The 72,089-nt window shown below is 36.6% G+C and overlaps 1 protein-coding gene across 2 annotated transcripts; it reads left to right on the top strand.

The window, feature by feature from the left end:
* Window positions 1-18,405: 18,405 nt before the first annotated feature.
* Window positions 18,406-57,993, top strand: LOC129900610 (uncharacterized). 2 transcript variants are annotated; one of them, XM_055975622.1, is made up of 18 exons: window positions 18,406-19,015; window positions 20,243-20,322; window positions 22,952-23,002; window positions 28,017-28,535; window positions 28,620-28,877; window positions 29,313-29,378; window positions 30,667-30,846; window positions 31,556-31,607; window positions 31,682-31,966; window positions 42,203-42,313; window positions 43,531-43,722; window positions 44,948-45,223; window positions 53,936-54,559; window positions 55,171-55,664; window positions 55,756-55,816; window positions 55,907-55,975; window positions 56,752-57,301; window positions 57,544-57,993. In XM_055975622.1, exons 1-17 carry the CDS (start codon window positions 18,794-18,796, stop codon window positions 56,821-56,823), a joined length of 3,612 nt encoding a protein of 1,203 aa, XP_055831597.1. In that variant the 5' UTR covers window positions 18,406-18,793; the 3' UTR covers window positions 56,824-57,301; window positions 57,544-57,993. The 2 variants fall into 2 exon arrangements, with proteins under 2 accessions (XP_055831597.1, XP_055831598.1); XM_055975623.1 differs by having other exon boundaries at window positions 57,541-57,993.
* The last annotated feature ends 14,096 nt before the right edge of the window (window positions 57,994-72,089 follow it).

The following is a 72,089-nucleotide window of genomic DNA, read 5'->3' as shown; positions in this document are numbered from 1 at the left end:
GAATGTGAACCAAAACCTTCCTTCGAATCTTATACCGACTATATGGAGAGTTCTTCTGTCCCGTTGCCATAACATATACTTTCATCAAGCAATCAATATCAGAGTACCAAAGGTTAGGATTACTTGTAGACGTAGGAAATAGGTATGGATACTTGTGTTTCATTTCCTCTTTCACTTCCCAAGGGGTCACCCATTCTAGTACTACTCTCTCCCCAGCACGTTTAACTTCAGAGTTCTGATGGGATTCGGTGCGTTAGTGCTGGTATGATCGCATCCATCCCTTAAGGTCTCCACCAATGGTTCCTCTCACGGTCTCAAATACCGCGGCTTCTATTTGTTTATTGCTGGTCGTTTCTCACATGGTCTCAGATACCGCAGCTTCTATCTGTTTATTGCTGGCCTCGATATCTATCCATTCCTTATGGGAACTCGTTTGAAGTTTAAGCATTACCATTTACATATGGTAGCATTAGTTGATTTTCCCTTACGCTTGTACTTATCTTATCCACTTCCCCCCTTTTAGGGTGACCCATGTCATCCTCTGTTTATTTTCAACTATTCATGCACAAACGATTCTATTCCAACATATTTAACATGTTGCACCATGTCCACACCCTTTGTTAGATCATCCATACTTTAAGTTGCCCCTATAAGAAACCCTAGTACAACCATAGGGTGCTTAGTATTCTCAATAGATAGTACATAATTTAGTCCAAGTACTGGTAGTCGAGTTATACAACTTAATGTAGTAGTTTAGCCGAAGCCACATTTCATTCATCCCAATCAGTACGTCACTAGTGCTTATAATTGTGTCTGATTCTCCATTCGGGGGCACTTATACTCTGATGACACGTGTTTCAAGTTTTGTTATCACCTTTTTTCCCAAAGGATACCACTTGTTCCTTTGATAATTTCACAGTGCCTCAGTTGTTTTGAAATTTCTATTCCCTATTCTCGAGGGATCCCACTATTGTCCAAGGTGGAGGTACATATACACAATACCCCTTTCTTCTTCATGAGCTTCCATCCTTATCGTTGCCGTAGATACGATCTTTCAAGATATATTACAACCTTATATCTTATTCTCTTTCTATTTCCAAACGGAAAAAAATCGGCAGAGTTTCCTTTATATTCCTTACTATCCCAAACCTGCACTCAGGAAATACCAATAATGCCTCACAGGGCCAACATATATTTATTCATATCACAGCCACACAGGGCTTTCAATATCAATAACTGTATGAAAATAATAGACTTACCTCATGTGTCCAACTCAAACTGTATTTGTTACACTTTTCTATCTACTTTCCTTTCACCTTTCAACCTTACATGTCAATCGTATTTCCATACCACACCTGACATATCTACTTCGTGCCTTTTCTTACTTGCATGCCCTGTAACCTTCAATATCGTCAGTTACTTTCTTCTATCGATGTTGTCCTTCTGCTGAAATCACAAGTTAGTATGAAGAATTTCATTCCCTATGACTCGGCTCTATCGCATGATCTTAGATATGAAAGAAAGGTAACATCCTAATGTCTTGTAGCCTCCTGTTTATAGATGTGGTGCACAACACACCAATAAACAAGACTCTACTAGACACGGTCTATAGACACTCTAAGGACGAACTATTTTGATACCACTTTTTTCAGGACTCAACTTCGTAGGCCATGACTGGTGCCCGAGTGGGGCACCCATACGTACCCATAGCTCACTTAGCATGTTAGCAGAATAGACAAAAGTAGGAGTCAAAAAGGGGTTGCTAGAGAGCGCATGAGAACAGATATAGCACAAGAGGGCCGTTAAGGCCATCACGGTACAGAAAGCCCAAAACATATAACCATAACCCACATCACAAGTCTACAGACCTTAACCAACATGTACATTACAATAGAAAAGTTAGTACCAAAATAGGGCTCCAGACAAAGAAGCACTGCTAACCAACAGGATGGATGTCGTAGGCGAACGGATCAGCAAATCGAGCGTCTATACCTGTAGGTATGTAATGCAGCACCCGAAGAAAGGGGGTCAGTATGGACAATGTACCGAGTATGTAAAGCATGGACTATACTAAGTAAAGCCATTACCAGAACAAAAGGTGCAAAAATGAGCAAAATATCCAAAATACCAAAATGCTTTTCATAACCAAAGATAATATATGCAGAAAACATATGCATATCCGGCCCCATTATGGGACTCGGTGAACAAATCATGGTTTCCACTCCGTCACTAGCACCACAGCACATCATAACTCCAGAGTAGGGAATATCTCCGTAACAGATCATATCATATCAGATGTTCATATCAAATCATATCATAAGTGTACATGGCACATCATAACTCCATAAATCCCATGTGCATGTCGTACCTATCTGTCACGACCAACCCCGTAGGCTGCGACTAGGGTCCGAACTGGACCTCCCGTATACATATCTATCAGTTGTGCTCAAGTCGAACTATAAACAACATAATACCTTGCATTAGAACCCTATTGGGTGATAACATTTTCATAAACATGTAGCCTCTTTCATTTGTATTACATCATGAAAGAGCATGCAAGCCGATAAGGCTACCATAATATAATAACACGTACCATACATCATGTAGACCCAGCTGAACCAAACTGACATACACAACCCACATATACGTGTCTGCAGACCTCTAAAAATATTAACGACAACATATGGCGGTATAGGGCCCCCGCCGTACCCCTAAGTAAACAAAAGCAGTTATATACATCAGAGGTCAGTACCAAAACTAGGCTCCGATATAATGGAGCCTCTTCCAGCTAAATTGAGCGAAGTCCTAAGCTGATGGACTCATTAAACCTGTATCTGTACCTGCGGGCATGAAACATAGCCCCCCAAAGAAAGGGGGTCAGTACGACATATGTACTGAGTATGTAAAACATAACATAGTACAACTGGAAGCATAACTGAAATAGAGAAGCAGGGGATGAAATATCACATAAGAAACCTATGTACCTGTAACCTATGAATCATAAAAGCATGCATGCTCAAATTATACAATATAGCCGGCCCTTTCAGGAATCTGATGAATCATATCTATAGGACCATCATAGGCCCGGCGACATCACCACCTTATCAGATCACATCATTATATATATATACATACGTACCTGGCCCTCTAGTAAGGGACTCGGTGAGTTGTTCATATCATTGCATTATCATTTCTTCATATAGCATATCCGACCCTATAGTGAGGGACTCAGGAGACAATGCAGTGAATTGTGCATGATTACATACCCAGCCTAGAACTCGGTGAAAGAAGTGATACAGTATACATGAGTAGAATAGTGAGTAACTATATGCAATTTAAATCATTATCGAAGACTCGACTGTATAAGAAAATTAAGCTATCGTCTAAGGACCCGAATAGTAGTGTAGTCCTCTGAAGTGCCTTCTAATTGCCATTTGGGTCTATATCAATTAGAATCGCAGGGACCCTAGACATGTACTAAAGTAATGCTAACCGCTTATGGGATCAGAAGCACTTGTTATCATATAGTCTTTAAGACTTGGAGTTTGTACATTTGTGACCTCTTTAACATATAGAAGTTTCAAGGAAAATAGTTCAACTACCATAAAAGTTCGATATCCATAAGTAAATAGGAGATGCTTAAGAAAGGAATTACCCCAGAGATTATATCATGTTCTACTTACGTCTAAGACATGCCAAAAGAAGAAAAAGGATAAGCTTTACATAGTCTGTACTTTCCTTCATGTGGTCATCATGTACATATTTCGTACCCGGCCCATCATGGGGATCGGTGAACAACCATGCCATCATAACCTCATTTTTATACCAAATACATATCAAGAGATAGGAAAGATAGCTTTGCCTATACTACTTTTTAACACGTAGAAGCCTTGAAAGGCAATACTCAATTTTTGCAGGGGTTCCAATATCAAGCAGTGGATAGGGATTATGAGGCATACTTGGAGTTATGGGAATGGAATTATCCCCACATTTCATATAAAACCCACTTAAGGCTAAGGCATGCCAAAAGGAAAGAGAGATAGCTTTACATACCTCTTACAGGTTATTCTTTATCACGTTCGCCTTGTCATCCTTTGAACCTATTCAACACGGAAGCAATACGAATATCAACAACCCTTTCCTTTTCACCATCTTAAGTTGCACATGAGTATTCATAGAACTCATTTTCTTGCTCGTCTTCTCGACTAGTTCTTTAGTTAGTTAAGGAATTAACAGAAATCGGACAGCACCTCCTCTATAACATGCCCTATCCGAATTTCCAATTATATCCCTAATCACTACAGCCAACCAACAACAACAACCTGCAGCATATATACAAGCAATTAACATCAATATTACACAATACAAACTCTAAATGACTCGCTCAAATTTTTTTATTTTTTTTAATTGAAATTTTCATCTTATATATATAAAAGTAAGCTTACAAGTACAAGGAGCGGGACGTGAAAGGCCTTACCTCCGAAAATAAAATGGAAGATATCTAGTGAGAGGACTCCTCTCGACTAGGAAGATCAAGTATAGGAAACTAGTTCTACTCAACTAAGGTACAGAACCTAGCTAAATTGAACAAAATCAAGTATACCCAATTTCCTTAGCATGGGTCGAGATCGGTCATATCTTCTGTGATGCTCGACTAACATTTTTGAGAATCTATTCGGGCTTTAAATTCTTGGGTCCATATAATAGCTAACATTCAAGTTGTTGAAAGTTGTTAAAATTTGGATTTTGCCAAAGAAGAAGAAACAAAGGGGTTCCATAACAATCGGCTATCTTTTTTAAGGTCGCTCGACTAATGTCTCCGATTCTCCGTTCGAGCTGAAATTTCTTGGGCTCTACAATTGTTGGAGTTGCTGTATTCCTACAAAATTTGGAGCATTTTTGATGATGTATACTGTTGCTCCTCTTGAGAGTTACTGTTCTGCCTGCAACATCGGCTGTCTTTTTCAATGTCGCTCGACTAACGTCTCCGGTTATCAATTCAAGCTGAAATTTCTTGGGCTCAACCATCTTTGGGGATGCTATTATCCTGCAAAATTTGGAGGATTTTGGATGTTGCATGATGCATGTTGTTGAGGGCTGATGGTTGTTGCTGAGGTGGTGTGCTGTTTCTGGCATCTGCTTCTCCTTAGTTTGGACAATTTGTTGCAAGGAACAGCTCCTCTTGTTTTTAATCTTGGGATCTTGCTGAATCTGTAGAGCTGCATGTCTGTAAGTTGTTCAAATTATCACAGCTGGAGTGTGTTGTGAATCTGTACTAATAAACAAACAAACACAGATGGCTCAAGAGGTGTAATTTCAGGTTGGTCCAAAATAGGGTTTCTAGTCTCTATTTCGCAAAACCTTCAACCATACAAAATGGAGGGTCGTGTGGCTGCAACCAGAAGCACCCATACCTCTTTTAGAATACTTTTCAGCCTTGTAACACATCACCATACCACCTACAGCCACAACACCACAAGTACAACACCCTACTCGACTTCAATTTAACTATAACGACTTCAATTTAGATTGTTTCTAACGTCAAGAATCTTTATGAAATTTTCATATCTCTAGCTACTTACAAGACGTTTAATACACTCCATAACAATACCAAAAACCCCAAATTGAAAGGAAAGACCTTATCTTACCCAAAATTGACCAAAACTCACCAAAACTTAACTCAAAAGTTCCTTAACATGTTGAAAACTGGTGGGGCTGTTTGCTTCACTTCCTTGTTGCCCCAACTAGTAAATTTATGTTATTAACACCCTCAATTCATCGTAGTATACCTTATATAATTAATTTACAGAGCGAATCTCGGAGGCTTACCTTGGTAGCCCCTAGGTCGTAGCCCTCCTCTCTTCTTTCTCTCAAGTTTCTCTCCAACTTTTCCAAGTGTACAACTAAAGAAATGACTCCTTAGTCATCATATGATACATATATACATCTTCAAGTGATCGAGGAATACCTTAGATAATTAATTCACAGAGAAAATTGGAGAGCTTACCTTGAATTCTTGGCTGTCGTAGGTACTCTCTTTTTCTCTCTAAAATTTTTCTAAGTTTTTCCTTGGCTAATGTTTAAGAACAACTGAAAATGAGGCTTAGTCACTAACATATACACATATACACCTTCTTAGAAAGTGACACGTGTCACCTCTCTCTATTTTAATTCCATGAATTATGACTCTAATATGATTTTGAATCTATTTTAATATAAATTGATGATTATTACATGGAATTGAAGAGTTTTTTATGAATTCTCCAACATTGATCTTTAAGATTCATGATATAGATTATGGATATTTTCAATTATACTTCCAATTGATATTATTTTTATTAATTATGTATGTTACACCCCGTAGTTTGGTACCTTGGAATGCTTCTTAAGTTTTTTAAGTTTCTGAGAAGGCTCTTAAATTTCTTGGAAGTTGTCATGTGAGTCGGATTATCTATACCATTATCAAATAATCCTAAGAAAAGGAGAAGGAGATACTCCATAAGAAAGAAGATTGGAAATAGGGTTACAAAAATCCAAAAAAAGTTGGAGGCTAAGTAGTAAGTCGTAGGACTCGACGTACTTGTGAAAGCTATTATTTGGGACATTTTGCATACTAAGCTACTTGATTACACATCGAGCTTAAGTAGCAAAGAACACATAGGCTCTTAAAGTGAGACGAGATTATGAAACTACGAAAGAGAGATAAGGAGACTATGCACCTACTTGGGGTGGACCCCATGCTGCCACGTGGCAGCTTTGGATTGACCGCATGATTGAGATGGCGCCCTAGGGGATGCCACGTGTCACCCCTAGGGGTTGCCACATGTCACCTCCTAAGAAGGTATATATATATGTATTACATGCTGTACATAGTTCATTCTTCAGCATTTAGAACAAAATAAAAGAAGGAAAACCCTAAGAGACTAAGAGAGAAGGGTGACGGCTTTGGCCAAAGTGAAAGGTAAGCTTCGATTTCGTTCTGTAAATTAATTATTTAAGGTATCCCTAGGTTAAATGAAGGTGTTTAACAACTTAAATTAATTGATTGGGGCAGCAATATAAGGCTGCAAACAGCCACCGAAGTTCAGCCGCAACAAGAGCTTCCAAAGCCAATTTTCAACAAGTTTAGAAAGTCGTTCGTTAAGGTATGGTGTGGTTCTCTTCTATCACGTTTTGGTAAGGGTTTGGACATGTTATGAGGTTGTTAATAACAGAAATTTATGGTTTGGATCAGCACCAAAAAGATACAAACAGTCCACTACTTTTCAGCACTCTAAGGAACTTCCGATGCTAGGTTTTGGCTAGTTTTGGCCAATTTCAGGGAAGGTAAGATCTTTACTTTCAATTTGAATTTTATGGTGTTACCATAGGGTGTTTTATAAATATTTTATGCTGCTAGAAGTGTAAGAACTTTATATAAGTGCTGGACGTTAAAAACAAATTAAATTAGAGTCGCTATAGTTGAATTGTAGTCGAAGCAAGGTGTTGTGCTTATGGTGTGGTGCTGCAGGTTGTGGTGTTGTGTTGCAGGGACTAAAAGTATACTAAAAGGGGTGTGGGAGCTGCTGTTTGTATCCACCCGACCCCCCGTTTCGTATAGTTAAAGGTTTTGCAAAATGGAAACAAGAAACCCTATTTTGGTATTGTGGTTTTGAGTGAGTCATTTACAGTTTGTGTTGTATTATGTTGGTGTGAACTGCTTATACATGTGCTTCAGATTGTTGTTGTTGGTTGACTGTAGTTATTAGGAGTGTAATTGGAAATTCAGATATGGCATATTATAGGGGAGGTGCTGCCCGATTTCCGTTAACGCCTTAACTAGTTAAGGAACTAGTCGAGAAGGCGAGCGAGGAAATGAATGTCATGAATACTCGTAGGTAATATAAGATGCTGGAAAAGTCTAAGGTGGTTGATATTCGTATTGATTCCATGTTAAATAGGTTTGGAGGACGACGACGAGAATGTGATTAAAAGAAGTCCGTAAAAGGTATGTAAAGCTTTCTTTTGGCATATTTTTGGCATAAGTATGTAAAGCTATTCCTTCTTTTGACATGTTTTGGTATAAGTATGTAAAGCCTATCTGTTCTTTCTTTTAGGCATGTCTTAGATCTAAGTGACAAGTGATATGTGTATGAAGCTTGGGGTGACTCTATTCATGAGCTCTGAACATGATTCATAATTCAGGTTCACTGTTGAATGTTAAGACTCCTAAAGTAGTTAAGCTTCCATTCCTCAAGTCTTCTATATGCTGAGAAGTAGTGTATGTAAAGTTATTTTTCCTCTCTTTTGGCATGACTTAGATGTAAGTATTATGTATATGAAGTTTGAAATTATTCCACTCTTAAAACTCTGAGGGAGAGTTAAGACTCTTGTTCACTTCCTACTGATTAGAACTCCTGTAACAAGTTGAGTCATTAATTTTCAAGTCTTCCATGTGATAGGAAGTGGTATATTTAAAGCTTGTCCTTTCCTACTTCTAGAAAGACTAGACTACAAGTGCCATAGGACATGGATTTGGATATAGCCCCATTTATAGATTCTGGATGTAACTCATCACTTGTACCCACTTTTGAATGATAAGGGCCTTGAAGTAGTTGAACTACAACCCTTGAGCCTCCTACAGGTTGAATAGTGTTGGGATGTGTAAGCTCCTATAGCTAGGGTCTCTTGAACATGCTTTATGATGATATGTAAGGGATGTTTGATATGTTACAGAGTTTTGCGGGCACGTATATGCATTATGATATATATATGGATCGGGCCGAACATACCTCTGAATATTTTGTTATTTAAGGATCGGGTCATACGTTCCACGACAGGTTATGTATTATACAAATCGGGCTGTCGTACCTCGGCATTATTATACATTATACGGATCAGGCCATCGTACCTCGGCATTATTATGCATTATTTGGATTGGGCCGTCGTACCTCAGCATTATCATATAATATATGGATCGGGCCGTCGTACCTCGGCATTATCATGTAATATATGGATCGGGCTATCGTACCTCGGCATTATCATGTGACATATGGATCGGGTCGTCGTTCCTCGGCATGTTTTTGCTGTATACATGAATTGGGTTGTACATCCCACAGTGCTAATAATATGCATATGTCTATCATGATAAATAATGTGTTTGTAACACCGAGTCCCCGAGCGGGCCGGATATTGTACGTGATAATAGTATACATGACTATTTTATGAGATGCAGGTACAGTACCTTATTAAATGCTATACTTGGTTTCCTGCATTCCTGTTTCAGTTGTTATCTCAGTTATGTATGCTTATATACTCAGTACATGTATCGTACTGACCCTCTTTTTTCTGGGGGGCTGCGTTTCATGCCCGCAGGTACAGATGTTCATTTCAGAGATCCACCAACTTAGGATTTCTGCTCAGCTATATTGGAAGTGCTCCACTGTTTCAGAGCCTAGCTTTTGGGTACTGGTCCTGCGATGTATATATTTATTTATGCAGGGGTACGACGGGGGCCCTGTCCCGCCATATATTGTCATTCTTATTCTTAGAGGTCTGTAGATATATGTGTGTGGGTTATTTAAGAGTTTATTTCGATTATGCCTATGCGATATATTGTAAAAGCTATTATATTATGGCAGTCTTATCGGCTGACTTTCTCTTTCATGACATGAAGCAAATGAAAGAGGCTACACGTGTATAAATATTTTATCACCCACTGGGTTCATGTGTTTGGTTCCTATATCTAGGAGGTTATATGAACATGAAAAAAAGTTTTAACCCATTGAGGTTTTTGTGAGCAGTATCACGTTATACATAGTCTAATTTGACTATAGTCGATAGATAGGTACACGGGGGTCCAGGTCTGACCCCAGTCGCGGCCCATGGGTTTGGGTCGTGATAATGTATGGATTGATATAAAATATATGATCATGCATGTTTTTAATCCAATTTGATAATTTCCAAGTCAATTGGTCATGCATTCATGGTTCTACTCTAATTTCAAGTCTAAGCTATGATCATGAATTTCAAGTATGCAAACAAGTTTTATGAATAAGGTGACTTAAGACCCTAATGATATTTCTATGAAAAGAATTCATAATGATGGAAGGCCTACGCCCACATTACATGAATCACATGATGATGAGCCATTCCTATAAATGATTTTATGAAGTATGATTATGAAAAGCTTATGATTTATGTCAAGTTTGATTTATGATATGATATGTATTCCGTGGGATGTTGACTTAATACTGAGAGAACTTTAAGGGGGGGCTACCTCTAGTGCCTTAAACTACGTTTCCACCGCAGTATTATTATATTGCCAATATGGCATCGCTAGTGGATCCATATAGCATGATGACCCGTTTAACGGCGTAGAGTTTATCTAAGTAGATTCTCCTTTTTTCGTTGTATGGGGAGACACCGGGATTCCATGTAATAACTTGCATGGTCTTAATGTCGGTTATGGTTATATCCCACATATGTATGGTCCTTTTGATGTTTTACAAGACTACTCTTATCCTTTACTTTAATATGATAGTGTTATGGTTTAAAGTGTTTTTACCTTTCTTATGCCTACTTATGATTTCACTACTTCTTTTATCATGATATTATTAATGGCATTTGCACAACATGGTTTTATTATGCATTTCATTGCCTACATACTTAGTACATTTAAATGTACTAATGCATACTTTATTGCCTACATTATATCACAATATAGGGCCGGAGGCTCCATCTTATTCTTGTGGCTAGTAGGTGATCCATTGTGAATATTATGTGGTGAGTCCTCATGTTTCGAGGGCAAGCCGAGTCATTCTCTCTTTTATTGTCGTTCCTAGACTTGGATGATATTTTAAGACTATTCTATGTCATGTCATTTATTTCTTGAGGGTGAGCTAGGAACATGTCCTAGTCCCCGCCTATGTAGTCATGTAGAGGCATGTTGGGAATATGTGTAGGAAGTCTATATTGTCTTGATTCTCTTTCTAGTTATGTTATATTCTTGGACTTTTATGGTTTTTCATTTACTATTTACTTGTGTATGTTTATAATATACTAAGAGGCTTGGTTGGAGTTTCTTCTTGAAACCTAATTGCCTTGTCACATCTAGGCCCTAGTTTGGATCATGACAAACTTGGTATCAGACCACGGGATTGTGGTTGGTCTACAGGGTGTCTTAGTCCGGATCTGTTGTTGGTACTCTTGGTTAGGTTGAGTTGGATTAGTCCTTAGGTGGCTATTTGATTAGCGATGACATTTAGCATTCCATTCTTGATTAGTTGACTCTTATGGTTCCTTCTTATTCTTAATAGGTTGTCTTGCGCTTTCAGGTGAGTTCCTTGACCCTGTATTCTTTTCTATATGTAACATATCTCTTTGCTCTTATTTCGTATACTACCATTTGTTAGCTCCTGATTAGTTACTTGTGCTGTATTTACCTGGTTATATCCAATGTCTGAAGTTCATCTCCACGAGACCATCTACGATCCGTGAAAACTTCTAAGGACCGTAAATGGTGCCCGTACTATTCAAACTTCAGCAAAAATTTCTAACTTTCTCAAGGCTTTCTGAACTAAACTGAGTTAAAATATTTTGGTGTGTTACAATATCTCCCATTTGGGATTATTCATCCTTGAATAATCACCAAGCTAAGAAATTACACAGGGCATAAATACATTGCATAATAAGAAGCACTCAAGCACACAATTAGACATTGATTATTAGATATGGGAAATGAGTGTTACCTTCAATATCAACACTAGGAAGATCGAATAGATAAGGATATCTTGCTTCCATATCATCTTCAGCTTCCTATGTAGCCTTTTCAACAAATTGATTTCTCCATAGAACTTTGACTAATGCCACCTCTTTGGTCCTCCTTGCAAACTCGACAATCAAGAATCTAAACTGGAATCTCCTCATAGAATAAGCTATCTTTCACACCAATGCTCTTTGTAGGAACAATAAGTGGGATCTTCTAAGCACCTCTTAAACATAGAAATTATTACTGGCAGTTTACAGGTCCTTCCTAGGAACTGAGTTCCAAAAGTTAGACCTATTGGACTTGACTTGACTTGATGGGTCTACGACCACTCTTCTACGGGTCGTATACCTTAAGACGGATCTTGGGAGCTTCTCTTAGAATTCCATTAAGATAATTGGACTTAGGGTATAAGAATCCCTCTACGGGGTCGTAGGACCTGGTTGTAGGACTTTAATGCATATTTCAGTAGCTACTAGAATGTGTCACAAGGTTTATGAGATATTCCTACAGATCATGGGGTGTCTAACGGGTCGTATGAAGGACTCGTGTAAAAGGCTCTGAGGTCTGGACTCTGGGACCTCTCTACAGACGTCTCTTACGAACCGTAGAAAGCCATTCATAGGGAGGGTCTAACAACTCAAATTTTTCCTATGTATAGGGGACTTCTACAAGCCCCATTTATAACTCATAAAACCATCTACGAGTCATAGGGTCCACTCGTGGGTTCACTAGGCAGGTTACTTTTTCTCACTTCTTCATGGCTCTTTGGGTTTGATCTAAGTTAGATTAATGTAGGTTATTAGAATACCTCCCCTTGGGATCATTCATCCTTGAATAATGACCAAGCTAATAATTTACTCATAGGAACGAATGCAATGCAAGAACTCAAACACTCGAACTCAAGAATAACTACTCAAATACCCAAGAAGGCACTAAATATGAGTTAGGAAAAAGGAATGGTACCTTCAACATCAATTCTAGGTGGAATGAATAAATTAAGGTACTTGGTTTTCATATCTTCTTCGGCTTCTCATGTAACCTCATCGACAAACTAATTTCTCCACCAAACTTTGACTAAAGCGACCTCTTTGGTCCTCAATTTGCAAAGACGATCAAGAATTTGGATAGAAATCTCTTCATAGGACAAGCTATATTTCACACTAATATTTTTTGTAGGAACAATGAGTGAAGGATTTCCCAAGAACTTCTTAAGCATCAAAGTGTGAAACACAAGATGAATGACTACTAACTCTGATGGTAGCTCTAACTCATAAGCTACATTACCCAATCTCTTAACAATCTAGTAAGGATCAATGTATCAGAGACTCAGCTTCTCTTTCTTCCAAAATCTCATAAAACCCTTCATGGTGAAACTTTCATAAATTTTTCACCTTAAACTCTAAGTCTCTTTTCCTAACATCAGTATAGGACTTTTGATGACTTTGTACGATTTTCAACCTCTCTTAAATGACCTTCACCTTCTCCATGGCTTGATGAACTTAGTTTTTCCCTATCAACTTAGCTTCACAAACTTCGAACCAACCAATTGGTGATCTAAACCTCCTTCATAAAGAGCCTCATAAGGAGCCATTTGGATACTCGAGTGAAAACTATTGTTATAGAAACTCTATAATAGGCAAGTGTTCATCCCAATTACCTTTGAAATCGATGATGCAAGCTATCAAAATGTCCTCAAGAGTTTGAATCATACGCTCTGCTTGGCCATATGTCTGAGGATGGAAAGTGGTATTAAGATTCACTTTCGAGCCTAAACCTTTTTTAAACAATTTCCAAAACTGGGCAGTGAATTGATTACCTCTGTCAGGGATGATGGACAAATGACTCTATGAAGTCAGACTATCTCACGAATGTACAATCTTATATAATCCTACAAGGGCTCCTATGTTGGAACATAGTTAAAGAGACAAGGAGTTGCTACTAGGATTCCCTTACTAAATCCCACCTCAATGCCCCATTCGATGCTAAGTCAATCCCACGGAATAGTTCATATAACATAAGAACATAATCATTTACATAACTTTAGATCATCAAAACATCATTCGGTAGAATTGCTCATTAAAACCTTTCATTTGATTCACATAAGTGAGAATTTGCCTTACACAAGTAGAATCCATCATTTCATCATTCTTTCATTTCATAAGACTCCCTTTGATCATAAATATTTGCTTTCATAAACTTTCATTTTTGAGTCAAAGCTTTCAAATCAACTACATTATAGCATAGTGAACCAGGTGGGTTCTATTCAATCACTTTCAAATCATTTAATCAATGATAGCATGCATGAGAGTAATGTAATGCATCAATTAACACATTTTTAAAGCAACCCACTAATACACATTAAAACTCCTTTTCATGCCTTCATATAAAGACCTTTGATAAATCAACCATTTCATAAAATTAAGAGTCAATATAAGCCAATATAGAGAAATAAACTTCAAATAGACAATAATCTATGTATTTAGAATCATGATATAAAAACTCATAAGATTTCACCATTTGAAATTAAACTATTGAGTTTAGAAAATACTTGGGCTCCATGGGTGGAAGAACCCATGAATGAGACCCACATACCTTAGGGAATAAATCCTTAATGCAAGCTTAAAAGTGGAGACTTGAAGTTGTAAGGAAACCCTAGCTTTCTTGGTGAAGAGGAAGACCTTGAGAGAAACTTGAGAGGTTAGGGTTTTGAGTCTTAGAATGTGAGTGAGAATAAATGAGGGTGGAGAGGCTTAGGGTCATTTAGATAAGCGAATTCAGTCCTCAATACGACCTCACTTTATTGTTAAAACATAGAAAAATACCAAAATACCCTATTAAAATTGGTGGGACTTAGCTTCACGGAAGACCCATCATGGCCCGTGGTGGTGTCCCATGGTAAATGATGTGGAGGAAAGATTTTGGGGTTTGCAGGGAAAGTTTTAGATTTTCTCCATTGAGACCTTTAAGGTCCGGGGAGGAAATCACGGCCCGTGAATTGTGGTCGTGGTGAAGGACCTATAGGAGTGACCACCACGGAACATACCATGGTCCGTGAAGAGCTCCACAACCTGTGGTGGTCACTCATGGTCCTTGCCTTGGAAAGTTTTTCGAGGCTTTAGGGGAAGGGTCACCATGGAGGGCACTATGGTCCGTGGTGCTCACCACAGTTCGTGGTCCCTTTCCTACAGGGTTAGGTTTCAGAACCTCCACCACGGTGGCTCATAACGAGGTGTGGTGCAAACCACAGCCCGTGATGGCCTTCTGTGGTCATCACCCGATGCCAGTTTTCTATATTTTTCTGGGATTTCATCCTTTATTCCTCATTTTAAGACTTTCCAAATTTCTGGGGTTTTACAATATCTCCCCCTTAGGAGCATTCGTCCTCAAATGATAATCATTAGCATAGAAAAGGATATGGCACGAGGACTAGCAACCCAACAGGAATACAATGACACTTGAAATGCATAGAACTAGAGATCTTTAAACTTAGCATAAAACATGACTTTAAAATTCAATTTTATGAACATGCATGCATATGAAGACTTAGGAAAATCTGAAACATAAAAGTCTTAAATAATGCATGAATAGCTTAGTACCTTAGGCTTGAGTAGAATGATAGAGATGAGGGTAATGCTTTATCATATTTGCTTCTGCTTCCCATGTAACACTTTCAACTTGTTGATTTCTCCAAAGGACTTTAACGATGCAACTTCTTTATTCTTCAATCTCTTAACTTATCGATCTAAAATTTCAACTGGGACCTCTTCATAGGTTAAGTTTTCTTCAACATTCACTACTTCCAATAGGACAATGGAATTAGGATCACCCGCACATTTTCTCAACATAGATTCATGGAACACCGGATAAACCATGGTCATTTCCAAAGGCAATTCAAACTTATAAGCAATCTTGCCAACACGACTCAAGATTTTATAAGGCCCTATGTAACTAGGGCTCAATTTCCCTTTCTTACCAAACTGAACTACACCCTTCATGGTTGAAACCTTCAAGTATACTCAGTCATCCATATTAAACTCAATATCCCTTCTTCTAGTATTGAAATAGGACTTTTGACGACTTTGAGTCATCTTTAACCTTTCTCTAATTACTCTCACCTTATCCAAAGCATCAAGCACCAAATCAAGACCTAAAAAGGTCATCTCACCTATTTCGAACCAACCAACAGAGATCTACATTGTCTCATATACAAAGTCTCAAATGGTGCCATCTCAATGCTTGAATGGTAGCTATTGTTGTAGGAAAATTCGATGAACGGTAGATATTCATCCCAACTCCCTTTAAACTCCAACACACAAGCTCTTAACGTATCCTCTAGTGTTTGAATTGTCCGTTTGACTTGCTTATCGATTTGAGGATAGAATGCAGTACTTAGCTTCAACTTGGTACCAAAACCCCTTTGAAACAATCTACAAAAATGAGAAGTAATTGGGCACCACGATCCAAAATAATTGATAATGACACACCATGCAACCTCACCAACTCCCGAATATATAACTTAGCATATTCCTCGGCACTATAAGATGTCTTGACCGGTAGGAAGTGAGGCGACTTAGTCATTCTATCAATAATCACCCAAATTGAATCAGACAAACCCACTACAAAGTCCATGTTCACATCTTTCCACTTCCAAGTGGGATTTTAATTTCTTGGTCTAGGCCACTCGACCTTTGATGTTCGGCCTTAACTTTTTAGCAATTCGAACATTCGACCACGAACCTTGCTATGTCTTTCTTCATGTCACTCCACCAATAAAGCTCTTTTATGTCTCGGTACATTTTTGTCGAACCGAGATGAACCGAGTATGAAGAATTATGAGCCTCCTTCAAGATCAAACCCCTTAGGCCATCCATATTTAGAGCACATAACCGACCTTGGTAGTGTAGTACCCCATCTCCCCCTAGTGAAAAGACCTCTACTTTCTTTTCTTTTACCAACCTCTTTAACTCCACTAATGTCAAGTCAAAGTCTTGTTTTGATTTAACATACACTACCAAAGATGATTCTGACCCGTTATGGACAACCATACCACCATCATCGGAACCACTCAACTTCACTCCTAATTTAGGCAACCGATGAACATTCTTTACCAATTCCCTCTTTTCTTCATCAGCATAAGTAAACTGTATCTGCAACCATATTGGCTCTGATAAATCAACTATTTCATAAAATTAAGAGTCAATATAAGCCAATATAGGTAAATAAACTTCAAATAGACAATAATCTATGCATTTGGAATCATGATATAAAAACCCATAAGATTTCACCATTTGAAATTGAACAATTAAGTTTAGAAAATATTTGGGCTCCATGGGTGGAAGAACCCATGAATGAGACCCATATACCTTGGGGAATAAATCCTTAATGCAAGCTTAAAAGTTGAGACTTAAAGTTGTAAGGAAACCCTAGTTTTCTTGGTGAAGAGGAAAACCTTGAGAGAAACTTGAAAGGTTAGGGTTTTGAATCTTAGAATATGAGTGAGAATAAATGAAGGTGGAGAGGCTTAGGGTCATTTAGATAAGCGAATTCAGTCCTTAATACGACCTCACTTTGTTGTTAAAACATAGAAAAATACCAAAATACCCTATTAAAATTGGTGGGACTCAGCTTCACGGAAGACCCATCATGGCCCGTGGTACTCACTACGGCCCGTGGTAAATGACTTGGAGGAAATATTTTGGGGTTTGTAGGAAAAGTCTCAGGACTTCCTCCATAGAGACCTTCACGGTCCATGAAGGGCATCATGCCCCGTGAACCGTGGTCTGGTGCTGGACCTACAGGAGTGACCACCACAGAATACACCATGGTCAGTGAAGAGCTCCACGGCCTGTGGTGTTCACTTGTGATCCTTGCCTTGGAAAATTTTCTAAGGCCTTAGGGGAGGGGTCACCACGGAGGGTACTGCGGTCCGTGGTGCTCACTACGGTCCGTCATCCCTTCTTTGCAGGGTTGGGTTTTAGAACCTCCACCACGGTGGCTCATCACGAGGCCTGATGCGGACCACGGCTCGTGATGGCCTTCCGTGGTCATCACCTGATGCCATTTTTCTGCATTTTCCTAGGATTTCATCCTTTGTTCCTCGTTTTAGGACTTTCCAATTTTCGGTGTCTTACACATAAGTAGAGCATGATATGTTGCACTTGGTCGTAGTGTACCATGATTTGAAACAACACTATTGATAGTGGGATGAAGAGGGACATCACTGAGTATGTGTCCCAATTCTTGAATTGCCAATAGGTGAAGTATGAACATCAAAGGCAAGGTTGGATGACTCGAATGATGCCTACACCCGAGTGAAAGTGTAAACAGATTGCTATAAGTTTCATGGTAGATTTGTCACTGATTTTGAGAAAATTTGATGGTATTTGGATCATTGTGGATCGATTGACCAAGTCCGCTCATTTTGTGTCTGTTCAAACTACCTATAATTCTGAGAGGCTGGCCATTATCTACATCGAGAGATAGTTCATTTACATGAAAAGCCTATTTTTATCATATCATACAAGGATGCTCATTTCACATCTCAGTTCTAGAGATTGATGCAAAAGGAGTTGGATACTCAAATCAAGCTTAGCACATCATTTTACCCGTCCTTGCAAAACTGAAGCATGACAACAATGGAAAGGAAAAAAAAAAGAAAAAAAGTAAAGCAATTTGACGGAAAACCCTGGCAGCAGCTTAAGGTGCCCGCAATTAACCAAGCGCTTGCCAGCTAATAATCCTCATAAGACTACGCTTACATACACAAGACATTTCATTTCATACCACAATGCATACAGCTAGCTAATTATACTCTTGCACTTTGTCAATTCCACATCTCACCATTTCTCTCACTCTCTCTCCCTCACCCAGACATAGATTACAAACGCTTTTTCAGTCCTTTTTGCATTGTTGAAATGTAGTAAGGGCAAGGACTTACAAATTCAGACTTAGCCCAGTTGACGTACGTTTTCCCCCTTTTTGCTGTAACCCATGTATCCATAGAGATAGCATCCACTTCCAAACATCTCCATCACATACCCATCCATGTCGACGATCTACAGTCCATCTCGTAGCCCAGCTACCTCCAGGTTGCCTTTGGGAGGCGGCAGCGCTGGTGTCAGTGGCGCATCCAGATTGAGATCTTCTTCGCTTAAGAAACCACCTGAGCCACTTCGCAGAGCTGTGGCTGATTGCCTATCTTCTTCTTCTCCTGCTCACCATGGAGCCCCTTCTGCCACTGCCTCCGAAGCTTCCCGAACTCTTCGGGTCAGACTTGGATCCTTTTATATCTCATTTGAATCTAGGGTTTACTACAGTAGTTTCTCCAAGATTTTTTTCCATAAAATTGAAGGTTTTGTTACGTACATTTTTATTTAAGCTCGAGTCTCCTTTTGTACATTGCCTTGAGTTGAGTCTTAATCTAGGAAATTTGGCAGGGAATGTGTAGGGTGTTGGATTTATGATATTTTCAAGTGTAATATAGTAATTTTTTTAGCATGTTTATTAAGATATGGGATCTAGCTGCAGTCTTTGTGGGTATTGGAGACAAACAATAGAAAAGCATAAAAGCTGCAAAGATCCCAGGAGAAAGTGTGGCGTTTCGATGCTTGCTTGACTTTTGAAAAGCTTTAACTACCTTGGCTAATTTGTCTGATAATCTTGTAAGCAAAGAAACAATACCCTACTTATTGGATTAACAAATACATAAAGATAATCAGATCATGACATACAATCTGTGTGTTCAGACTGATATAGAAGCTCTTGCCTAAAAGGGCAAGTATCTAAATGGTTCCTAAAATACTGGCTTCTTGAAAATTGAAATGCATCTATTTTATTTCATCCTCAATTGAAGACTTTGTTGTTACCGTAAAACTTAGATTCTGTCATGTTTGGACATTTCTATGAGCCATATGGTAATATTTTTTCTTTCTAAATTTTGAGGAGAATCCCTACTTATATATGTGTCGAATCCAAGTTCTGACGTGCTGTTTATGTTTCTGTAGTTGTGCTTTTATTTAGTAACTGAATAAAGGGATCAAACTAGTTAAACGGAGGTGCTACATATTTACAAGCGAGCTTTAAAAAATAGTTGAATGATCACGTATGCTGTTACTCTTGCCAGATACCTTAAACAAGAAAGGAAAATAACTTGTCCTAGTAGGGGAATTTTCTTTTCTTGATAGGAGTTGGAGTTTCACATCGTTTGTGGGTGGGTACATGGACTCCTTATATGGTCTTGAGCAATCCTCCTCTCATGAGCTAGCTTTTGGGTTGAGTTAGTTCAAGTTTTACTTCTTTAACAAGAGTCATTTAAAATTGAAACTTAAATGATTATTGGATTTTGGTGTACTTACTCTTTTAGAATAATTACATTGATAAAGATGACACTTGTTTGGCATATGTCCTTCTATATTATGACCATCACATAATGTTTCTAAAATCACAAAATGAGGCGGGAAATTGCATTCATACTATTAGCTTATATTCTTACAGGAATATCTGGCAGCATATCCAACAACTGACTTGGCTTATGGTGTTATTTTGGATCATACATTAGCAGAGCGTGAGCGCAGGTATGCAATACTTTGTTGATAGAGGCAATAGTATACTAACATGCCTATATAGTTCATGCGACATAACTACACTGAATGCTTTTCTAGTACTTCTGTGCTGAATTTCAAGTTTTAGGTAAAAGCCATTCGTTTGATTTTAAAGTTTAAAGGATTATATAATTCTTGTCATATAGTTACAACAACAATATATACAATGTAATGCCATAAGTGGGGTCTGGGAGGGTGATGAGTACACAACCACCATTAGTAGGGTCTGGGAGGGTGATGGGTACACAACCGCCATTGGTGGGGTCCGGGAGGGTTATGGGTACACAGCCTCACCCTTACCATGTGAAGATATAGAGGCTGTTTCCAACCTCTCCTCAAGTAAAGACTTTAAAAAAAAGTGTGTAAAGCAAATACAATAGCAAAGAAACCAAGGTGAAAACAAACCATTCTGAAAACAATGAAGAAGAGAACAATAGCAACAACAAATAATTCTCGTCATATAGTTCTGGAACTGATTACAAGAGGTTTCTGATAAGTGTTTTTTTCCGTCTTACTTCTAGTCTGGTAGGATGTTTGTGAGCGCTAGTTGAAATGAAGTTAAATCAGTATATTCTCGTGAGAAAGATGGAAGGAACGCTATCATGTAACTTTATAGGTACTATGGAACAATGATGTTGAATCTTGGTAAGGGCAAAGTAGGACTTTAAGGCTAAGTTGACTCAATATTTTAGGCAAATTTGACATAAACAAAGATGAAATTGCACATAAGTTGATGGGTGCATCTCATTGCTGATGCTATTATAGTATCATTGTTCTTTATTATACTAAGTTAGCAGAAAACTAACAAGCCACTAAATGCATGCCTGATGTCCTCTCTTGTAGGATGGTGAAGAGAAATAATACCCTCTCATGGCGTGCCTAAAAAGCATAATTATGTTAAGAATTTAAAAGCATCTCCGATTATTAACTTTTGCAATTTGATCCAAGGCCTAGAAAAGATATGGATTATCTACCCTTTGTTGACTTGATTTAGATAGCCTCTAAGGTCTGATTGTGGAATGATGATATCTTGTGGTGGAACCTTATGCCTTACCATGTATTTTCTTTTGTTTATTTTTGATAAGCGACATTGCACTATATCTTTGTCGAAATTACTGTGCTCTTCTGCTACTACCTGAATCACAACCTACATCGCTTATGAATTTTGTTTAACACAATAATATTGATCAAGCACGATATGCTTTTGGTGTCATATGCTAATTTCCAATTCCTTTTTCGGTAGACGTCTTTAGTTTATAAATAGATGAAGGTCACAAATAAGTTGTGAAAGTTGATTCCCATCAATTTAGAGGTATTTGACCTAATTTAGTGAGAACTGCTTCCATTAGTTTTAGTTCTTAATCCAAGTTAACATTTTGAGTGACTATGATGAACACCATACACTTGAAACATACAACCAAATATACAAACTGATTTGGAATATGAGACGACTTCGTCACCTCCATCTTCCTAATTTCTAGTGAACCAAAGAAAATTGAATCTTTGAAGGGTGAGATATATGATGTTATATGAAAATATTTAAATCAAGATCACTATTTCTAAAGTCCATTTTGAATTTTTTTTAAGGAAAAGGCGTAAAAAAAAACCCTGGACTATGGTCAAATTTTTAGTTACACACCTTATTCTTTGCGGGGATCCTATTACCTTTGGACTTGTTTGAAACAATATTATCAACCCCCTAAGTGTTGAGGTGGCAAAGAGAGTGTATTACACTCTTTTTGAGAGAGTGAGAAGCACAAAAAATGTTTAAGACTTTTCTAAGTATTTCATTTATCAAATATTAATTTTCCTCATTTTTTACCATTTCTTTTTTCTTCTTGACCACCACCATCACCATAGTCGCTGCATCTCTCCTCCTCCACCATTTCCATTACCCTTGGACTTGATATGCATTGCTTGCGGATATACATAGATCATCAAACTTCATAAAATATCACTGATCTTTTAGCCTTTTATTTGTTAGAGAGGGACATTTGAGGCATAAAATCATATATTTATAAGTTACCTGATTAGACACCCAAATCCCAATTGTAAGCTCAAGCCATATTGTTCAATATTTTTCTTTTATCATGTGGTAATAACAATTTATTTATCTTAATTATATATTAGCATGGATAGGAACTTGGATTCTCTGAATAGAAAATTGAACACATACTTGTACGTAAATGGAATTAAAAATTTAAGCAATCAGTAAGAAATATTATTCATGTTATTTTGGGGTCTGTGTATGCATGGGGATCATTAGTTTTTGTAGCTTAGTGCAAAAGTATATGCCGGATCCTATTTCACCCTACTTAAATAAATGACAGTTTGCTTGCTCTCCTTTGTTCTTTTAGTATGTGAAAATATTGTTACAGCTGAAGCTAGGAAGGAAAAGGTTCTAATTGTTTATAGTAGCTGGAATTTTAGTTTTCTGCAAATTTGAACTGTTCTGTAAGGCATTGTGCTTCTTGAACTTCTTTACTCCCTTCTTGAGATTTTTCTTTTTTGCTTTATTGCTTCTTAAATGTTCATGTTTCCTATACCCATTACGTTGTACTCTGTCCTACTGATGCCCTTTCTATCTTTAATATTGAATCAGCCCAGCAGTTGTAGCAAAATGTGTGGCGCTTTTGAAACGGTATCTTCTAAGGTAGTTTCTTCCTATTGCTTTTGATTTTTTCTTTCCCATTGAAAATCCAAGGTTTCATATATCAGCTTAGCGCTAACATTTAGCTTATTTAGATTGTCATTATTATACATTGTGTGATAATTTTCTTTTTCTTTTTTATCAAATTTTATGACAGATTTCTTTTTCTAAGTTTATATTCATCGCTCAAATTTACATGAACCTGATATAACTAACTTACCACCCTTACCATCTATTTATGATTAATACGGTAAGCTCTTTCCTTCTCAAAAAATACTGTAAAAATCTTAGATTTGTGACTGTTTGTTCTAGAGCCCTCGTTAATGTTAAAAAGGACAAGTTTTCATTAGAATTCATTGTGATATTTGTTGAATGAGTAAGTTGATCCACCATTTACTCACAAATTTTAAAAAGTAATTCCAATGGATTTGAGCTATTTGAAGCAACTTCAACTCTCAAAATAAAGTAAAAAAATGCTCCTAGGCACGATTCTCAAGGCTTTTTTCTCTCCTTCTTTCTAGGAGAGAGAACATCCTTTCTCCCGTGCCTTCGCTGGCCTTCAAACTGCCTGGTAGCTCAGATTTAACCTACCGTGATTTCTGTCAAGATTCTTCTCCTTTTTTTCTCTCGTCACACTCCAGACTTCTTCCATCTCGAATATGGAGGAACATAGAATCTCTTCCAATGCGGGTGTCAAATCTTTTGATATCACCGGATGGACAATCAAGAATGTGACTTGGTGTGAATGGGTAAAAAGAAGTCGCAACATGATGAGACGATCAACTTTGAGCACAAAGACTATGGTGTGGATTTGTAACATACTGAAGGAGGCATCGAAAGACGAGAAAAACACAACCAGGAGGTGGAAACTGAGGAGGAAATCAGATATTTCTTCTGCACCAGGAAATTTAATGCTTATTATATGAGCATCCTCTCACTGGAATCTGAAAGAAAGACAATTTCAATAAATACCTGAGTTGACATTGAATTCAGGCTGGATAGACATAACTATGGAGATACAGAGGTTTATTTAATGCTCCAATCTTCTGTTAAATACAACTTTTAATGAGGATTACTCATATGCCAATGCAGTATGAGAGTAAATGGAAGTCAAATGCACTTCGAGAGTCCACATTCACCCCTTACAAAGGAGACTTGGCAACAAGGGTGAAGAACAATGGGTTACTCAGTAGGGCAATCTAGAGAGAAGTCAAAAGAGTAAATCATCCTATTGGAGATGAGGAAATGGACCTCGCTCTTGTAAGACAATTTTTGGGCTAAACATTTATGAAATGGCTGGGAACTTGTTTCTATTCGAGTTTCCTAATAGAACACGGCGTAGAAGACACCGAAGAAGGAATGGAGTTGGAAAAAAGGGAAGTCTGACTCGAGTAGTGGAGTCCCACTACAATTTGCACACTTTTATCTCAAAAAACTACAATTAGGGCTTTGGGTTCCTCCCTCCATTTATGAACGTAGAAGTTTTATCAGGAATCTTTGTGGAGTCTCGGTTTCCACCGAAGAAGAAATAGAGCTAAAAAATCACCTTACGTAGGAACATCAACAACATACCCAAGTGGGGTCTAAGGAGGGTGGTGTGTACGTAGTCTTGCCCCTATCTTTTGAAAGAAGAAAAACTGTTTCTGATAGACCCTTGAGTTAAGTGAAATATATCAAAACAAGTATGGGAAGGGAATTACAATAACAACAAATAGTTCGGTAATCTAATCAAAGGAAACAACATACAACAACAACATATGAAAAAGACTATAACAATAACAATCATGAAGAACAACACGAAAATACAATAATCAAGGCTGAAGGAGCAACAAATAGATGCAGAAATAGGGATCTAAGAGTACGGAAATACAAGAGTGGTATTCAACTATCTACTACCCTTCTATCATGGGTCATATCCTCGATGAGCTAAAGCTGTGTCATGTTTAGCCTAATCACCTCACCCCAATACTTCTTAGGCCTACCTCTACTCCTCCTCAAGCCCTCCACGACAAGCCTTTTGCACACCTCCTCACTGAGGCATCCACACATCTCCTCTTCACATGTACGAAGTATCGCAACCTTATTTCACGCATCTTATCCTCCACAGGGGCACTCTCATCTTGGCCCAAATAACTTCATTCCTAATCTTATCCTTTCTAGTGTGGCCACACATCCATCTAGCATCCTCATCTCAAATGACTGGGAAGTGGACACATTGACTGCTCTCTACAAACTGTTGGAAGGCGTCAAAGGGATACAAGAGGGTGCAGATTCGAAAGAAGACAACAGGGGACTCTTTAATCCAGCCCAGCTTACAAATTGTTGAATCATGATAATCAACTGATAGCCCAAAGGCCTTGGAAACACATTTGGAAAGTAAGAATACCTTTTAAAGTCTTCTGTTTCATTTGGCTTTTAGGAAATGAATATTTTTTGACCCAATAGGATCTTAGGAGGAGAGGGATATCTCTTTGTTGATGATTCTATCTTTGTGGTGAAGTAGCTGAGACAGTTAGCCATCTATTTTTACATTGTAAAATAACATATCAATTATAGAAGATTTTTATCAATCTACGAGGCAAAGTTTGGATAATGCCTAGGAAGATAATTGAAGTCCTTTTTGGTGGGGAGGAGGCTGGAGCAGGAGTTTCTAGAGAAGGATGGATGGAAGATTGTCCTAGCTTGTATATGGTGGACAATCTGAAAAGAGAGGAATTCCAGATGCTTTGACGACACAAGCAGTTCAGTACAGAAGATCAAATTGAATTGCATTAGATTTTTTTTTTGTTTTTGGTGTAAACAAATCTATATAGAAGACACCGAGTCAATCATAGACATCCTAGGATTCTGCTAGGTTGTTGATCAGCTGTTCTTCCTTTTTGCTGTTAAATATGGTTTCTCCACAACCTTTGTGCTGTTCTGGTTAAAATATACAAATGTTCTTTTACCTCAAAAAAAAAAACAGAGTTGAGTTTTGTATCAAGGAAATCTTCAATACTGAAGTAGAAATTTGATGTACTCAAAGGAGAACATACAAAAAGTGAATAAATGGTTTTAGGTTTATGACAGAACTTAGTAAACCGATGAACTCTTCAAAAAAATAACAACTTCCAGTTTCAATTTTTGTAGTGAAGGAAGTACTATTAACCTATCCTGCATTTACTCATCAGCATGAAGCATCAATTTGTTGGGAAAAAATTGTCAGTGAAGATTTAGGAACAAACAAGTTGATCCATCTATTCATATGTCTTTGTTAAGTACTACATCAGTTTCATTCTATATGATAGTGTTTGACAGGGAACATAAGATGCAATCTGACAAAATATTGAAATAATTGTTCAAAAGTTAGTTTGACTGGAAACATTACATCAATGTTTATTAAAAGCTCAATAGTATAATGAATTTCAATTTCTGAAAGTTGTGAAAGTAGTATAAAACTTGACTTGTGTAACCAGAAAGGAAAGAGTATTATTATATTAATTGAAATGGAGGGAATTAGGGGTGTTCATGGAAAATCAAACCAAACCGAACAAAAGCTGACTTCTTATTTGATTTGGTTAGATTTTTATTTAAGAAAAACTGACAATTTGTTTGGTTTGGTTTTAAGCAAAAAATAACCAAAAAATCAATCCAAAAGGACTTTAAATACCTATTCAAAAATTGTACAAACATGTGTATATGTATATTCTTACATATATTTTTTGGAGTACTGCTTTTTGCAATGACTTTGACTTGTGACTGGTATCTCCATCTGAAATTTAGCTCTTTCTGTTGGTGCTGAAATAATTTGTCATCTACAGGTTATATATATGCACACGTGTGTATAGAAGTACTTTGACATATGGAGTGTTGATATGCACTTAGTGAGGTGCTATTAGTATCTACTTGTATTAGTGTATTTTGTGTCACATTGTTTCGCAGTTACGCATAAAATGATGTCCTTGACAATGTATTTTTTTGATTGTGGTGTCCTAGCTAGCTTGTGTGCACCTCTACTAATTCCATGGGTACCTGCTACCTCCCACCAACACCGGCACTGGCAACTCTATCAACACTTGGATAGATAGGAATAAATCACCTAGTGTTTTTGTCTTTGTTGGGATTTGAACCATCGTTCTCAGCCCACTTCATTGATCACTAGGCCACACCCTTCCCTTGGGTGCAATATAGATGATGTCCTTGACAGTGTCTTATTTTGAGATGATGACCTTGACAGTGTTATGTCACATTTTTTTTAAAAATGACAAAAGACCAAACAAACTGACAAAATCTGAATGAATGAAGTTTCTACTAAGTATGGTTTGATTTGGGTAAGTATTTGAAAAAATGATTTAATTAGTTTGATTTCTTTTAGGTAAAAACCGATCCAAACTGAACCACCAACACCCCTAGAGGGAGTAATAACTAAGGAGTGAATCTGTGAAAATTGTTTGGTTTACATAAATACAATATCATAAAAACGATCATTTTTGTGATCATTCATCAATATTTGGGAATTTGACAAACTGAAAAGATAACATGAAGATATGATTGTTGGTCATAAGAATCAACTATTTGAACAAATGAGTTCCTTTATGAAAGTTATGTTCTAGTTTCAATCCTTGGAGTGAAAACTTACTATAACCTACTCACATTTATCATCAGTGTGGGACGGACACAAATTTTGTCGCAACAAGTTTGCGATTGGAAATATGAGAGACAGTGTAATTTCATCATCAGTGGGCTATAATACTTTTCCTTGGATCTCATTCAGCCAATTTTGTATATTGTGAATTTTGATCACTCTCATTGAACCTGTCAAGATGATCAATGAGTAACCTATGAAACTGAACCCATTCCTACTTTTCTCCTCTCACAAAGTGTTAGTGGGGCCAACTCAAGTAACCTTCCAAAGCACTTAATGTTTATTGCGTGCTTATGATATCCTAACTTCAGTTGAATACTATGGCTGTTTACATATCTTACCATGAAGAACCTTTAAATCTCTCATTACAACTGTGCCTCATGTTTGTTGCAGATATAAACCCAGCGAGGAGACATTGGTACAGATTGACCGATTTTGTGTAAGCATCATTGCTGAATGTGATATGAGTCCCAACCGAAAATTGGCTCCATGGTCACGTTCTTTAAGCCAACAAAGTAGTGCATCTACCACAACAAGTACTGTATCGCCTTTTCCTGTTTCGAGTTATGCATCAGGAGCACTTGTGAAATCTTTAAATTACGTTCGTTCTCTAGTCACACAATATATTCCAAAGCGATCGTTTCAACCAGCGGCTTTTGCTGGAGCACCTACTGCATCAAGACAAGCACTTCCCACACTGTCATCTTTATTGAGCAAATCCTTCAATTCCCAACTTAGCCCTGCAAATGGTAAAGAACTATTGGAGAATAAAGATGTCTCTACTGTTTCAACTTCAGGCTCACCTATAGCCGAAGAAATTAATAGAATGGAAGATCATGAATTCACTGCTTTTGATGTTTTCAAGTGGCGTTGGTGCAGAGATCAACAGTCGTCATCATCTCCATCCAAAAGGTAGTTAAATTATTTGCTAGTGGTCCTGTAATATCTATTTGCTCTGGTGGGGCATTTACTGATTATGGAAACCTCAACTTTCAGTGACCATCTTTTGAATCCCAAAGATGTGAGTGCACATAATTTCCTCGAAGTAGGTGCAGCAGCTCTTCTTGTTGGTGACATGGAAGCTAAAATGAAGGGTGAGCCTTGGAAAATCTTTGGGAGTTCGGAGATGCCTTATCTAGATCAACTTTTGCAGCCTTCACTGCTCACGACCTTGACCAATTCTGCGTCTGCTCGTGCCCACTTAAGAGCAATAACAGCTCTAAAACGTTCTAAACCAGGGCCTCATCAAATATGGTAAATACAATTGTACTGTTTCTACCGAAAACAATTTCAAATTCGTAATGGAAATTATAGGAGCTCACTTTGTCCAGTGAATTTCTTTTCACTTGTTTATCTTTGAAGTATTTCTTCCTCCACTCGCTAAATGTGCCTCCTGCAAGCTAATGTGCTGGTCGATTTTTATTTGTTTCAGCATTGGTGTTTATTTTACAGGCTACTATATCTTGAATAATATAAAGGTTCAAAGGCATGAGGAGGTTTTACCTGAGTATAGAAACATGAATTCCGTAGTCTATATTAGAAGTGTTGAATACCCTTCTTTATCTCAGTGTTGTGCTTCTATGAAGAGCTGTAATACAATTTCAAGTCATGCAAAGTAATGAATCTGAACCTGTGAAACTTTAATTTTTGTAACAATAATTATTCTTTCTTTATATATGTGTAAATCAGGGATGATTCTCCCGTGAGCACTTTCCGTCCTCGTGCAAAGCCGCTTTTTCAGTATCGACACTACAGGTATGTCATGAGGCATTACTTACTTAAAAAAGATATTTTCTTTTGAGATAATTTAAGTGTTTTGTTATCTCTTGAAACAACTTTTTTCAATGTGAGATCAAAACTTTTCCCACCTAGGGCATAGTTTAATTGGCAAAGGTTGAGGGACTTGTGACTTAGGTCACAGATTCGAGCCTTGCACCATGCAAATTAAGCCAGGTCTATAAGTGGAGAAGGATAGTGGGGCAGGCCCATTATCCCCTAGTTCGAAGTTATGATTGGTGGTGAGTTGGCAAGGGTGGAGAGGTGGGCCCATTATCCCCGAGTTTCGAAGGCTGCGGTTGGTCCTTGGTTGGCCCTGACAGATTTCTCGGTCCTAACAAAAAAAGAAGCTTTTCTTTCAAATTATAGATGTTCTTGAGTGCTTATGTCCAGCCTTTGATTCTTCAAATTTTGTGGTCAATCTATCCTATTTCGGTTATACAGCTGGGTTATTAGAATATTATACGTTTCCCTCGCCCCTTCCCCTCGGGATGTTGGTCCATGCCCCCCTATCGATGAATTTAAAGTACTTCTAGCTAGTACCGTACCTTTTTACCTCCTATACGGATATGATTTGTACTGTAGATTCTGTGTGAGCATCCCTTTTGAGTTGTTGATGGTCAATTAATAAAGATAGATGGCCTATGCTGTCTTATCTCGTCATATCCATTATTTTTCCGAATTTCACCTTGCTTCTTCCTTGTCTTACACATGCACAACTATAGCTGCGTTACATTGATCCTTTGTCTATCTCGAGACCGGTATCGAATGAGTCTAACATGGACATGAGTACGCGTCCTAATTCTTAAAAATACATTACGAATTATCAAAAAACTAAACAGAGTATACTTGTACACTAGTTGCTTTTCGGTATTTTCTGCTCGTTTTATCACCCGGAAAAGTGTGTATAATTGGAAAGTTGCTGATGTCGAAATCCTCACCCGTAGAAGATTTCTAAACCAGGGGATTTAGTCATTGAGATTCTTAATGTACAGGAGATAAATTGTCTACAGGTAGACGATTATTTTCAGAGGTGATAGATATGATACTGAAAGTTGTTTCTACTAGATTAAATGTTCTCTCTTCAATGACATGTTTTATCAGTTTGTTGTAGGTTCCTTTGATATGTGTGTTCGTTGGGTTTTCTCTCTTTAATAATACGTTTTTGTTGCATTCCTTCTAGGTATGCATTTATCATCTCCCACTGCCTAAATTTAAATTCCTCCCTTGTTGTCTCTCTTGATTCATAATACATTGATGTTATCAGTGAACAGCAGCCTCTGCGATTGAATCCGATGGAGGTCTATGAGGTTATTGCAGCAGCCTGCTCTGAGACTTCTGCTCCAAATACTTATCTGATGACAGTTTCATCTAAACTAAGTAACAACAGTGGAAAGCCGTCAATGGACGTGGCTGTCAGCGTACTTGTCAAACTTGTAATTGACATGTACGTGCTCCTTTCCCTGAATCTAGGTCTTTTACATTAAAAAGTAACAGGCATAACGTGAATCTTATTTATTTTTATATATTATCCCGTAATAGGTAACTTGATAGACCATTAGTAGTGCAATTCAGCAGCAAAGTAGAATTAAGTCTGTCCAAATAAGTTACTTCTCCTCAAACATCAAAGTAATGGCATATGCAAAATTTCTTTTGCATGCTCAATATCATAAATGCTTATGTGTTATGGGTATTGACATTGGATGCACTCTTCCAGTTCCTTGATTTTGAAACCTCATTCTTGAATGAGTAGCCAACAGCTCTCAATGATTCAATTCCTCGTCATTCATGTTCGTGGTGGCTGTGTGGAACAGGAGAAATTATACTCGTACTTGGTCATGTAACAGTCGTCTAATTTCAATATTAACTTTTTGATTATGCAAGTGCTGCAGATGTCTGTCTTTTTTTCTTCTTATTTTACACTGACAAGTAATATTTCTTTGACCTAATAGGGATCTTTTTTTATGAATTTCTAATATGTTTGTTAATTGGCCTAATATGGACCTTATGGGACATGCAGGTAACTGAGTTACGTATAAGATAGTACCATTTAGTGTTTAGTGGTGCATTAACATCACATTTCCATGAATAAAGGGTTTTTAGTATCATTTTGGTAATTGTTCCCAAGGGTAATCCTTGCTAATTGTGGTTTGTAGGTATGTTTTGGATTCCGAAACTGCTGCTCCTCTCGCTCTGTCCATGCTCGAGGTGCTGTCTTGTTCTAGATGGTCGCTCTTTTATGTTAATGTTCGGATACTTACTTTTGTGAAAATTAATTTTAGGAAATGATGAATTCTACTCGTTTGGAATCCAAGACTCGGGCCTTTGATTTAATTTTGAATCTTGGAGTTCACGCTCATTTATTGGAACCTCCAACAACAGATGATGCTTCGACAATTGAAGAAGAGTATTGTAAAGAAACTTTTTTGGACAATGAAACTCAACTTTCTTTGGAAGGAAATAAGAAATCAGATTATCTTAAGAAAGCTGGGAATTCCTCAGCCATTGATAAGTTTGAGTGTTGGATTTTAGGCATCCTCTACGAGATCCTTCTTCATCTTGTCCAGGTAAATGTGGCTAACAGTTCAGCTCTTTCTGTGTGTGTATTATTTCTTGATAATCATCTTGTAATGTGTATTATTTCTTGATAATCATCTTTGAAAGAACTGCATCCTCATGCAAATACACAATTTTCATCAGATCAAACTTTGCAAAATTTTCTTCATAAATAAACAATCTCCAAAATTTGAATTCCCTACGCAATATTCTGGGACACTCTCATATTCAACCCGGCCATTTCCCAAGACTAATTTGGGGTTTCTGAAAGTTAAGAAGCAACCAAAAGTTTCTAATTTGAAGGCTAGCTTCTGGGATTCCATCAGATCCAGAACTACTTCTTCTTCTTCTTTCTTCTTCTTTTTTCTTTCCTTTTGCTTGTTTTCCGGCGAATACCTCCAGATCTGTTCAGATTTGGCCTAGATCTATTGATTTCTAGCGCCGTCTTGCGGTTTTCCATTTTCCGGCGTGAACAGTACTTCCGGCGTGAATAGTGTTTCCAGCGTGAATCAGGTTTTTTTTTCAACTGGAGTTGGTACCTCCGGTTTACCTATAATTTTTGTTCATAAACTTACCGTTGCATTTTGCTAACTTTAGATTTTTGAATAATTTATTAATTCCTACATATTTTTGTGGCTTTAGATAGTAATGGTAGACTAGGGTCATGTTCTCATTCAGGGTCGGGGACGAGGGTAAGGAGGGGTAAGTGGGTTAAAGGAGCATCTAGACTGAGAGTTGGTTCTTGGAACATTGGAACGTTAACGGGCAAATCCATAGAGCTAGTTAAGATTCTAAAGAAGAGAAAGATTAATATAGCTTGTGTCCGAACGACCAAATGGGTAGGTTCTAAAGCGAGGGAGGTAGACGGGTATAAGCTTTGGTTCTCAGGTAGATCGAAATATAGGAATGGGGTAGGCATTTTAATAGACAGTGATCTAAGGGATCAGGTGGTGGAGGTTAGGAGAGTCAACGATAGGATGATGTCGATTAAGGTGGTCATTGAAGGGAGCACAATCAACATTATTAGCGCTTATGCGCCACAAGCGGGCTTAAGAGAGGAGGATAAGAGGCGCTTTTGGGAGGATTTGGACGAGTTAGTGGGAGGTATACCACCTACTGAGAAGCTTTTCGTGGGAGGAGATTTCAATGGGCACATCGGGTCTATTTCAGGAGGGTATGATGATGTGCATGGAGGCTTTGGCTATGGGGTCAGAAATGGAGGAGGCCTTTCACTTTTGGAATTCGCAAGAGCTTTTGGGTTGGTCATAGCCAATTCAAGTTTCCCAAAGAAGGAAGACCACTTGGTAACCTTTCGTAGTTCGGTGGCTAAGACTCAGATAAACTTTTTACTCCTTAGGAAGGTTGATAGAGGTCTGTGCAAAGACTATAAGGTCATTCCGATAGACAACCTTACAACCCGACATAAGCTTTTGGTGATGGATTTAGGGATCAAGATGATGAGGAAGAAGAGGGTCGGAGATGATCGATCTAGGATCAGATGGAGGAGTTTGACCACGGCTAATGCCCTGAAGATGAGAGAGAAGTTGAAGGTCATGGGGGCCTGGGATAGTAATGGGGATGTGACCAGTATGTGGGATAGGACAGCTAGTTGTATTAGGACTGTGACAAGGGAAGTGTTGGGAGTCTCGACTGGTAGTCGTAGTCGGCATCGAGGGGACTGGTGGTGGAATAGAGAAGTGCAAGAAAAGGTGGAAGCAAAGAAGATGGCGTACGCAAAGTTGGTAGAAAGCACGGATGAGGTGGAGAAGTGGACGAATAGAGAACTTTATAAGATAGCAAGGAAGGAGGCGAAGTTGGCGGTTTCGACGGCAAAAACAACAGCTTTTGAACGCTTTTATGCTGAACTAGAAGAGAAAGGTGAGGATAGAAAATTATTCAGGCTAGCCAGGGCGTGGGAGAGAAGGGCACGCGATGTGGACCAAGTGAAGTGCATTAAGGACGAGCATGGAAAAGTATTGGTAGACGAGACCCTCATTAAAAAGAGATGGCAGTCCTACTTTCATAAACTCTTGAATGAGAAAGGGGACAGAGACTTTGTGTTGGGAGATTTAGAACTTACAGGGATGCATCGCGATTTTGGGTATTGCAGGAGTATTAAGGTCAAGGAGGTTAAGAGTGTCGTTCGTAGGATGCGCTGGGAAAGAGCAACCAGACCTGACGAGATTCCTGGGAAATTTTGGAAGAGCACGAGCTCGGTAGATTTGGAGTGGTTAACTAGGTTATTTAATGTCATTTTTAAAACGGCAACGATGCTCGAAGAATGGAGGTCGAGCGTAATGATCCCTTTATACAAAAACAAAGGGGATATCCAGAGTTGCGACAACTATAGAGGTATCAAGCTACTAAGCCATACTATGAAACTGTGGGAAAGAGTGGTGGAGATGAGGGTGAGGAGAGACATGTCTATTTCAGAGAACCAGTTTGGATTTATGCCGGGACGCTCAACTACAGAAGCTATCCATCTTATGAGGAGACTGGTGGAGCAACATAGGGAGAGGAAGAGGGACTTGCATATGGTATTCATCGACCTAGAAAAGGCTTATGATGAAGTCCCAAGAGAAATACTATGGACATGTTTGGAGGCTAAAGGTGTACCTGTGGCATACATTAGGGTGATCAAGGACATGTACGAGGGAGCCAAAACCAGGGTAAGGATAGTAGGAGGGGACTCAAATCACTTTCCAGTGGTGATGAGGTTGCATCAAGGATCAGCTCTTAGTCCTTTTTTATTTGCCTTGGTGATAGATGGATTGACGCGACAAATTCAAGGTGAGGTGCCATGGTGTATGCTTTTCGCGGAAGACATAGTCCTGATTGATGAGACTCGCAGCGGAGTTAACGCTAAGCTGGAGGATTGGAGACATACCTTGGAGTCTAAAGGGTTTAAGTTGAGTAGGACCAAGATAGAGTACTTAGAGTGCAAGTTCAGTGAGACACCTCAGGAGGTTGGCGTGGAAGTTAGGCTTGGTGCTCAGGCCATCCAAAAGAGAAGTAGTTGCAAGTATCTTGGGTCTATCATGCAAGGCAACGGAGAGATTGACGATGATGTCACACATCGTATTGGGGTAGGGTGGATGAAATGGAGGCTCGCTTCCGGAGTGCTATGTGACAAGAATGTGCCACCAAAACTTAAGGGCAAGTTCTACAAAGTGGTGGTTAGACCGGCTATGTTGTATGGGGCGGAGTGTTGGCCAGTTAAGATTTCTCACATTCAAAAGATGAAAGTTGCCGAGATGAGAATGCTGAGATGGATGTGTGGGCACACCAGGAGCGACAGGATTAGAAATGAGGCTATTCGGGACAAGGTAGGAGTGGCCTCGGTGGAAGACAAGATGCGGGAAATGCGACTGAGATGGTTTGGACATGTGAAGAGGAGAGACACAGATGCCCCAGTGCGGAGGTGTGAGAGGCTGGCCATGGATGGTTATAGAAGAGGTAGGGGTAGGCCGAAGAAGTATTGGGGAGAGGTGATTAGACAGGACATGACGCAGTTACGGCTTACAGAGGACATGACCTTAGATAGGAGGGTGTGGAGGACCCACATTAGGGTAGAAGGCTAGTTCATAGTCTCATTATTCTTCTCTATTCATAGGCGTAGTAGTGAATTACGATCTCTTGCGCTTTGACTTCTGATTTCTGTTACTATTTATTACTTTCTATGCTTTGACTACTCTATTTTATCTGTGACGCTTTCATTATTTATTTATTTGTTATTTGTTATTTGTATTTATTTATTATTTGTATTTATTTATTTGTATTTATTTGTTATCTATTCGTTATTTGTTTGTTGTTTTTCTCATAAAGCTTTTAATTTCCTATTCTTATCTAACATTTTTTATGCGTTTATGCTTTTACTGAGCCGAGGGTCTCCAGGAAACAGCCGTCCTACCTTGGTAGGAGTAAGGTCTGCGTACATTCTACCCTCCCCAGACCCCATGTTGTGGGATTTCACTGGGTTGTTGTTGTTGTAATCATCTTGTAATGTTTATTTTTACCGTGCTTTGATTTTGTTCTGTTCTTTTGTTATTTTCTTGGTTGGCTTTATATCAAGTTCTTCCGTTATTGTATTGTTTTATTGAAGTTTCCGTTATGTTACTATCTGCTAATTTTGTTATTATCTTTTTTTTCCTTATACTTCCGTTACTTCTTTTTGGGATTGCTTGGACTTTTTTTTCTTGAGCCGCAGGTCTATCCGAAATGGCCTCTCTATCTCTAAGGTAGGGGTAATGTCTGCTTACACTCTACCCTCCCCAAAACCCACTTTGTGCTTGTGGGACTACTCTGCATATCTTCTTGTTGCTTTATATCAAGCATTTCAATGTGGAAAGACAGTTCTGGAGGATACTATTTTCCGGACTCTTTATTTTTTGGTTTTTCTGTTTTATCATAATTCATTATGAAATTTTGAAAATTAAAATTTGCATGCATTGTTACATAGCTTGAGTGCTCACAACTCTCTATGGCCTCCCACTCCACAGGTTAAAGTATAAGACTAGAAGTTCTTTGATTAAGTGGGTGTTTGGATTGGCTTATTTTAAGTGGCTTTTGGCTTTGAACCTTTTTTTTTTAACCTTTGAGAGTGTTTGGAAAAGTTAAAAAAAAAAAAGAAGCCAAAAGTTGGATGTCCCCAACTTATGCCTTTTAGCTTTTAGCTTATTAGCCACTTTAAAAAAAGCCCATCCAAACACCCCCTAAGATGGAATAAGATTTCACCTTTACTGTTGAGGAATAGTTAGTCAGTTATCGAGTAGGCCATTAGACTTCAGTTGGAAAGTTGTTGATTCTGAGTTGGGGCACTAATTCACTAGCTTAGTCCTAATATACACTAGCTTAGTTTGGGTTTTGTGAATTGCTTAATTGGTTGCCAAATTATTCCTGAAGGTACAATTTTGTCCTTGATTGTGGCGTTCTATCAGAGACAGAGACCTGGAGACCTCAGTACATTCTTAGGGACTGTCCAATGGTATCAACAGAGGACAACCTGAAAGCAAGGTCCATTTGAGCCACAGGAAATTTTGGCAAGCATAAAAGCATGTGCAAGGGACAAGGCCCCTGGGCCTGATGGGTTCTCAATGACATTTTTCATACACTGCTGGAGGTAGTCAATAGAGAAGTGATTGATGTTGTTCAAAATTGTTACCATGAATGCTATTTTAATAGTCAACAAATGGCCTTTATCCGTGGCAGGCAAATAATGGATGCTATTTTAATAGCTAATGAATGTGTGTATACCAGAATGTATTGTGAGAATCCAGGGATCCTGTGCAAATTTGACATTGAGAAGGCCTATGACCATGTCAACTGGGATTTCTTATGTGGAGTACTTCAAAGGATGGAATTTTGAGACAGATGGATCAAAATTTCGTATCAGTACAGTCAAGTTCTCAGTATTTGTTAATGAATAACCTTGTGGCTTCTTCTCCTCTCAGAGAGGACTGAGGCAAGGGGACCCCCTATTACCATTCCTTTTTATTATTTTATGGTTAAACAAGCAAAGACAAATAATTGGATCAGTGGTTTCAAGGTGAATAACAAGATTGGCAATTGTTTAGAGATTTTGGTTAAACAAGCAAAGAAAAATAATTGGATTCAGTGGTTTCAAGGTGATAACAAGATTAGCAATTGTTTAGGATATTTCCCATCTTCAATATGTAAATAATACCCCTGTTTTTTGTGAAGCTGACAAGAATCAACTGAGAATGTTAAAAAGTATTTTTCATTCATTTTGAAGCTCTCTGGCTGACACATTAACTGGAACAGAAGTTTTATTTACCCCGTTAATGAAGTTAATGATACACCTGATCCAATCCTTGGCAGAGATTCTGGGAGGAAGAATAGGTGAGCTGCCCACTGTTTACTTGGACATGCTATTGGGTGCTAAATGAAAATCTTTAGGCATTTGGAATGGAGTCTCGGAAAAGTTTGAAAAAAGACTTTCAAGCTGGAAAAGCCAATACCTTTCACTAGGTGGAAGATTAGTTCCGATTAACAGTGTATTGGATGGTATATGCACTTGTATGATGTCTTTGTTCCCAGCTCCTACTTTTGTGCAAGGTTAGCTGCTATGAGAAGAATGTTTTTGTGGCAAGATAATAGTTAGAAGAAAAAGTACATCTGGTTAAATGGAAGAATTTAACAATCAACAAGTAGGAGGGTGGACTGGGAATCAGAAATCTCTAGTTTCAAAACCATAGTCTTATGATGAAGTGGTTGTGAAGGCTAGCTGCTGATGAGAAATTACTATGGATAGAAGTAATTAAAACTATGAGCTGGAGGATAGATGGAGTACCAATCGAGTGAATACACCTCCTTATGTGGTCTGTGTGTGGAGAGCTATCAGGAACTTATGGCCATCAGTACTGAGAACGTCCTCTCTTAAGGTGGGAATGGTATGAAGGCGTCTTTCTTGAAGGACATTTGTCTAACATGAGCCATTGCAGCAGACATATCCAGATCTCTTCATTCATGCTAGGAAATAGAGATATCATTGGGAGAAGCTTGGTCATTACAGGGGTGGAACTTGAGCTTCGAAAGACAACTTAATGATAAGGAGGTGAGCAGGGTGGCAGACTTCTACAACACCTTAGCACGATTCAAAGGGACCTCTGAAGCTGAGGACAACATGTGGGGGCAAGGTGATATGCATGACAAGTTCTTTGTCAAGACAACTTATAGAGAACTTAATACAACTAACAATTAGGTGGGTCATTAGCCCTGGAAAATGATATGGAACATTGAAATTCCATACAAAGTAGCATGTTTTTCTGGTTGCCAGTAAAAGAGGCAGCTCTGACTCAAGACAACCTAGCTAGGAGGGGCCTTCAGCTTTGTTCTAGATGTTACTAATGTGGGGAGCATGCTGAGACAATTAATCATCTTTTTCTCCCCCATCTGTGGTTAAGCCAATTGTGGAAAATCATCATCAATTTGAGGGGTATCAGTTGAGCAATGGAAGGGTGGTTGATTTATTTGACACTTGGAGTATAGAAGGGAATCTGTCTAGTCAAAAAGAGATATGGAAAATTATCCCAGCTTGCGTTTGGTGGATGGACAACGTGGAAAGAAAAGACCATAGATGCTTTGAAAACAAGGAAGTCCTATACCGAAGATGAAGACGAACTGTCTAGTTTTGTACTATTTTTGGTGTAAATAGGAACTTTCAGAGGATCATGAGTCTATTTTTGATGTCTTAGATTACATATAGGAATCAGAGTCTGTTGCATCTTTCCTTTTTTGGATCACTTGTAAATTTTGGGGTGTTTTCACAACTTGTGCAGTTCACTTCTACAATTATATATGAAAACGTTACCTTCGTAAAAAATAAAAAATTGGTACTTGTCATTGACATTGTTGCAGTTTGATAATAGTGAAAATCAAGGTTTCAAAGAAATATGCGAAAGCTTAAAAGAGAATAAAATAAACGACTTTTTTTTAAATTAAGGATTAATTGAATTCAAGAAAGTGTTTCTTGGATTCAAGAACAAATTAAGAAGTTCAAGTAATAATCACAACTCCAAGATAAGTCAAATTATCAAAATTGACTCCTAACAAAAACAATTAGCCTAAGATAATCACATTTTTAGTAGAAAATTAACACAATACATTATGGATCCCAATTCCGACAGAAATAACGAAGAACAATAAGCCTAAATATATCGCCCTTCTTTGTTACCCAAGGATAAAAGTAATGTAAGATTTTGAAGAATTTAAACTTATCTCCAAAAAGTGGAGACTTGAAGGTTGAAGAAATCCAAGGGGTTGTACACTCGCAAGAGCAAAAGAGAAAATTATCTGATATTTTTCATCATGAAAAATCTGTCTAATACAAAGCAAAGCACCGCTTTTTGTAACCAATGTTGGTTAGAACAACTAAGCAATAATGAAATATGAAATAACTAGCTAATTAAAGAAATACTGGGAAAGGAACCCTATCATTCCTAGCTACCTTGTAAAGCATTAAAGGTAGTTGTAACTATTTAGGAAACAATTCGATAACAAACTAGGAAATGCATTAGGAAACGTTTGACTTTTCTCCCTAAGTTTGAGCGCTAAGTAAGAGGTGTTCCTTAGCTGATTTAGGCGCCCATCTTCATGCTTATTGGGAAGCAAGTGACCCATCTTAAGGGCTAAAAATGTGGCTCAATGTGAGGTGTCACCGAAAAGACACGCGGTGTTATGCAACTCAGATATAAGAAAGTAGATCGGAAAAATTTACGGTACTACGCAAATTAAATATGAGAAGTAGTCCGAAAAGATGCACGGTGCTACACAAATTGGATATGAGAAAGTAGTTAGCAGAAAGATGGCACAATGCTACGTAAATTAAATATGTAAAAGTCGTCATCGAAAAAATGGCACGATGCTACACAAATTAGATATAAGAAAGTACTCACCGGAAAGATGGCACGGTGCTACATAAACACTGACAGATATGGGGTTGACACAACAACCCTAGAAAGTTTCTGGAAATTGACGCACTGTGACCTGTCTGGTTGAGTTTTCTTCCCTTGAATATGAGATTCATACATATATCATTGGACCTACTTTTGTTAACATAACTATTGGCCAGAGGGGCTGCTATATAGGTAATAGCCGCACGCCGGCAGCGGAAGCTCTTTGATTCTCTATCAAGATCGTGGAGGCTCTGATACCATGTGAGAAATAGACCCTATTTATAGACACTGCAATACATTTCTTTACCAAGTAGGATATTATTTATTATTCCTGTTCCTATTTCTATTCCTAGTTCTATTCCTATTCCTATTCCTATTCTAAGTAGGATTGTATATACCTATTCCTATTCTAACAAAATCTGAAGAAAAATATAAAAGAAGGAAGAAAAACTTTAAAAACGAAAAACAACTCAAAAGAAATTCACTGAAATTTGCCTTTTCATCTCTATCAAAAAGAATTGCAGCCACTTCCTCTCTGAGGTTGTGTATTTGCAGAATGATGGAAGAAGTCAAGAGAGAGGAGGGATCACGAACCTCTAAGCTCTCTGTGGTTGAAAATGAAGAATAGACTCTCTGTTCTTTTCATTTTCTGCTTTTGTCTCTCTCTCTTTTTTTTCTCATTTACTTCTTTAGGCGAGATGTTTATCGGATGTTTAGCTTTCTGAAGCATCAGGTGTTGCTCATATGTTCAGGTCATTGTTTCATTACTGTTGGAAGCGATTAATAGAAATGGGACTGATGTCAGTAGAGTAAACTACGAATAGATGTGATCTATGCTTAGTCATTCAAGATTCACGTGTGGAAGATAGTAGTAATATAATTAATAATAGAACCCAAAATGGATGAAGCAACTTATCTATGACCAAAATTTGTTGGAAAGATGGTTCAATCTTATATGATTTTTTTAAGAGATAAGTTGAGGATGCAATATAAACGAAATTTGAGGTGACAACAAAATGTTTGCTTCAAGAATAAGTTGGAGACATATTTAGCAGTTTACCCTGTTTTCCCAAACTAGCTCAACCTTGAAGTTAACACAGAAATTTGAAGATATGGTTGATTTTACCGTTCTGTCATATAAACCTGTCTGCCACACAATGGACTACAATCCAATCTGGTCTATAATGGCCACCCTACAATCCAGTCTGGGAGATTGTGAAGCTAGCTTATCCCATTTGGTGTACTGAACAACTCTCTGGTTATACTAAATATTGGCAAAGATCCTCTGACATCAGGATTGCATGTTTCAGCTACCAAATAATGCACTGACAAAAGTAACCTTCCAAGTTGTGTAAGTTAGAGTTCCAACCCCTCAAATGTTTTACGTGCCATTCTTTCATAACGCGCCAAGGAAAACTGGAATAAAAATGTTTCTCATGCAGGGATACTTTTTTTTTGTTGTTTATGCATTTCCTTCAGGGAAATATGATACAGATACCTTTCAAATCTGTCTGATATAATGAAAGTGGAATCATGGGCTCATAAACACCTGAACCACTTAAGTAGACGAACTGTGTCTTCTGTACTTGGATTTCAGGTGCTGGTTGTTAGACTAATTTGTTACTTCAATTCTATAACAAAGTTTAAGTTTTCATCTTTGCAGACCCTTTAATGGTTGAAAACATTGGTCCTTTGATCCAGCATCGTCTCCTGCTTCTCACTTATTCTCATACTTTTAGCTCACATATATTACTTAATAGAATTGTACGATGATGATGACTCAAGTGCTAAGTGCTATTCTCATTCTAATTCTATTCACAATGTGATGAACAGACAGAAGAAAAGGAAGAATCCATCTGGGCTTCTGCTCTCAGCTGTTTACTATATTTTGTCTGTGATAGAGGCAGAATAAGGAGGAGCAGACTTAAAGGTCTTGACATAAGGGTGAGTCTATCCTCGGCTTGTTATTATTGAAATTTCTTATTTACTTTCTTTTTTATGGAGTTTTTCTTGGGTTGATGCACTCAAGCTGCGGGTCTTTCAAAAACAGCCTCTCTACCTCCACGAGGCAGTGGTAAGGTCTGCGTACACTCTACCCTCCCCATACCTCACTTAGTGGGATTTCACTGGGTATATTTTTGTTGCTGTTTCTTTTTCATGGAGAATATTTCGCCTACTTGTTTTTTTACAAGTATAGTATAAAGGGAAGGAAGTGATTTGACTTCCATAAAATTCCAGAAAGTAGAGAATGATGTTTGTAGTGAGGGACTTAACTACTTGATTTGGCGGAATCAACTAAACATATAAAAAGGAAATAGGTATCTGATATGACTGATAAATGAAGTTTATCAATTTCTTATATTATTTATCAATGAACATTATGAGTTCCCAGATGCTGAGTCAATTTTGTAGTTAAGGAGAGAATGTTTGAGGGACAGACACATTATCCACCTAGTTTCAAATCTGGTAGCGTGTATTTCTTGGTTATCCAAAAAAAAAGTAAAAGAATATTGATAAATGAAGTAGATTTTTGAAAAAGAAAGTACTTACTCCTCACATTTCAATTTTACTGGCATAGTTTGACTTGGAGTGGAGTTTTTTTTAAGAAATAAGTAACGGCTTTTGAATTTGTGGTCTTAACTAGGCCATGAAATTTCTGCATGCATGCCATTAAAGTTAAAAGTAAATTGTTCTAACTACAAAGTGATGCTATTCTGTTTGGAACGGACTAATAAGGAAATAGTGCCACAAAAATAGAATGGAGGGAATATTAGATAAATAAAAGTATTGAGATATGGAATCTATACAAATAAAGATATTATTCAACGGTACTTGAAGAACTTATAAGTACATGAAAATGCAGGATAAGTTGGATGCATTTTATTTTATTGTATTTTGTCCTTAATGAGCTCAGGTGCTGCCCTACTTGTTTCAATTTGTCTCTTAATCTTCTCCTTCATAAAATGGTAAATATGAGTGTCAACATTCACTGTTATAATTTGTGATCCCTAAATGAGTATCCATATGACAAATGAAGTGAAGGTTGTGCATTTACTATTAGTCTTTTTCACGTGTATAATAGCCACTTCTGTTTCTATGTTAATCTTAAGTCTCAAAAGTGTTTGATGTTTGTTCCAACTTACCTCTTAATACTCTTGCAGGTTGTTCAGGTACTTATATGTGTTAGCAGGATGAATTCTTGGGCTGAAATAGTTCACAACAAGCTTATTGGCATGCTAACAAACATGTTTTATGAAATTCCGGAGATATCTAATAAAGCTCTTTCAGCTACCCCTGAATTTCTTATTCAGCAGGTTGATCTGATTGGAGGAATTGAATTCATATTTGTAGAGGTACTGTCCTTTCCCTGGTTATAATTCATGTAAAGTTGTCTGAGAGTCCATCATGTGGGAGTAACTTTTGCTTGGCATTTTGTACCTATTGTTAGGAATTAAAATTGCACTGGGAGTCCATCAAATGGGAATATAACTTTTTCTTGGCATTTTGTGCCTAATGTATATTTTAAGGGGTCGTTTGGTTTGAAGACAAGTTATGTAGGGATAAGTTATGGTGGGTTATGTTTGCTAGGATAAATTATTCTGGGATTAGTTATGCACTTATGCTGGGATTATTTCTTATTGATTGTTTGGTTTGTCATATGGAAAATAATATGACTATTTAATTAAAAATATGTAATTCAACAATGGAATCAGCATTTTAAGAGAAATCAAAATATAAATAAAAAAAGGACAGCCCGGTGCACCAAATAGAAATCAAAATATAAATAAATATAAGAATTAGTCAAACAAATTCAACGTGTAATATATTCATAAATAAAAATTATATTTATGTAGTGTAATTTTTTAATGGAAATATATATTATCATAAAAATAACGAGTAGTGAAGATTGTGAATGTTATTATAAATGGTATTAAAATTTATGTGAATATACATGGATGTAAAAGTAAGGTATAAAAGAGGGTTTAAGGAGGGTACTTTTGTTATTTTACATATTTTATCCCTGGATAAGTTATCCCAGTATTACTATTCTACCCACAGGTAGGGATAACTTATCCCCGTACTAATTATTAATCTTGAGATACGTTATCCCGGACTTAGTAACCAAACAAAGAATTAAATGGTACTAAAAACTTATCCCAGGATTATCTTCCCTTATCCAACACACCAAACAACCCCTAAGTTTATATTGTTTCTGCTACAAGCCAAACTTTGGGTCAAACTATCTGTAGAAGCTTCCTTTGTATCTGAGCAGGAGGATTAACAATGCTTTTCGTTTATGTGCTGAAAGTTATTGTAAAATGTGTAGAATATCTGAAGAGATTTCATGCAATTAGCTGGAATAGTCTAAAGTTGGGGGCTGGGAACTGGGAGTTCTATTTAGTTAAAGTTGGATCAGGAAAATGATTTTTACACCATGCAGAGTCTGATAACATTCTATTATTTCATAATCTGTTAGCAAAACTCATTCTGGTCTACATGCAATCTCATTTGTGATTACTTGTATATAGCACAAAGAGAAAGGTTTTGCTTAAAAGTAAGTTCTTTCTACCAATGCAGTTAGTGCTTTCAAACTCGAGGGAGGAAAGAAGGAATCTGTACTTGGTGCTTTTTGATTATGCTTTGCATCAAATAAATGAGTCATGCATAGCTAGTGGAACGTCAGACTACAGTGATGATGAAGTTCAGCCTGTCACTATGCTGCTTATGCTCGCAGATGCACCTGAAGCTTTGCATATATCAGTAAAGCTTGGATTGGAGGGCATCTTGGAGCTTCTGCAACGCCCAATATCTAGTGCATTGTCCAAATATCCAAATTCTGACCGACTTTCAATGGTAATGCTAACTTCATTTCTTGCTTGTTTTCATTGGCCATCAGACATGATAGTGCATCATGTGAAAACATCCGAGAAAGCTTATCCAATCGTGCTACTTTGTGATAACTTGTAAAAAATTGATGCTTCTTATTATATGCTGTTTCAATGAGCAGTCATTTGGTTGTGCTTCTTGGTGACTAATCAACATAGTTAATAACCGCAATATAGATGCAAGGGAAATTGCATCTCAGAGAAAGTAATTCTCTATATGGTCCAAGAAGGTTTTCTCCTTGGGTTGCAATTTTTTTTCCCTTTTTTTTGGGGGGGGGGGTTGTTAAGTTTCTTGGAGGGGTGTATGATGAAGACCACCTGTCTTCATATTTCCTGCATTCAAATTGGTCTCCTATTTACTTGTTCCCTTACCTACTTTAGTTCTCTATCTCTATGTGCACTCCAATCTTTATTTCCATGAATCCAATACCCCCAAGTTAGGGCGATTATATGTTACGGATAAAGATTCCATACACATTGAGCTTCTATTCTCTTTTCTTGGTCTGGGAAGGAAAAACAAATAGTTCGTTTGGCCCCTATTTGGGTCATCTTGACTTTGTTGTCAGCATTACTTGTTCAAATTTCTTGCCATTTGTGTGTAAGTTTCGTGAGCTTAGTTAATCTAAGACTCTAAGTTAATGATGTGCGTGTTCATGAATCAAGATCATGGCCTATATCATTTACGTTGTAATTCCCATTTTTCTATTTTTCGCTCATCTCTGTGTCCCTATTGGTTTTCTCCACTTGGGATTGTTTCATAAACACGAACATGGGGACATATTAATTAGCATGAGTTGGTGTGAGTTGGGTGTCCATAAAGTTACCTCAGTGATATAATATAAAGAAATAGATGTTAAGAAAATGATAAATTTTCAATGTTAAGCCATCTCTTTGTTACTTTAAGTTTTCAATTTCCACTTACATAATTTTTAATTTTTCAATTGAGATTTGAGTAAGATAATGCTGCCATGCATGTCTATCAAGGTTTTCTCTCTCCTACTTCCTAGGATTGTAGAACAACCTCTTTCTGGCGCTCTTGTCGTTTTTGATAACAGTGATGTGTAGGCCAGCTTGTGCGCACCTCGACTAATTTCACGGAGTACCTACCTCTGGTTAACCATCACATGCACATTATGTGAATCCAGCTTCAATTTTTCCACCGGCTCCCAGAATAACACAACAAACACAACAAGTATGAATTCAGGATGTAGTGGTCAAAGCATCCTACAAGCTCAATTCTATTCAAAGACAAAGATGAAGCCTTAGAAGTTCCAAGAAGACCACTAACAAGATCTCAAACTATGGAATTGCAAAACAAGGTTGTTGGGCTTGTAGTGCAATAAATAAGCTGTTAATTTTGGAGGAAGAGCCCAAGGCTGAAGGAGATGAGTTGGCCAAGTGTCTTAACTTGTAAAGAGATCAACAGAGGTGTGCTCAAGCTGATCAGATACCACAGTTATCTAATAAAGATAGCAAGAGTGTCGTAAAGAGGCTATTCTACAATCATTACGAAGTAGGAGAGAGAAAACCTTGGTAGATGTGCCCGAGTATTTTCTTCTCGGGCTGGACCAGTAGATGGATGCATCGAACGGGGTGCTCCAAAACCTGATAAAATTGGAGAAATTTTTTGGGGTAGATTTTCTACAATATGAGGAAGAAGCATTAGAGCTAATGATACAGATTGATAATCGTAGACAAGCTAGGATTATGGGGAGAATGGAGGTTGAGGTCTATTAAAAGACAATCAAAGAAACACAAGAACTCCAGGAACTTACTAACTTTGATGTCAAATTTAAGAGGGATGGAAAGAGGAGCAGGGGGAGGGTGGAAACTGTTTATAATGAAGATTAATTTGGTTTCACTGATGTAACACATAAGGCTCACATTGAAGTGGGGCTTGGTACACAAGTCATCCAAAAGAGAGGTAGTTTCAAGTAATTTGGGTGTGCTATCCAAGAAAATGGGGAGATTGACGAGAATGTAACTTATCGTACCGGTGCAACGTCGATGAAATGGAGGGTTGCATATGGAGTCTTGTGTGAGTAGAAGGTGCCACCAAAATTTAAAGGCATGTTTTGCAGTGGTGATTAGACCATGTTGTATAGGGCAAAGTATTGGCTAGTCAAGAACTCTCACATTCAGAAGATGAAAGTGGCAGAGATGAGGATGCAGGAATGGATGTGTGGGCATGATAGGAGAGATGCGATTAGAAACGGGGATATCAGAACAAGATGGGAGTGACTTTAGTGGAGGACAACATGCGAGAGGTGAGGTTAAGATACTTCAAACATGTGATGAGGAGATGTACGGATATCCCAATGCGGAGGTGTGAGAGGTTGGATATAGATGATTTCAGAAAAGGTAGAGGTAGACTGAAAAAGTATTGACGAGAGTTGATTAGACTAGGCATAACACAATTTCAGTTTACCAATGACATGACCTTAGATAGGATGTTGTGGAGGACACGAATTAGGGTAAAAGGTTAGTAGCTAGGAGTGCATGTCGTGTTGTTCGTCCATACTAGTATTCTTAGTTAGTGCTCTCAAAGGCGAGCGCCTTTGGCAAATGGCGAGGTGAGGTGAAGCCCTTTCGCCTATTGCAGCCATGGCGAGGTTCAAAAAGGCGAGCAAAGGCGACAAAATGGTGACACGCGAGAAGCGAGGTGCTATAGGCGTCACCTTTTTTATATATTTTTAAATAGCCCTGATTTAATAATTAAAAAGAAATATTAGGGTTTATTTGTAGTTTTGGGTTTCTGCGACTCTCGACTCTCTTTTTTCTCTCCAGTTGTAGTCGGCGAGCCTCTTCTCCAGCTCACGACCCTCTTCTCTCCTGTTTGCATTAGCAGGTACGTTTTTAGCTTCTTCTTCAGTTCTTCTTTCTTCTTTCTCCTTTGCTTCGAGACAATGCTTGAATGCAATCAACTATTTTTTCTTCTTTTTTCATATGCAGCAGCAAAATAGTGTTCTTTAATGCTCTGTTTTATTGTTTTTAATGCTTTGCTTTTTATTTTTGGAGACTGAATCTGCCTATTTTTTTTAAAAAAATTCTAATCCTTCTATATTTATTTCTATCCTACTCAATTTAGTTTTATACTAGCAAAAGAAGGAAATTGGATGGAATTATTGAGTCATTTAAGTTCTAAACTTTTAGTATCTACTATTAGTTTTTTAATTGAAATATTTGCTAATATATGTTATTGCTATTGAGATTTTGGATATTTATATATGCAATTAAATATTTTAAGTTTCTGGTAATAATTGGCGCCTCAATTCAAAAAAGGTGAGCACCTCGCCGTGTGGCGGGGCAAACCCTTGTCGCCTTTCGCTGGCCAAAGTAGGCTTTCAATGTAAGAGGTTTTCCTTGAGGATAGAAGAGTTCCCCCCTAATCTGGTGCCTCTTTGCAAAAAGAGACTCCTCTCTTACCCTGTCCGAACGAAGAGCTTCCTCTACCTTCAGTTCTATTTGGAATTGGGCCTCCAGAATATCTTCTTTATGATACTCGTTCAAGGGAGACCCGAGACTATTTAGAACAAGTCGGTCGGTGAGCTCCCGACGCCTCTCTCCATCTTCCTGTAACGGATGATAAGGCTCCGCAATAGGAGGCGCTGCGGGTTCACCAGGGTTGAGTATTACTCTTGTAGTTTATTGTCCTTAATTTTCTGTTACTATCTGTTGTTTGAACTCCGACATTCATATTATTTTGTTTTAGTATTGTTTTGTTACTATCAGTTGTTTCTTGTACTTCTATCTCTACTTGTTTTTTCTTAAAGCAAGGATGTATCGGAAACTGCATCTCTATCTTTGAGGTAGAAGTAAGGTCTGCCTACACTCTACCCTCCTCAAATTTCAATTTGTGGGACTACACTGGGGATGTTGTTGGAATATAAGGGGACTAAACAATAGAGACAAAAGAATTGTGAAAAGTGCAATGCACATTGGAAGGCAAACATCATATGTCAGATATCATTTGCCTTCAGGAAACAAAATTAGAAGGGGATGTGAAGGAGTTTGTTAAAGAAATCTAGGGAGGTAGATGGGTGAGATTTGCTTTTTTAGAAGTAAGTGTCACTAGAGGGAGAATTTTGATACTATGGATTAGTAGAGCCTGGAGAGGAGAAACATTTCAAACTGGCTCATATACCTTTGCATGTTTGAGTGTCACATAACAAGGGCATATGCACCTAGTTGTATTATGACGGAGACGTGTGGGAGAAGATATGAGCAGTTAGGATCTGATGGGTGGATGTTGGGCTGTTTGTGGAGACTTTAACATCACAAGGTTTCCTTCTAAATTAAATATTGTACAAGGAGATCTTCAACACTATTGGAATTTTCAGATTCTATAAGAGAGATGTATGTGAAGAATCCTCACATATAAAGGGGGTTCCTACACTTGATTCATGGGAGACAATCATTGAATTGACAAAAGTCTTATCTCTGAAGAATGGGATGGTAGGTTTAGAAACATCAAACAGGTTTTACTCCAAAGACTTGGCTCTAATCACAACCCAGTTTCACTATAGTCCAATCATTACTGAAGAAGAAAACAAGTCTTTGTAGAGGAGCTTTGAAGAACAAGAGGTGTTTGAATGTTTAAAGATGTGTTCCGTGGACAGTCCTGGGCCCAAATGATTTCACTATGGGCTTTTTTTAAAATCAAATCCCTGGAGGTACTAAAGCAGGACATTAGGGATGCTGTGCACAATTTTCATACATAGAATCTCTGAGGAAAGCTGTAATGCTACCTGTATACCTTTGATACCTTTGAAAGATTTCAGACCCAAGTCTGATAGGTAGCGTGTACAAGATATTATCCAGGGTGTTGACAGAAAGATTGAAAAAGGTGGTAGATTTCCAACAAATGACATTTATCAATGGAAGACAAGTAATGAATGTTGTGCTCATTGCCTATGAAGTAGTGGATTCCAAACTTAAACATAAGAAGCGAGGGATTTTGTGCAAATTAGACATTGAAAAGGGATTATGGCTTTGTCTATTGGGAGTTACTTTAAAAGGTGTTATCATGTATGAGTATTGCGGAGAAATGGATCGAATGGGTTGGATATTGTATTTCAAGTTTCCAAATATCAAATTCTCAAGCTTGATTAACGGAGCACAGGAAAGATTTTTCTTAGCTCGGAGAAGATTAAGACAAGGAGATCCTTTGTCTCCTTTTCACTTCATTCTATTTGAACAACATGATTAAGACTGCTAATGCAAATGGAAGAGAGGTGCTAGCGGTGTCTAGGGGTAACTTTGGTGGTCATGAGGGGAATAGTGGTGGAATGGAGAAGTCCAAGGCAAAGGGGAAGCAAAGAAGGTTGTTTATGCATAATTTGTGGAATGCAAGGACGAGGACACGCTGAAAAATTAGAAAATTTATAAGACGATAAAGACGGAGGCTGAGTGAGCTATTACAACAACAAAGATGACAACTTTTGAACGATAGTATGTTGAACTAGGGGACAAAGGCGGAGATAAGAAATTGCACAGGCTCACGAAGGCAAGTGAGAAGAAGCTTGGAGCCTTGGATTAAGTGAAGTGCATCAAAGATAAGGAAGACAAGATTTTGGTAGAAGAGACCCTTATTAAGCGTAGATGGCTAGCATACTTCCACAAACTGTTGAATGAAGTAGGGGACAAAGACATTATGCTGGGTGATTTGGAGTATTCTGAGAGACATCGAGATTTTGGGTATTGTAGGTGTTTTAAGGTTGAGGAGGTTAAGAGCGCTTTAGTAGGATGAGTAAAGGAAGAACAAACAGACCAGGTGAGATCCAGGTGGAGTTTTCGAAGAGCACAAATAGGGTATGTATGGAGTGGTTAACTAGTTTGTTTAATGTCATCTTTAAGACGACAAAACTGCCCTAAGAATGGAAGTGGAGTACAATGATTCCTTTGTACTAGAACAAGGGTGATATCCAAAATTGTAACAATTATAGGGGTATCAAGTTACTAAGCCACACTATGAAAGTTTAGGAGAGTGGTAAAGATAAGGGTGAGGAGGGGTATGTTCATTTTCGAGAACTAGTTCAGATTCATGCCAGGACGATCGATTTTAAAAGCCATCTATCTTGTGAGTAGACAGATTGAGAAATATCGAGAAAGAAAGAGGGACTTACATATGGTGTTCATTGACCTTGGAAAGGCTTACGACTAAGTCATTCTCTGGAGATTCCAGAAGGTAGAGGTGTACAAGTAGCTTACATTAGGGAGATAAAAGACATGTATGATGGAGCCAAAACACGAGTGATAATGGTCTGAGGAGACTTTGAGCATTTTTCAGTTGAGATGGGGCTGCACCAAGGATCAGTTCTTAGCCCGTTCCTATGCATTGGTGATGGATGAATTGATGTGGTATATTAAAGACGAGTTGCATTAGTGTATGTTATTGGGAGAGAAACTTTGGAGTCTAAAGAGTTAATGTTGAGCAAGACCAAAACAAAGTATTTGGAATGCAAATTCAGTGATGCCATGCATGAGGCATACATGAAAGTGAGGCTTGACACACCACCTATCCCCAAGAAAGATAACTTCAACTATCTTGGGCCTGTAATCCATGAAAATGAGGACATCGACGGTGATATCACACATCGTATTAGTGCGGCTTGAATGAAGTGGAGGCTTGCCTCCACAGTTCTATAGACTGATTGTTAGATCGATGTTGTACGGGGCAGAGTGCTGGCCAATCAAAAACTCTCATGTTCAGAAGATGTATGTTGCGGAATGAAAATGTTGTGAAGGATGTGTGGGCATATTAGGAGCAATAAGATTAGGAGTGAGGTTATTTGGAATAAGGTATGCGTGGCATTCGTGGTGGACAAGATGAGGAAAACAAGATTGGGATGGTTTGGACATGTGAAGAGGTGCTAGTGATTGGATATAGTAGGCACGAGGAGGGGTAGAGATAGTTTGAAAAAACTGAGGAGATATTATTAGACAGGACAATATATGACCTTAGATAGGAAGGTGTTGAGGTCGCGTATTAGGGTGAAAGGTTTGTAGGTAGTGGAGTGTTGCCTTGCTTTTCGAGGGTTTAGGCTTGTTGGTGTCTGTTGTTGTACTAGCCGTATTCTTGTGGTTCTTGCTTTTGATATCTATCATCATTTGTGTATTGTGTTTCAGTTATTGCATTATTTTCTTGTTGTTCTTATTCCTTTCTTGTAGGCTTTGTACCTGCTTCTCTTATTAGTTGTTGTGTTTTCTTCTCTATTTTCTTCTTCTTTTTACCTGAATTAGCTTCACTTCAGCCGAGGCCCTAGGGTCTTTCGGAATTAGTCTCTCTACCTCCACGAAGTAGTGGTAAAGCCTGTGTACACTCTACCATCCCCATACTCCACTCTTGGGATTTCATCGGGTAAGTTGTTGTAAATTAGTAGTCCTAGGTAAAATATATAACAACCATAATGTCATTAAACAAGACAATTCTTTATATTGCTTCAAAACCACAAAATATTAACCACTGAATGCTGTTAGATTTCATCAACCCTCAAAATTGGGAGAGATTAACGGAAGGACGAGTGGCTGAGCAATGTTGTGGATGCCCTTACTTTGTCCGGAAAAAAAATACTAAAGCGCGGGAACTTAAATTTAAATGAGTTTCTTCCCAACTAACAGAAAGATTATTAAAAGTCTGCAAGACAATCTTTTTTTGTTCGTAATCATCCTTAATTGAAAAGAAAAACTTACATGTTCAGGATTGATGGAATCTAATGGCATTAGGTTGTTTGATGGAATGTGAAGACAATTTCAGGCAGGTTTGAAGCAGGTTAATTATGTTATTTTGGTGCAAAGTAACCACATATGTGATTTGATGGAATTATATGGCATTTGGTGATATGATGTGATCTTATGGCATTTGGTGATATGATGGTATCTTATGGCATTTGGTGATTTGAAGGAATCTTATGACATTTGGTGATTTGATGAAATGCAAATATATTGTGGTTTGAAGCAATATAGTGAATTTTCTTTTTATGATATCATGGTTGTTGTATCTTTACCTAGAACTTCTAATTTAGATTGTACAAAATGGCATGTTAAGTTGCTTAAAAATGGGTTAGAATATTCACTACAATTTAATCAAGTTGCTTCATAAATGCAACTTCACAAATTGTTGCGTAATTGCAGTTAAGAACTAAGTTGGACCATATATGCTCTTATGCTATGCGTGTAGTCCAAATATGCCCTTGGTTAAGTTTTGTGTGAAATAAGGGCATTTTTGGTCCCACAAAGTAACAACGGGAGCATAATTGGGAGCATAATTGGGACAAACTATTAAGGGAGGACAAATATGGTGGATATCGCATACTTTAGGGGCATTTTTTTACCCTTTTCTGTGGCAAAAATACCGTAACAACATTCCAGATTTTTTGGTTTGGAGTTCTTAATGCTCATGCTAAACTGAGCCAATAAACTAGACATAATTTCAAGGCACATGAAAAGCTCTTTGTATTGTGAGGCATCTCTGAATCTGTCATTTTCTTTGCCACCTGTGTGTATAAATTTTCTTTCTTGACTTTGCAAAGAAATTAAAGGCTGCTATAACTATTCTCTTCTGTATGAGTTGCTATGTACCTACATAGTGCTCCTTGCTTCCATTCACGACAATTGTACAGACTTTTTAATGAATTATTTCTTCTTTCCTTGTGGTAGTCTGACCTTTGTTCATTTGCAGCTCTTGGGGAAAATTGTCGAGAATTTTGAGATGCTTATAAAGTCATTTACTCATCTTGATAAGGAATTTGCTCATATGAGGCAGATAACTAAATCATGCAAATCTCTGGAAAGTATTGATGGAGCTTATGGAAACAGTTTTGGCATGAAAGTGAAGCTCTCTTGGGCCACCTTACATTCTCTTCTTCATTCTGAAAGAACTCTCTGTCGTCACAATGGTTATCTATGGTTGGGGGATTTGATCATCACAGAGATTGTCGAGGAAGGGGATGCTAGTATATGGTCAAGCATCAGAAGCTTGCAGGAGAAAATTTCTCGAGCCAGTGTTATTGACTATTCACCTGATTTAGATGTCCCATTATCCATATGGCTCATGTGTGGGCTAATAAAATCGAAAAACAACCTCATCAGATGGGGCTTTTTATATGTTTTGGAGAGGCTTCTTATGCGCTGCAAGTTTTTATTAGATGAAAGTGAAGTCCAACACTCAGTTAGTGGTGAAACGGTTGGAGATCTGCATAATACAAGTCGTCTCGAGAAAGCAAATGCAGTCATTGATATCATGAACAGTGCCTTGTCCCTGATGGCCCAGATAAATGAAACCGACCGCATGAATATTTTAAAGGTGATTTCTTCTGTCCTCTTTTCTGGTTAAAAATAGAAGAAAATTAAGGGAGGTGGAAAGAGGAAAGTAATTCAATCTTGAAATGCTTCAGACATGGTGTAGACCTTGAGTTAGATGACACTTGAACCTTTATGCCTTGTTATTTGACCTTTAGAGGTGTATGTGTTTGAACTATATTTGCATCTCTGTAATGATTTTTCAGATTTTTCTGTTGAAGAGACCAATAGTCATACTTTTTTAGGAAGGATAAATATTTTGTTCCTATCACTTAAAAAGAGAAGGATAAATATTTTTTTTCCCATCACTTAAAAAGGGAAATTTAAACCTTATTCACAACAATACTTTAGATAACTATGGTTTATGGACTTCAGTGTCACGATACCATTGCAACTCCAGCCTATCTTGTCTGTTGTTTAGGGGTTGCACTGCCCATAGGGTAATCATCTTACAAAATGCTAATTTACTTATCAATCGGTACAAAGGGTGGTTAGTGGTTACTACTGATAACTTATTTTACCACAAGTAGTTGTATCTTCCTGCTGCTTATTACCTGTGTCATTGATATTCAGTATCAGTGTCTCACTCCAATATTGCTGTTAACCTTTTAACAGATGTGTGAAATTCTTTTTTCTCAACTGTGCCTAAAAGTCCTCCCTTCAACTGTGACATCTATGGATGATCCTACAATCTGTATCAAAGATGTTAGCTGGAATAAGAAGCTTGGTCCAGGAGAAACCTTACCTCGACAGGAGAGCTTTGGCTGGGAGGAACACATTGAAGATACTAACCACAAACTCAAAAGAAACAAGGATCCTCCAAAGCCAGAAACTGCGTCCATGGCGGCGCTGCTTCTCCATGGACAGGCCATTGTTCCTATGCAATTGGTTGCACGTGTTCCTGCTGCTTTATTTTATTGGCCGCTAATCCAACTTGCTGGTGCCGCAACTGATAATATCGCATTAGGTGTTTCTGTTGGCAGCAAAGGAAGAGGAAATGTTCCTGGTTCCACCTCTGATATACGAGCCACTCTTCTCCTGCTTTTAATTGGTAAATGCACAGCTGATCCTGCGGCTTTTAAAGAAGTTGGTGGAGAGGAATTCTTTAGGTGATTTCTACATATGTTTTCTCTCCAATAAAGTATATTTTAGTTAATTTAGAAGTTCATAATCAATTCTGCACATATGGGTACTTTGCAGAGAGTTGTTAGATGATACAGACTCAAGAGTGGCATATTACTCTTCAATGTTTCTTCTGAAGGCAAGTTTCATGTTGTTTTCCTGATCTTTGGCAATGATAAGTCATAAGTCCTACTATAATATGAATTAATCTGAAATTGTCATTTTGCAGAGAATGATGACAGAGGAACCGGAAAATTACCAACGCATGCTGCATAACCTTGTTTCTAGAGCTCAGCAGGTGTGCCCCCCCCCCCCCCTTTTTTTTTTTGTTTTTTTGGTAACGTCTTTGTTAGAAATTTTTATGGGACTGGTGGACGATAAGCAGTTACTATGTGTTATTTGTCCTCTCTGTTCCACCTAGAAAAGTTTGTCTGTGTGATGATAAATACCAGTATCTTGTAAGAGTTTGCTTCCAGAGCCTCGGAATATTCTGGTTCTATCGTTGGTATTGGTGAAATACATTCTGTAGTTGCATCCACTGGCAAACTCCAACATTGTCTTGAATTGCTAGTTCTTGATGTCAGTTGGACCATGTTATTTCTGGTAGCTGTGGTATCTGTACATTTGCTGTTTGGTTGCTTTCCCCACTAGACATTTTTACAATGAAGTATCCCTGAAATGCTGAGATGCCTGGGTTAGACACTTAGTCTGCTCTATGAAACATGACTCTGTCGGCAAAATTGCTGACTTATAATGTGTCATGATTCGTAGGGCCATTTCATAAGAAGTAGCAATTTTCAGCTAAATTTGTTGATCTGTCATATATTAGTATAATCACTAAATCCAAATGGTAGGTTGCATGGACAGCTAATCTGTTTCTATTGAGATCTAGTTGTCAAAATTGGTATCTTATATTCATTTGCAAAAGCTGTCCTCATGATATTCTCATTCATTATTAAATTACCCCTGGGCTGTGCTGGATCATGGAAAATCTATAGGCTTTGTGATTTTAGTGATTACAGGGTTGGAATTGTAGTAACTGATTCCCATTTGGGTTTATGCTGTTCTTTGCAGAGCAACAATGAAAAACTCCTGGAGAATCCTTACCTTCAAATGCGGGGCTTACTTCATCTGTCAAATGAATGACATACGCTCTGCTCTTTGCAATCGCTATTTGAAGAATCTTGATGTTCACTGCTTCTGACAAGCATGGACCCCAACTGCAGGGAAAAGTATTCCAAGTTGCGAGCCCAAGGAAGGATATCATCATGAAATGGTTGTAAGTGTGCGTTTCTGTGGGTGTTTAACCAAAGAATCGTACTCTCCTAAACATGGATGCCAAGTTGCTGTACGGGGCTGGCTCGGTTGTTTATGCTTCAGCAGCTTCTCTTATGTCATCTCATAGAGTTCCTCTGAAGTGCAATGATGGAAGTTTGTTTCCATTAGTTTTATTGGCATTCTTTTCATGGATGTGAGATCTTCCGATTATATTTTGAAGCTTCAGCGTTCATTAGATGAGTAAGGCAAGCCGAATATGTCCAGAATTAGCCAGCAGATGGAAGCCTGAGGATACACTTCGACCTTATTGTTGGTGTGTCAGATTGAGTTACTGAGCAATCTTCAGGTATTAATCTTTACAACATTCTTTTCAGTGTAAATGTCTCACCACAGAAATATTAAGTGAGTGGACTCAACACACATACTGTCTTAGTCTTTTGTGAGTTAATTTCTTCAGGAGTTTTGCTTCCTGTGGGTAAATGCATTCCTACCTTGTGAAGGAAAGATTATTTTGTGTAATCTTGTTCGTGCTCTATTTATTCACACCATGCCTGACTATTGCTATTTTTGCTAATCATTTGAAAGCAGGTGCTGGTTCGAATCAACTTCGACATCAGAATAACGTTTGTACAGGATAAATATCCAATTGGCATCCATCTTTTTGCCTTTATTTGGGCATGGTGCTTTATGGAGTTTATAAATTCATCTAGGTCTTCCATGCACAATGGATGACAAACTTTCGTGGATTATAATCTGGATCCCGCACGCACTTAGGAGAATTACAAAGCTTGACCGGTTTTCAGGTTTACAATGTTTAATGAGATCAAACATGGCGGGGTAAATATTCTTATTCTTTTATTTGATTTATCATAGATTTGTACGTGTGTGCAATTTCCTTTTTCCTTTCTGGGTAGTGGGTCCTCAAAAGGAAATAATAGATCCTTGGTCGGGAACCATCTTTTTGATAGATGTAATAGAAATGCTGACCGAATATCCACTTAACATGTAAAATATTAGATAATGCAAGTCCTTTTATTTGATTTATCCAACTATAAGTAGAACTGTAGAGGAAATTTTCAGCGAGTGCAAATATGGATTCTCCAGTTTATGCTTCGACTATGTATAAATGGGTTGTTCCTTAATCCAATTTTTTTGTTGTGAGAAAAACATCAATCTGGTTTACTATCTTGACGCTGTTGGAATATGGATATGAACGAAGCAATTTCCAGTATCAAACATCTAATATAGACAACACATAATCACAGATTTAAATACTTGCATATAATATAGACAACATACAATCACTAGTTTTAATCAACTGGAAAAGGTCAAATATGGTCGTAAAACTTTGTGAAATGAATAAAAATATCTTTCGTTTATAGTTTGATTAAAAAATGATCTTGTCATCAATATTTTGGTGCAAAGTTTCCTTATTACTTAATGGGTCAAAATGTCTTTTTTCAAATAAATATATTATTTATTTTATTTTTGAACATATTCTTTTCTCAATTTTTTTATTAGCAAATGTTTATTCTACTTCTCTTTAAAAAAAAATTAAAATTAAAAACATTTCTTATTTTTATATAATTGTTTTTTATCATTAAATACAAATTTATGATGGATTTACTCTGATTTTATATATATGACATGTATTATCTGTTAAAAGGGTATATGAAGTTATTCCTTTTTCATTGATAAAATGAGATTAAGAAGAAAAAAATTATTTCCTACATTTTAATTAGTTAAAGTAATTTTAAAATAAAGAAAACAAAAATAAGGTTCTTTAGCAGTAATATTTTTTTTTACTAGGAACAAAATGTGTTTAGAAAAAAAAGAAATAATATATATATATAATTTAGACATTTTTCTGAAATGAACTAGTAAAGGCTTTTATAAAATAAGTTTTTTCAAGTATGTTGTAAATCCTACTCAGTATTCCATCTCTCATATAGTTTCATCATGTTTATCTAGTGGTTTATACACTTCATTTTCCCCTATTTTATCTTCTTTTTTTATTTTTTATCTTACCCCGTTCATCTCTTCCTCTTAACTTAAACTCTTAACAATTTCATCTTTAACCACACACAGGATATACATAAGGCAACAACTTAGTCCTTTATTCATTTAATCGGACTTTAAGGGCCAATAATCCTAGAAATTGACAGGTTAATCTGTAGTTGTTATTATGACATTAAGAGGCTAACCATGTACTAAGGGTAAATAAATAAAAATTGTACAACAATTTATATACATAAAGCAGTAAATCAAAGTAATATCATATTTATTTATTTATTTATTTATTTATTTATTTTTGGGGGGGGGGGAATGGAGTATAAACTATATTAGACTTATATGATTTAACAGAGAGAGGTTTCCCTTTCGGGAACCCCGAAGAACTTTGCAAATAAACTGAAAAAACTTCACACAACACACTTTATTATTTCACACTTTTGTACAAGCCAAGGACGAAAGGTTCTAATTTTTAAACAAGAAGAAAAGGGGAATATGTGAGATTTTTAGCTTAAGGTTTCTCTCTCAACTCTCTTAACTTTGTCTTCCTAATGCACACCACTCTTTCTTATATAGACTCAAGGATAAGCAAATGAAAGGTTTAAGACACGCTACGTGGCCCGATTATTGATGGCCGACAAACTGATAAGATTTTCTTTAATAATGCGCGTTGGGTGCTCATTGGGCCCCATCGTCACATGCATTGTTAACTTTAATCTTTACTGACAGACATGGATAGATGCGTGCTTATCAACAATTTTTCCCTTGGAGGGTAGTGATAAAGTGACATCACTCTTTACAAGACCTTAGTGGGCATACCCACATGACACTCCTTCTTTCTTTTGTACAATAACCACAAACATCTTCTTCATGATCTCTTTTTTGGTACAGATATCTATCTTCTTGTCTTTATTGCCTTTATATTAAACTATGTATCTAAATTATGCAAGGCAATGGAGTCAAAACTCATTCCTGAGTCATCATCTTCATATGGGTCTTGGACATCTTGATAATTATTATTCTCATAGTCTCCATCTAAACTTGGTGTTCTTATTGGACTGGTGTTGGTATCGTCATCTGAATTTATTCCTTCATTCTCTTGATTTAGACCGTCTTTACTAATGACATGATTATCTTGCCCGTGATCTTGAAAAAACTGCTCTAAAGTCTTCTTAATTATGGCTTCAATTTTATTATTTTTATTTTTTATAGCCATATTCTTCTTAGAATTATCTTTGTGGAAAGTTTTAGGTAATCTTCTTCGTATGGAAGAAGATCCCTCGTCTTCACTTTTTGGCAAAGTGATAGTCATTAACGGGTTTAATATGTCTTTATCGGTTACCATTTGAACCGGAATAGTTGTACCTTGATCTGATACAGTAGATTTCTTAACATTCAGAAGGGAATGCACACCCTTCTCATCCATTTTTGATTAAGATTGAGAACTCATGTCTTCAATCTGAGTACCTGTATTATTTGTTGTGGGAAGAAACTTACCTTGGAAAGTTTCAAGCTGCTTTAGAAGTCTCATATTTTCTTGAACGAGAGCCTCATTTTTGGTATTTAGTCTTTTGAAGGCTTCGATCATGGTAGAGCAATGATCACAAAAAATAATTTTGTCTGTGTCTTTTTTAATGTTGTATTGATGTGTTTGGGTTTGGCTTTGTCTAATGGCTGGTGAAATGTAATAATTTGGACCAAGTATTCCTCTGGCATAGTCTAAGGCTTCACTGAAATTATTAAAATCTTTGAAAAGAGGATTTTTTTACCCCATTTATTGAGTCTACTACTTCAATCCAGGTCTAAAAAACACCATTTGTTTTACCATGTATAACAGCGTACTATTTAAATTTATTATCTCTATTTTTTTCTGAGAAATACTGACACAAAGCATTATTTGCTGCAATAAAATATTTATTGTCTTGTTTATTATATGCTATCCATAAATTGTCTACTAAACATTTCTGTGTTTTATCTATATTACAATCTGGCAATATTCTAAAAGATATGTTACATTGAGGATAAGAAATTAAGTTGAATTTACCAAAGTAAATTATTTCCATCATCTCAAGTGTATCTTGGGGTCTAAAATTAGTCTTACCTAACAATGTCTGAGCGTATGAGTCTGATTGGGCTACACCCTAGCCCTTGTCTGCTGGTTGTTGGCCAGTTGGTATCATGCTGAAACATAGGTAATCTAATTAGTTTTAAGTTGTAATCTACTTAACTGGTCAGTTAATTCATTATCTTTTCCTTTTACATATTCAAAAACTATATTATTATATATAGATATAACATCCATAAAATTTAACCATCGTCTTTTGCTACTAGCTTTACTATTTATTATTTGGTGAAATTTTACTATGGCTTCACAGTCTGTTCTAACTAACACTTCTTCTTTATTTAATATATATAATTTAAAGCTATTTAATTCATATATTATTGCTAGTACATCGGCGTCTATACTACTCATATATTCCTTATGCACATATTCTTTCTTCGTTTTTACTGTTATATTTACTAGGTCTGGTTTTTAAAACCGCTCCCCATCCTAATTGACTTCCATCAGTTTGGACTATTAGATAGTCAGATTCTAAGGGGATTTTTAAGTTTGGTATATTTTTAACCCTTTCTTTAATTTATTTTACCAATTTTATATCTTCTGCATTAAAATGTTTTTGCCCTCTACTTCTTGTTTTAGCATATAAAGGTCTAGCCGTTTTCCTAAATCTTGAATAAAATTTCTAACATAGCTTACCAGGCCTAAGAATTTTTGTAAATCTTTTGTATTGTCTAATTTATCTGGCATGTCTAATACTTTTTTGGCTATATGTGGTTGTAATTTTATTTTACATCTCCTATTGTTACTCCTAAGAAATTAATATGTGTTTTACATAATTCCATTTTTTTACTAATGATTATCCCATATTTTACAAATAGCCTAAAAACAGTTTGTAAATGTCCTAGATGTTCTTGTATATTTTTACTAAATACTAAAATTCATCTACATAGACTAATACAAAGTTCTTATAGTCTCCGAACATATCATCCATTTTCCTTTGAAATATGGGCGGTGTTGTCTTTAAATCAAAAGTCATGGCTAACCATTCAAAATGTCCTTCTGGACAAGTGAAAGTTATCCATTCTATACTTTCTGGGTGCATTTTTACTTGTCAATATTCAGATTTACAATCGAACTTACTAAATAATTTTTTACCTTGTATCCTATTTATTAGTTCATTTTTGTCTGGTAGTTTATAAGCATTTTTTCTAGTATTATCATTTAATCTCTTGTAGTTTATCACCATTCTAGCTTTTTCTCTTACTTGCTCACTATGGTTTCTTACCATGAATGCAGCAGATCTATGTTTAGAAGTAGATCTTCTTATTGCTTCTAGTTTTAGTAGTTCTTTGATTTGTTTACTAAATTCCTCTGTGTCTTCATCGTTTGCTTCTACAGCTGCTGTTTTTATAGTATATTCTGGGTTGATTATATCTAGTTTACACATGATCTTAATACAACCCAATGTATTAAAGGTTTTTCACCAATTATCTCCATTTCATCTAAAATTGTTATTATGCTATCTAAATCTTTAAGATTTTTTATTGTTCCTATAGTATTTATTTCTTTCTGAAAATTATAAAATTCAGTTTTACATTTATTAGTGTGTAATCTTTTTCTATATCTTTTAAGTGTGATTATTCTAAATAATCGTTATATTCTTCATACAGGTTTTGTGAAGAGCAACTTTCTTTCTTATTACCACATTCTTCGCAACATGACTTTGTACTCATTTTAGGGTTTTGTATGTCTTTAATTTGAGATCTTCCTTTTGTAGGTGGGTATATAGTTTGTACTTATATCTTTCTTTTGTAGGAGGGTATATAGTTTGTACTGGAGTATAAGTTGTATTTTTAAATAACATTATTTCATCTCTAGAAAACAAACAACTTTCATTATTTTGTATAAGAAAATATAATCCTATTACTAATTTGTTTTAATTTCTAAGTCTTTTGCCAGTATTTTATACATATTGTATGTAGGCTTATAAAATTCGTTACATGTATTAATAAAATTTATGTGGGCTTTTTCTATGTAATGATTATAGAAATTATAAGTTTCATCCATTTGTATTGCAGATATAGGTTCTTTAAATGTTTTTAATACTTTTGCTGGCAATATCGTTTTATTTATAAGATAACTTGTGCATCCTGTATCTACCAATGCTAGAGTTTCTATCTCTATGTCTTTAATCTTAATTCTAGCTAGGACTTTTACTGTTTCAAATTATTTGTCTTCGTTACATATAAGGCAAGTACTATTTTCTTCTACATTCATGAGTTCAGTTTCTATATTGTCTAAATGTATAGTTCCTTGTGTATCCTCTATTTTCTGTTTTCCTCTTTCTATGACAATTAGTCTTTGTTCGAATTCATCTAATCTTGTTTCTAAAGTTAGTAACCGTAAATTAGTAATCGAGTTTTTTACTGGCATATGTTCTTGTTGCTTGTTTATTTTTATTTCTAATTTAGCCTCTATGTAAGTTATACAGGCTTCCATATAACATTTTTGACATTTGGCTTTGTTTGTTCTACTGGGATACCATTTACATATGGTACATTGATTACTATCTATTCCTTTATGTCTTTCAAAATTATGACTACATTCTTGTCTTATATTCATCATTGTGCTTAATTGTAAGTCTTCTAGATTTAACATTCGTCTTTCTAATCCTATTTCATTTATAAGATTATCTTCTTCAGAGTCGGAGGACTCTGATTGAGTTTTATCTGCTACTTCAATGCTTACTATAGAATATATATTTTTTGTGTCTGACATGTATTTATCTACATTTAGTAAAGTTTCTTGTAGCTCTTTGACTAATTGAGAGTTTCTGGTTTTACTATGGTTTCTTTTAAGACATGTGTTAGCTAAATGTTCTATACTTCCACATGTATAACATTCTAATTTATTTTTGTAGTTTCTGTCGTTTCTATATTTTCTAACATGTCTATCTTTATTTAAGTATGGTTTTTTGGCCGAAGATCTTTTTAGGTAATACTTTTTTCGTTTTTATGGTTTCTGATTATACGAAGATCTTCCTTTGTATTTTTTCTGCTTACGTAGTTCTTTATCATAGCTTTGGGTTGTATATATTACGGATTTACAGAAATTTATTTTATTTTATTTAAGTTGTTTCTGTATTTGTATATCGGTACATATTTCTTGTAGTATTTCCATTACATGTTGTATTTTTTGCCCTATAGACCATAACGCTGATTTTGTTCTACACCTGCTCTTTTGTACCATTTTTCTTCTATTTCTCTTCCTAAGGCTCCAGGTAATTTATGGAAAAGCTTTTTACCTAGTTCTTCATCAAAAGTATTTCCACTAATTGTACAATAATAAAAATAGTCTTTAAGAAAGTCTTTAATATGCATCCAATTTGTAATGCTTAATTGTTCTAATTTTATAACTGCATTTCTTTGTAAAGCTACTAGTCCACTATTTGGGTCATCACCTATTAACAACACATGTATTTTATTAGCAAAATTATATGGATTTGATCCTAAGTCTATTAGACTCTGAAATTCTTAGGGATGAGTATGTTTATATGTTTCCCATACTGCTTTGCATGATTCTCCTAAGAAAGTTTCTAAATATTTGTACATCGTCTCTGCATCTGTTTCAGGATAAGTTTTTATGAAGTCTGCTATTATTATTCCTTTTCATATCTCTATAACTGTATTCCACATTTGTGAATCATGAAAAACTATATTAAGTATTTTTCCTTTATTACCTCCTTCTTGTAATCTAATGGGTTCTTCTAGAGGCATTCTCCTACCCGTTGGCTTAATATTTTCTTTTATTTCTGTGGCTGGCATGGTCCAAGCCTTTCTTAGTAGATTTCTGGTACTATACCCAATAGTAGGGGTTGGGCTAGTTCTTTGGAAAGGCTGACACTATGTGCGCTTGTTGCTTCATTCATTAGTTCTTTGTAGCTTAGTAAAGATTCTATGTCATCTAAGGATTCTAAGTCGTTTAAGAGATCTATGTTATTTTTTGTAGGAATATTTTCTACATATTTTGTGACTTCTATTCTGTATGCTAGATTATCATTTCTTTCTAGGCATAATCTAAAATGTTCTATTGTTTCCATGATATCCATTTGACCTTTTGTACAGCCTTTACATTTAAAGACACTATATTTGTTGTCTTTGTATAATTCTTTTGCTACTGCAATTGCATTGTCTACTTCGCAACCTTCTTGTATTATTTCTATATTCATAAACTCTTCTTGTTCTGTAGCTACTATGCTCTCCCTGTCTGTGTCATATATTGGGTTTTGACTAGTATAATTATAATATGTGAATCTTATTGAAGTTACTCCCTTAGAACTAGTATACATTAAATAATTTTCTGGTGCTAATATTTTTGGTTTGCTTAGTTTATTTAAGTTTCATTCTAAGCCTGCATATTCTTCTGGATTAATTTTAATAAGTTTTATTAGTTTTATACCTTTATTACCCATTACTTCCACCACGTCATTTACATGAAGCTTAAATTTTGTGTTGCTACTTAGGGTCATTTTTCCTATAAATCGTACGCACATTAACAAGTTATTTCCATGATTCATTTCTTCATATTCTTTAGTTTGTACTCCTATTTTAATGTGTTTACCAAATTATTTTAAGTTTATTAAAAAGTCTGGACTAATATAAAATATTCCTCCATTATTTTTCATATCTACTTCAGTTAAACCAATTATGAATTTCTTTAAGTCTGACCATCTATCATCATATACTACTATTAATACTTTAGAACCTAGATTTTTTTGAGTTAGTCATTTTATCCCGATGACTATTAGTCCTATATGCATTAACATTATGGAAGATGTCTTAATCGTTTTTAAAAAGAAAGGATTAACTAAGTTTAGGATTGAAATTTTTTCTCCTATGGCTGATACTTGTTCTTCCCTATAATGTCTATACAACTGATTATCTCTAGAAAAACATCTAACATTATATAATGTCTTAGGGTTTAATAATTTTAGTTGATTTTGGTGAAATATCTGTAAGTCTTTGTCTACATCTACTATTTTATTTAATTCTTGATTTTGTTCTTCACTAGGGTATTTTCGGTGGGATAGAATCCGAGATATTAGGTTATTGTCAATTCTATTATCTGAGTAGCTTATTCTTTGTTTGTCTCTTTGGTTGTTTTCTTCGGTTTTCCTTCTTGACTCATGTGGAAAAAGGTCCATGGTTTTGGTTTTCTAACTAGTTGTTGTTTTTCTCTTTGTGGAGTTATTTCTATTCTTTTTAATTGGCTAATTAATGAGTCTATCTCTGTATTAGGTATTTGTGTTTCAGGTTGTTTTTCTTTGATTAACTTATCTACTTTGTTATTTAATTCTATTAACAAGGCTATTATTGTATTATTTTATTTTACTATTATTTTGTTTGATATACTAGTAGGGATATGTGCTGAAAAACCTAATAGATCTTGATGATATCGAGTTAAAGTTTCTAAAGCCTTTTTATAATTTATGTCTTCTTCGCTCATGAAAGAGAGATTTGTTCAAGTTTGTTTATTATTTCTTTTAAGTCTTTAATTTCTCTGGTTATATTTTCTATTTGTTCTGTGAATCTTGTTACTAATTGGGTATTTTTTACTTCTAATTCTTTAGGCTTTGTATAATTGTTTTTACTAATTTTTCTATTTCTGTCTTTGTAGGTATTTTTTTTAAATTAAATTTTGTGTTTAAATATTGAATTTTCCTATCAATTTCTAATTGTTGGGATTTGAGAAAATCAAAGTTTTGTTCTAATTTAGTAAGTATCTTGTTTTGTTTAATTATACTAATTTCTATGGTTTCTAAGAGATGTATGACTATCTTATCTTTAATCTGAATGTTGTCACTAAGATTGATAAGTAAATCTACTAAAGTATTGTGATGTTTATCTTCAGAATGTAATACGTGTTCTCCTTGTGCGAAATTACACCTAATTGTATTAGTTTTATGCAGAACTCTGTATTTCTTTTCTGGATGTATTCTTAGATCTAAGTATTCAAGGTGTTTTAATGAATCTATGTTGTTTATCCTAATGAGTTAACTTTCCAGAGTACTTCGTACAATTCTACTTTATAAGTACTAAATCTAATATCTACTTGTATTTCAGTGATTTCTTTAAGTAGTTTTGCTCTCATCTCAGTTTGTTCTTTGTATATAGCTTCTGTTGTATATGATTATATTTGAAATAATGTATTATCTAACTGTTCTTTTAACCAGGCATGGTTCTTTCTAAGTTCTGCTCTAAATTTTCTTTCTTGGTGTATCCAATTTTATCTTAATTTAATCCTCTTTACGTATTCTAATGGCATGTATATTTATCCTAACAGAATAGAATGAAGTATTTTCTTGTAACGTCTTATCCTAATATTAGAGTATCTAATTTGTGCTTCTACTTCTTCTAACCGTCTTCGTAAATTTCTTTTATGTTGGTCTGGACAATGGTTTAAAATTTGTTGTAACTCCTTCTCAGTCTTTATTACTTCTGAGTTATGATGCAGTTCTTCTTAGAGCCAGTTATAAATCTGTTTATATCTTTGAAATAAAGGTTGATTTTGCATTAAATTATCCTAACTGGTAAGCTTTATCGCTTATGCGCATATTACACCACCTTATTCTATTATTGCTATGTCTGATATCACTTTCTTGACTTTATATTTCCCACTTTAGGGCACTTATAAGGTCTCCTCTAACTAGTCATTCTTGTCTAAACCAATAATATGTGTTATCTATGCTATTTATGGTCTTTACTATTTTTAGATAATCTTCTAAAGACTTTTTTAATCTTTCAGCGGTTTGTTTTATCTTATATTCACGATATAGTAACCAATATCTTGATCTTATGTATCTCTATGCAGGATGTCTTTTCATAAATTTTTTGGTCGTGTTGCTCTTTCTTGAAGTTCTTTAACAAATCTATATTCTAGTCTAGACATTATATCAATTATCTCTTCTAATCTACTTTTATCTTCTTTGGTCTGATTCAACCGTTTGTATTCCCAGTATAAGTTTTTTAACTTTCTTTTTATTTCTTTGAACGATTGAATACTTCTAAAAAATGCCTTTAGTAACAATAGGAGTATTGTTTGACCAAACTATCAACGACAAGGGTATTTTTGGGCCAAAATATTAACGACAAGGGTATTTTTGGACCAAATAATAAACAAAGAATATTTTTTTATTTCACATAATTTAAGAGCATTTATGAACCTTTCCCATTTAATCAAAAATGAAATTGTTAGTTCTTTTGAAGTGTGACCACAACTGCAAATTGAGCCTTCAAGCATGAGCATAAATTGTTCACGCGACCATCTTTCGATTTCATGCCCTTTTTTTTGTGTAATTTAAATAATATTGAAATTTGTGTGGGCGAAGTTCTATGGAAAATCGTGTAGAAACTTATGTCCTTGTGGAGTAAGACCCTTAATATAGTTACAAATTGTCGGGTTTATAACCTTTTCTAAACTTGCTAGGTCTTTTTATTTGCGGAAAGGCTTTGAGAGATTCTTGTACTTGTTTTTGTTTTTGTTAGTTATCTAGGTCCTTGTATTCAACGAAGTTTTAGCCAAACACTTGAAATCGATTAAATTTACTTTTTTAAATCGCTTTGACTTTTAAAAGAGTAAATTCGATCGAGTTCAAGTGTCGGATTGTAACTTTGTGGTGTATAGGGATCCATATGACAAACATAAACAAGTACAAGGGTATCCCATGCCATTTAGCATTCTTTTTTTATTCATCAAAAAAATCATATTTTATTTAATTCCTAATTAATCAGGTATAACATGGATCATAAAATTTAATTAATGGCCCCCCATTTATGAAATTAAATATGAAATTCCACCAAAAAACAAATGTGGCCACAACTCTACATGTTGGTCCATGGTTTATTCTAAATCACCTCCTTTCGGTACGCAAATGGGAATCCAAATTTGTCGAATCACTGAACTATTATTCTCTATAATCTGGGTTCATTTACCAGAGCTACAATCGAAATTCTATGACCACGAAATACTAACTTGAGTGGAAACAACCTTGAAAAACTATTCAAAATCGATACATGTACTTCCTCCACCACTAGAGGTAAATATGCCTCCATTTGTATCAAGATGCCTTTACAACAATCCCTTAAGTCTCACACCTACATCGGCGATCACCGATAAACTGTCCTCTATAAAGGATTGAATATCTTTTATACTTATTGAAGACAACTAGGACACACAAAACATACTTGTGCTCACACCAAAATGCCTTCGCTATCGCCACAAGATTCGGCTACGACCATCCCACCAAGTTCAATAGATTAACCAATTCATGAGTTACCTTCTTTTACAATAAATGATTCATGGAAAATAGTTAGTTTATCGAAGAGAAACACCTATCACAATCAAGGCAAATCCACCGCCGCCAATTAGTCTCCTTTTGCTAGAACAACCAACAGTATGAAAAATGAGGGACCCACATGTAATTCTCCTAACTCTAATCGACGTAACAATTCACCGCTTATTTCTACCAATGACAGGCTCAAAAAAATATTTTCAATATTTTAAATCATTTTTAAGGAATTGACACTGATACCTCTAATTGTAATGATTTTTCTTCTAACACCACTCAGAAAACATTCTTCACATTACCTCTTTACACACGTTTCCTTTTACTCCAAGGATATTTTCTACAACTTATCCACCAAGCCGCTATCTCTACAATACCAGATCCCATCATTATATTTTTATCGAAAATTAGTGCCTTTTTACATATAAACTCTGCTCCTCTAGCTAAACACATCACCATCGTATACCCTCCATATACAGCTACCTTCTAAGTGTACGGACTTAGGTATGCCCAATACTCATGTTTTTTCTCCTACCCCTTATATGATCAATCCTACCACCATTACTTCTTTTCTCCTCCTAGAAACTACTACCACTACACATAAGGCCTTGTTTACCACTCAACCCCTCTTTCCCTTGGGGTCCTACTTTGCACCCCTCCTCCAACACAATTTAGATATCTCTATTAATTCTGCCAGTTCTGGCGAACTCCCCCAACATTCCCCCTCTGATGTCATCTCCCCCTCTACAACAACCAACAATTTACATAATGTTACCTTCTTTGAACACAGGTGACCCCAAGTCTTTGTTGGAAATGACTCTAAATGAGATGGCTATGATGTTTGGATTGATGTCCAATGGCCAGCCACTAATGCTAAATGCTTAAAACCCAACTTACATTTCTTAAATAGTTACAAAAGGAATGACTTTGGGAATGAAGTTTACAAGCAATATCATCTTGGCATGACTCCATACATCCCGAGTCACCAATATCCTATTACACCCCTCACTCTTGATCTCGGAATATCTCTTAAGCTTCTTAAAAGTTATCAAGTGAGTCGGATAATCTACTACACTATCACATAACTGTGATACCCCATAGTAGGGAATATTGGAAATAGGGTCACGAGAAGTCGGAAGGAGTTGGAGGCCAAGTAATGAGTCGTAGGACTCAACTTACCTAAGTAAGTTATTAATTTAGAAGTCACACATACTTAAGCTACTTGAGTACATACCAAAGTTACGTAGCACAAATTACATAGGTTCTTAAAATAAGACGAGATTACAAACCCACGAGGAGGAGCAGAGAATGACACGTGGTAGCAGCTGAAGCAAGCAGATGACTCACCTTCTTGCTTAGGGGGTGGACCCCACTACCACATGGCAGCCCCTAATTGGCTGCATAGATGTGTTGGCCCAATAAGGTCTGGACATGTGTCACCCTAAGAGCCTGACACGTGTCACCCTAAGGGGCTGACACATGTCACCTCCTAAGCCAACATATATATGTATGTTATGTGACTAAGGACCTCATTCTTTATCCAAAACTTCAGCCAAAAGAGAGGAAAAAAATGTAGAGAAGAAAAGAAAGGCAGCCACGACTTGGAGAAACTAAGGTGAGTTTCTAATTTTCCTCCATGAATTAATTGTCTAAGGTATTCCAAGATCATGTGAAGGTATACATATATATACTATGATGAATAAGTAGTTATTTCTTCAGCCCTACACTTAGAAACTTGAAGAGAAAAATGCTAGGAGCAAGAGGAGGAGGACTACGGGTTTGGTCCTAAAAAGTAAGCCTCCGATTTTCATTCTGTGAATTAATTATTTAAGGTATCCCATGGTTATATAACAGGTTTTAATAGCATAAAATCATAATTTAGGGCAGCGAAGAAGTGGCACAAACAGTCCACTTCGTTTCAGCACGTCAAGAGATTTCCAAGGCGAGTTTTGGCCAATTTCGGGTAAGGTAAGGTTTTTCCTTTCAATTTGGAGTTTATGGAATTTTTATGGAGTGTATTACACATCTTTTATGTGTATGGAAATATGAAAAGTTCATAAAGATTTTTGACATTAGAAACAATCTAAATTAAAGTCGTTATAGTTAAATTGAAATTGAGTAGGGTGTTGTGCTATGGTACTGCGGCTGTAGGTGGTGTGGTGGTGTGTTGTAGGGATAAAAATTATACTAAAAGAGGTGTGGGAGCTTCTGGTTGCAGCCACATGATCCTCCATTTCGTATGGTTAAAGGTTTTGCGAATATTAATGTGAATTGCTTGTATATATGTTGCAGGGTGTTGTTGTTGGTTGGATATAGTGATTAGGGATGTAATTGGAAATTCGGATAGGGCATGTTATAGGGGAGGTGCTGCCCAATTTTTGTTAACGCCTTAACTAACTAAAGAACTAGTCGAGAAGACGAGCGAGGAAATGAGTTCTATGAATACTCGTGTGCAACTTAAGATGCTAAAAAGTCAAGGGTTGTTGATATTCGTATTACTTCCGTGTTGAATAGATTCAAAGGACGATGAGGTGAACGTGATAAAGAGTAATCCTTAAGAGGTATGTAAAGCCTATTCTTTCTCTTCTTTGGCATGTCCTAGATATAAGAAAAAGATGATACGTTTGCTGAGGTGATTCCATTACTAAGTGTTTCTTATTCACTTCTGGATGTCGAACTTTTATAATAGTTGAAGTACTTTCCTTAAACCTTCTATAT

This window comes from Solanum dulcamara, chromosome 8 (genome assembly GCF_947179165.1).
Source record: "Solanum dulcamara chromosome 8, daSolDulc1.2, whole genome shotgun sequence".
Classification (NCBI taxonomy): Eukaryota; Viridiplantae; Streptophyta; class Magnoliopsida; order Solanales; family Solanaceae; genus Solanum; species Solanum dulcamara.
Note: the sequence above shows the minus strand (reverse complement) of the source record. Positions and strands in the feature narration are given on the sequence as shown.

Coding starts and splice junctions, on each gene's coding strand:
- LOC129900610 (XM_055975622.1), top strand. CDS start 18,794: ATGTCGACGATCTACAGTCCATCTCGTAGCCCAGCTACCTCCAGGTTG. Junction 28,878..29,312: donor CCAGGGCCTCATCAAATATG/GTAAATACAATT, acceptor TGTGTAAATCAG/GGATGATTCTCCCGTGAGCA. Junction 55,976..56,751: donor TTGTTTCTAGAGCTCAGCAG/GTGTGCCCCCCC, acceptor TGTTCTTTGCAG/AGCAACAATGAAAAACTCCT.